The sequence below is a fragment of the Ischnura elegans genome, chromosome 4, assembly GCF_921293095.1.
Source record: "Ischnura elegans chromosome 4, ioIscEleg1.1, whole genome shotgun sequence".
NCBI classification, from domain to species: Eukaryota; Metazoa; Arthropoda; class Insecta; order Odonata; family Coenagrionidae; genus Ischnura; species Ischnura elegans.
The window spans coordinates 68,374,507-68,446,595 of NC_060249.1; the positions used below are offsets into that span (position 1 = coordinate 68,374,507).

The window sequence follows — 72,089 nt, forward strand, 5'->3', positions numbered from 1 at the left end:
CCAATAAAGCGGCATGCTGTCCCGATTAAGCGGAGAATACTCTGGGATATTCCTCTATTGGGTTCTATTCTTCATGATCTGCCCCAATTAAGCGGCTGCCCCAAGTAACCACTAGACCCATTAAACGGAATCTACTGTATTTAGTTTTGGTGTTTCCGAAGGCTTCATTCGGTAAACGAACCCGGAACCCAATAGGCTACCTCGCTACCCAATTATCATGCCTGCAGAGCCTAAATATTGAAGGCTTTATAAGTAGCTATTAAAGTTGTCCTAGTCTTATAAATAAATGATTCAATCGTATCAGGAGGAATTTAGTAAAATTTTCAATCTGTAGGTGCAGATACCATTTTTTTAATATCCCCACAACATGCTTTCAATCTGTCGCAATTGGCCCGTTGACCTATTATTTTCCACCGTTTTGACACTGGCCCAAAGAAATGTTTTGCGTTTTTTTCGGAAGAAAAAATTAAAACACATTTAATCAGCGACTTGCTTTTATCATTACATCTAACGATCAATCACGAAGCAATGTTTTTTTTTTGCCTTAAATTGGAGTATGTTGTGTAAATAATCCCGTCGTTTTTTTGTAATCGTTTCTTCTTTGTGCTTCAAGCACAAAAAATTATCTCCCATTTCTTCTTTTGGCATCAGCTGTCTTCTAAATGACATGAATTTCACGCATGAATACACGCATTCCACGCATGTATTTCGTTTCCTCCTGCAGATAGTGGTCAATTTTCGTGAGGTTGTTCTCCCTCATTAAAAGTTGCCCTCTCACTGATTCAAATATTTTCCAGCAGTAATGTCCAGGTTTTCAATTTAGTCAACTTTACCAATTTCCCAATAAACGATTAAGCACTCAATAAATTAGCTGATTGCGGTTCCTTCATTATATTACTCTTGGGATATTGATTTTTTTCTCTGAACTATTGATTTGAACCTCATCCTACTGATGTTATGATTGCTTGATAGACTTGCGTCTTAACAATTCCGTACTTGGACGGTCGGCTACTGGTGTTTCACTCACCCACTCATACAGCACGAAGGTGGGTTTGGATAGATGAAGGTGGAGCTCACCCCATGACAAGCCAGTGAAGTATAAGCCACAGTCAGAATAGGGGACCAATTCCTCTCAGAATACCGCCTCGCCCTTCGAGGTTATTTGTCTGAGGGTGTCCGAAGACTTCATCCAGAATTTGATCTTGGGACCCCTCGATCTTAGAGCCAAACTCACCACCTACCACGCCCATTTATCATGTCTGCATAAACAAAATATTGAAGGCGTTATTGGTAGCTTTTGAAGTTGTCGAAGCCAAATAAATAAATGATGCCTTTGGTATCAGATAGAATTGAAATTTGCAATCTATAGGTGCAGATATCATTTAAAAAATCAATAGATGACAATGCACCGAAATATGCAATAATGTGTTATAACATACCATATGTGCACGTGTACCTCAGTAAAAGTGCGTTGCAAAGATCTGACGCTGGCCTTCAAGACCTTTGTCAGTGATTTTGAACTTTTGCTCTCCTTGTTTAATTTTTTTCCTAGTCTCCTCTGCATACTACTATCTTAGTTTTCTTTTTTTCCGCCTAGCACTTAAAAATTTAAACTCAAAAAATATTTTCCCATTAGCAGAAAAAGGAATTTTTGCAATTATTTATTAACATACCTTCATCAACTGAAACTCATTGCCCCAAGAATCACTCGGGCTCTAGTCTTAATAGTTCGTAGTAGCGCATTACAACCACCATGGATGATATTAGGCCCAGAGAACACCCTAATTTCTGAAGGATGTAATCTCCCAATGAATGAATGAATGTCCCAATTTTTGGGATCAAGGTTCTATTCAGAAAGGAATAACTGAGACTTTTAATCTGTTATTTTCGCACTTGGGAATAATTTTTATTACTCACCGAGAGCAATTTGCAACTGTCATTAAAAATTCCTCGTTAAGGATTGAACCACAACAGTTAAATGAGTCATTGATTTTTTCATAGAGATCTGTGAAAATGAAAACATTTGCATGAATACTGAAATACTTTTTAATTTCTTCTTGCCCTTATTGAAGTATAAAAAGAAAAAAAACATCAAATGTATTTTTTATTGAGAAAAACCCCTCAACAAGGATTTCCCCCACCCCACGCTAGTCGGTAAATTTCGAATCGTTACCTGCTTACGTATTGTCTCCTTAGTACTTACACAACAATATACTCGTGTGTGACACCTCGAAGTGATGAATAGGCTCCATCTCAGTTTTCTTCAACTTCCTGTCGTAATAGTAACTGTTTATTTCAAATTAAATCGTATATCATTATCTTGTATTACCCAGTTCTTTATCACTTTTGAGGGTGACTAAGCACTTAGGTATTCTTAAATGCATTTTGATGGGAGAATTCGGGGTTTAGACGAGTAAAAATAATCATATTCAATTCAAACTATAATTCAAAGTATTTTATTTTGATTTTTGGATTTGCGACACTATTTTACATTTGAATTATGCTCATTATGATCTATTTGCAATTTCCTCATTGAAACGAGGGTTTTCTTAGTATGACTATTCAGGATTTGATATGTTCCTGTATCCAGTCGACAAATTTGGAGACTCGAGTGAAGACTGTGGGCCAACCCTCCTGTGCACATGGCCTTCCCCAAGATACGATTCCCACTATCTTGTTGTCCACGAGAAGAGGTCCACCAGAGTCGCCCTGGAACGGAACAGAAATTTACGCTCATGTTCTTTCGCTAAAGCAAACCAAACTTTTCATTTATGATTAAGGGCTCTGAATTTCTTTCATCATGAATGTGCTCACAGGGTGCAATGAATTGTATTTAAATGGGTGCACTCCATTATCCTATCGTCTTTAAATTTGAACTCAGGGATATAATTTCACACAGTTAGGTTTTGCTTTACACTACCACACCTCATATGTTTATGCAAAGACAGCGTGAAGTCGATATATGTGAATGGAATTTTCAAAAACAAAATCCACTGTCGTACAAATAATTTTAAGACACCTGAGATTCAAGCGTAGAGTGGTAAAAGTATATTCCATTGCTTTCTTACTTACTTACTAACGAATTTTTTTATTGCCACTGAGATTTTCGTGTATATGACAGCTAAACATAACTCTATGTCGTTATAATTTGACCAAGATCCAGATCAGATTCTGTTATTTTTATTTCTTGCTAAGTATTATTGCTGTAGAAAAGTCAATGCTCAAATTTTGAGGTGATAGCCGCATTATATCTTCTCCTTTGGTATTGCTTCGAAAGCGTTGTAGTCGATGATCTCTCTCGGTCCGTCTGGGGATCGAGATAGTTTGTGAGACAGATAATGATGCGTCTATGAACTGCCTGAGTGCGTTGACTCGCGCGGTTTTTGCTTAAGGATGTACTTACATTGCATGCGTCCTTTCCCCCGGTCCCGGCCGCACAGATCTGGGTATCATGAATCCGCATTCCTTCTGATGCCCATATATCGGTGCATTTCTTTTGGTCGTCTATCGGAACATCGGCCTTGCGCAGCTCATTCGATATCGGTCCCCACACCTAAGAAAAATTCAAGAAGAAAGACGTAAACACGCGTGGTAAAGTGATTTAGTTCTTGTGGTAGGTTCGTTAATATTGAGTACACTAGAGTGCCTTTTCTCAGGAAATTTGTACGTCTGGAGTCAATTTAGTTAGTAAAGTAGATTTAAACTGAGAAATTCGTTAAAACAGAAATAAAATCCGTTGCTGAGGTAAAAGATCGGTATAAGCCTCCAAACTCTTGAGAGGCTTGTCCTGGAGCACTCCTGGCGTGCCTCGAGACGCTTATTCTTGGAAAATCAACCATCATCGCTGGTGGATTCATTGAAGTCCTTTCTCCCTCGCATTGCTATCCTTGGACCGCGATTGCCTAACATCTAGTACCATTAGCCTCGGTACAATGGCCATAAGAACTGTGTAGTGACCCGGAGAGCCAAAGGTCCGTGGTTCTTTTTCCGGTCCAGGGGAATTTTTCTCGTGGCAATTCATGATTACCATATTATTGGAATTGTGCCCATGCGAGAGCTCAACGATATACGACCACTTGGAAACCATGGCATTGATAGATTACTTAAGTAAAAATATAAACAGTGTAAATTCAGTGGCATTCGTTGATGTTGGGACTAGATGCCTGTAAGGGCATTCATAGATTATATGTGCGTACGTTCATGATCTAGGAGTTTAGCGCCATAATCACTGACATTATTGGGGAATGAAATAAATTACTTGGGAAAAATGAATTTTTGGAGTTCCACTGAAGGATTAGGTCCACTAATTAAAAAATTGTGAAAATCCTTCGCTTTAAGGATTACTCACGGAAGTCCTTCCCCAGCCCACCACCGTTGCCATGGTGCCTCCCGGCGTATCCACATCCTTATCAGGAAGGTTAATCGGTTCGATTCCATTCCCGAAGACAAAAGGTGGAGTTACCTGAAAATGAGGTGCAATTAAAAAGTGTTTCAAATATATTTCAGTCAGATTTATAATTATTATGGCTTTTCGCCGTTATAATGTGAGTTTGGTGATGAAATTGCTTTCCATCGGGATAATATCATTATGATTGTAAAGAGGTTAATAAAAGTAAAAAAAATCTTATCCCATTGGATAAAAATGTAATTATTTTTAGAAATATTTGATTGTATAGGGAAATTCTATATAATAAGACAATGAAACCATAAATTAGGCGAAATCACGTAAAATTTCTCTCGTGTAATTGCATGTTACAATGATTAGGCTGGTGTTATCTTCTTCCGTTGAAATTCCCTTTTCTATCCTATGCAGCCATTTATAATATCGTTGTTTTTCGCCTTGAATATAAGTGCATATGCAAATAGCTATTAATTTGCCTTAAATGAATTTTTTAATGGAAGTAATTGAAATTATACTTAGATCGCCGACTTATTTTAGGGATTTTTAGGATGCATTGCATCGCGTTGCCGGGATTTTACCCAATGGGTTCCATACCTTAATAACTAATTGGTTTGGGGGATTTTCTAAACTAATTTGGCCATAATACAATTATTATACTTGAAGGAAAACTTTGGTTGAGGATTTGGCATAAATGGTCTATGCAAGGATTTGCCTAAGAGCGTGCATTTGTATGGCATTGGGTATTAAAGGGAATAGGCTTATTCATTTCTCTCTCACGATCCCAGCTGTTGATGGCTGGCATTAACGATGAAACTTACATAGGAATTTAATTACCTTCATTACACCAATATCGTTCTTCCATGCATCATGCGGATTGAAGCCTTCGTGATAGTGAATTTCAACCACTTGATGTTTCGTTCCTGCATTTTTTAGGATATTAGATCCAGAGAACACCGTTAGGTCTGAAGGTTCGAATCTGCAAAAACAAATAGATGAAATAAATGCTTTCAAAATGGATTCAAGAATTCAGCGCTACAGGTTTTATAGACTATTGGATTGAATGCGACCGAAAATATACCACAAATACGAATTTGTGTGACATGAGGTTAGCTCTATTTTAGGTAAAGTTTAGGATGGCTGTATAAAAAGAAAAATTCTTGAGTTTATAACAATTTTCTACATCAGTACATGAGTTGCAAGTTTAGTACTTACTGAGAGCAATTTCCAGCTGTCAGAATCCATTCCTCGTTAAGAATTGAGCCTCCGCACTCTAATTGACCTTGGTCCCATATAGAGATCTGTAAAATGATAGAATTTGCCGTGGGTTTTTAAGTATATAAGTAAAATTCCTTTAGGTGTCAAAGATTTCTTTCTTCCCGAATAAATGCTTGAAGTATATCTGAATACTCTGCGTAATAAACAAACTCAGGATAGAGCTTAGAAAATATCTATCCAAGAGGTAGTCTCATCTCAAAATTTCGATTGAAACTCGTTTATTATTTAATTTTCTTGTCGATTTCCCGGGAGAATAAAATCCTATATTTTTATCCCGCTATTTAAACAGCAATTTTCTTATAAAAACGCTCAAGGAAATCTCCAACGATGATTTATTGTGCATATCCTTTTATTTTTCATTACGTGATAAAGAACTGCATGCATAATTTTTCACTGGTGAAGTCCCCTATGTATAAAATCATACTTGCATTTTGCCTGTTCCTCATTATTTTAAATATATTTTGTGATAATCTGTTGTTATTTTTTGCTCGAGTGTTTGACATACGTTGGTAAATTTTGTTTTTTTACCTGTGCAGGATATTGTCTTCCTTGAACGATTTCTCCTCCAACGATATATGGGTCACCAGGAAGTGAGGGATCGGCTGCAGCTCCTCTCCATCCTCTCCTTGAAGCACTCTTAGGAGCAGCTAAAAAATATCATCCATGCATTACTAACGTTTTCCAGCAAAATATTTCTAAGTATGGTGGGTAGCAGATAAAATTCTGAATTTGTTTGTGTTACAAAAGATGACAATTATTTAACCACTCGTGGTTCTACAACTAACTTGTTGGATAATTTGCTTTAAGCTCCCCTGAAATAACTTTAATTTAATTAACATTATTTATATTCTCTAAAGTAATAAATAATTATTTGTATAATTTTACAGTGGTAAATGATCATAATTCCATATTTATTGCGGTTTATTCGACATATTACTCATTACTCACGAATTAAATAAAATCTGTTAACAGTACCTTGTACCAGGCTGGGTCAAAGTCATTTCGCTACTTTGGTTTGACAAGGTTCTAACTGACCTTCAGCTGGTTTTGAGAAAAACATTGTCAAAGTTTTAAACTGCTCTATTTCTATTATTAATAGGAATTTATTTTGGATTTTTGGCACATACACTAGTGATCCACTAGATACACTAGTAATTATTACTTTAAGAAAATATGTTATTTATTTTATTTTTTTTTACATGTTGATATGAGTAATAAAATAAGTAAAATGCAGTTAGAACCTTGTCACACCAAATATTAGTTTTTTCTCCTTGCAGGTGGAACTTTGTCACTGTTCTAAATCTGTTATTATTTTACATAGAGGAATAAAAACCGGTGAACACATAGAGAAACATAAACTTAGATATCTTCAGTGAAAACACCAAATTTTGCAAAAATGTCCGCGTTACGGCCAATTTCCTCCGTATTTTGCTGAGCAATTGAAGATACAATTCCCAGATAAAACTAACACGTATCTTCGTAATGTCAAGGGACTCCTCATGAACTCTACAAGGCTTTGTCCAAACGAGAGGCCTGCTTTGCATTATTTTCTTGATTGCTTGATAACCGTTCAAACACCTTCTAATGCAGGTAATAATAAAATAGTTCATTACACTCACAGTGCGTGATGGCAATGCCGTTTGACGGATAATTTTCGTAATAATTGTTTTCAATGATGCATCCACACAGGTGAACGCCTTCAAAATAGTGATTCAGCAATTTTCCCGGGTGGAGTAAAGTTTGGCATTGAAGTTATGCTCCGAATACCTTAGTATCTCCTTTGTAGTATATTTACGTGACATTTTTTTCTCTTGTAACTTTTCCCTAGCCAACTTAACTCAAACATTTTGAAAGTTATATTGATATTGGTCCGTTTTTCATTTCTTATTTGTTGAATGATCTGGAACCACTTATAGAACATGATTTGCGCCCGCTTCTTGCAGGGTAACCTTTAAAGGAGAAAATTGGTGTTGGCTCAAGTACTATTAGGGTATTTTATTTAAATTCAACGAAAGACTTGCCCTCATAGCCTCTTGATGCTTCTTGATACCCCTAGATCGTTTTGGGGAAAACATACGTGCGATTCTGCGCACTTTAATTTTCACCAAAAAAGTTACCTCCTCTTTGCTTAAGGAATTTGATATAAAAAATTAGTTTATCCCATTTCTTAGCATACTGAAACTGTCAATTTTTAAGTTCATTTAATTTTCTTTAATAATGCATCTCCCAATGTACTGGAACTTAGTTTTTTACTCAATATATCTTATCATAAACTTACTAATACAGTAATTTAGTGGTCCATTTAGTATAAAATTTAGTGGATACTCAGGAATTTTTTACTAAACCTTTATATTTTAATCACGCGTCAAGCTTTGGCTCTCCCATTGGAAACATATAAATAGGCTTATAATAAATGTCTATAGATGCATGGTTTAATGATGATATGAGTTTCTAGCATACATAATGCACCTCATATGTGAGGAGTACCTCCGTACTGGTTCATTTCTTCAATTTTAATTCTTTCAGTCCCATCCAACAGTTTGAACTATCTTATTGTACGAGGGTGGTTTGAAAAGTTCTCGGAATGGAATAGAGAAAATGTTCTTACATCATTGAAGCTTATTTTATTTTTCAATATAGTCTCCTTGTAGATTACTACATTTGGTCCAATGATATTCTAGTAAATTATTATCATTAGAGTAAAAGTTCAACATTTTTATTTTCAGTTATTTTTTCTTTATTGTATAAAACGTAGATACTCTAAAATTAAATTCAATGTTAGTGCTTGTATATATGACTAAGACACCCCCAAGGGCAAAAATAATAATTTATCAGTTGGAATACACAAAGGAGGATGGCTGATCCAAGAAACAAACTTGAATTTTCCAGTCTGTGAACTGCTTAATAATATTATTTTTGTGAAATTTTCAAATTAAAAAGGATTTGATGCGCTTTTGTGCTTATGGCATTGCTTAAATCATTTCAGATCTACTATTTGACATTATTATATAGAAAAAATAGTGGTATGCTTTCAAATGTAACTTCGAAAGTTCGGGTGAGAAGGAAAGCTGAAAAAGTTGCATTACCTTGCGCAAGGCCGACACAGATGAGCGCTACGGTTGCAATTTTCAGGAACATGTTGACTGAAATGGCTGCGACTGACCACACGCTTTGGTTTACTTGCCATATGTGTAGGTGCCCTATCTATTTAAATCTGATTGAGATAAGTAATGAAATAGATAGCAAGTTTATAAGTAAGAATTTTGAGCAATGGCTGAGATAAAGAAGAGGTTAGTCACGTTGGGTTGGAGATGTATTGTTACCAGTTTTTTAAAAAAGATAAATGCTTCTCCTTATATCTCAGGTCCACGAATATTTGTTGTTGTGATGAAAGGATTCTGGGATTTTCTCAGATTTTCGTTGTCTCCTCCGGGGCACCTGCACCAGCCGATGGTGTTCGTTAACCTGGGATACCCTGGAATACTGAGGGAATTTTGGTCGTATAGAAAAACTCATTGAAACCACAGGGAATTTGTTTAGTGACCTGGTAAAAAATCATATTGATGCATGCAGTATGGGAGAAAAAGCATATTGTTTAATAATTCATATTTGGAAACAACTAATCAGAACTCTTCGTGCACTAGATTTCGGTTCTGTCAGTGGCGCCGACTCCATGGGGCCTGAGGGGGCCCGAGCCCCCTCAAAGTTTCGTTATGGGTGTGAGGAAAAAATGTGTCAGACTTGTCGATTTTCCTCGGAGTGTCCAGATATTGAGATTCGAGTTATCAGGGTTCTAATGTTGATCATATGACTTCTAAAATACTTAAAACTCACTACTTTTAAATTTTCCCTGTGCAAGATGCCCGGTTTAGGCCCCCCAATATTTTTTGTAAGTCGGTATCCCTGGGTTCTGTCATTGCACTTTCTTTCTGAGCTGTTTCACTGTCATGCTGAAAAAAATCAAGGTATGCAATTTTTGTAGGAGGAAAATAACTGTTTTCTTCTTCATGTGTTAATATGTGAGCTGAATTTTAATAGAACCTGAAGACGGTTAGTTGAAACTCGGAATTTTTACAAAAGAAGTCTTTAACATGCAAAGGGAAAATTCATTTGGTTAACACCTCCCCATAACTCGTTTCAAGCTATCCTATGGTAAAAAAAAGATTTTTTTATTTAATGAAATTTGTTTTGAATATAAAATATTCGAAATTTTCAACAATTTTAAGCATTTGTTATTCTTATGATATGACGTTCCCATTTTCAATGTTGTGCCAAATTTATCACCAAATATTTATAATTCGCAGATTGTTTTTACGGCTATTTCCGTAAAATCCGAAAGTAATACACCTTGTATCATTTTATGTTGAATGGATACAAGTATTAGAATAAAGGATTTTAGGTTTTCACGTAATTGGAATTGCTTTTGATTATATCATTTGCTAACATTATTTACTTCCTTATGAGAGTTATCTTGTACAATATCCCAATTCCCTTCTTCAAAAATTTGGACATTCAGAAAAAGCGTGGTCTCGTAATTATTTAATGCAAATACAAAATAAAATACGCCCCCGTACCGTGGGTTGTAGTACGGCACAACAACTGAATTTTAAGTCACTTTTGCTCCTACGGCCATAAATGATCCGTGTGATTTAATATTTTTGCAACGTAGAACAAAACTATTCAATAGGCTAGAGTGCTAGCCAAATGATTTTAAGTTTCTCATATCAATTTAGAGGTAAAGATTGAAGGCATTTGGATTTTTTGACTGTATTGAATTCGCTTCCACAAAATTTTAATGTCCTTGTTTAATCGCGAATTATGATACCAGGGTACAACTAACTAAAGCTCAGGAAGAAAAATTGGGGATTTCCTTAGTAATCCTGCGGATTACTTTTGGAGATCATAATAATTTATCGGTTGATTATGAACGATTTTAAACTTAAAGCAGGTTGAGTAAAATTATAAAATATAATAGTTAATCCATATCCAGAAGCGATTCAGAAGTAATTTTGTTTTTACAATAAATATTTTTAGCCTCATTTTTATTTTTTGAGTTAAAAAAAAACAAGTTGCTGACAAAATCATGTTTGTCGTGCTGTAAACACAAAAAGTCAATCTTTTACATTCCTTATCTATATTTGCCATCAATGGATTATCTGTAATTTTTTGTTTTCTTTTTGTTATCCGGGTTTATTGCGTTCAGACCACGAGGATGATTTCTCGAGAGCAATGTTGATTACTCATTCCTGGTTTTCCCTCGCGCGAAGCAGATGTGTGTATTCTCAAAATCAGACGTATGAGAGGGGTTTTGAAATACTATGTTTCTTGCATGACGAAAGTTACAGTTCATGCATCATATTTTTTGCCTACCCTGCATTATAGTGGGAAAATCTGAGGAAATATAGCTTCCTGTGTAATATAGAACTATCCACTCGATTTTCTATAATTTCGCAGTTTTAAGCACACTTCGATGAAACCATAGTGTATTTTCATTCATCCGAAATTTCTCCCTCAGAAGCTTTTCTACTGCTTTATCTCTTCTTTTCTTGAGTATCAGTAACTTATACGTTATTTTTTCCTCTTTCTACTCCATAAAAATCAATTCAACCCTTCACTTCATTTCAACGTTTAGGTTCATTTCCAATATTTATAGATGTCAAATGCATCGGTATCTGAATCAGATAAAAAATGAGATGCATACCAATTTTGTAACTAGGAATTTTGTGCAATGACTTTGATAAAGGAAAGTCGAGGATAAAGGAAAGAGGAAAGGATATTCGAGTTTTAGGGTGGCGTATGCATTTTAGCAGTTTTTTTAAAGGAGATAAAAGCTTTTCCTTATACTTCAGATCACCGTAGATTTTTTATCTGACAAACGGCTTATGGGATCTTCTCACATTTTCTTTCTCTGTTTCGGATGCAGTTGCACCGGCCAATGGCGTCCCCTAATCCGTAAAACCAGGAAAACCTGAAATACTCTTGGAATTTTAGCCTTCTGGAAAAACTCATGGAATTCGTCAAGTGACTTGGAAAAAATGTTTTTATAGATGCAGCAATGGCATAAAACAAGTCCATTGTCTAAAAACTCTTGTTATACTCCCGCAACGAATTAAGGTGAATACAAAAACATAAGCCATTCCATAGTGCCTTGTAGTACGACCCAAATTCAGTCACTTGTGTTCCTGTGGTCTCAATTAATCCTTGTGATTTATTTTTTTGCAACGTAAGTAAACCAGTCCTTTTACCTTGGGCTACAACCTTGTCGCGGTGGAAAGATTTGCGAGTTCCTACGACCCTTTAGAGCTGCACTGACGGGATTCTAAATCATTCCCGGTAGGGTCACCCACGCCAGGTAAACCGAAGGGTAGGAGCCAGACGAAAGGTAGTTCACGTGATGGTGTCACGTAAAAACCACTGTTGGAATGGAAGTAAGAAAACCCTACCAACTATGTTTTCCCTCAGATCATAGAGTACCACCAAATGAACCTCGGAAACTCATCGAACGGGACCCGTCCGCGAAGAGCGGGTGTCGTGTACGTCAGCGAGGTCGGCAAGGTCCACGGGGTCGTCAGCGTGCGAAATCCTTGCAGAGACTTATCATCATCAACATCATCAGCAGCAGTAATGAAGAAAGAAGAAAAGAAGACCAAGAAGAGGGAGAAGCAGAAGTCGGCTATTAATGTAGGGACGTGGAACGTGAGGACAATGATGAGAGCGGAAAGGTGAGAGAATATCAAAAAGGAAATGCATAAAGGGAGGATGGATATCCTAGGATTATGCAAAGTGAGGTTGAAGGATGGGGGGTAAACTTGGAGTGTTGGTTTTAGGGTAATATATGGTGGTGGGGAGGAAAGCCAGCGAGGGGTAGCTTTAGTATTAAACGAGAAGATGGTAAGAAGCGTGGGGATGAATAGTGATCGATAGGATTCTGGTGGTAAAAATTGAACCTCGTGGAAGCTAAAGTTTACATGTCCGCTGGTAATCACAGGGAGGAAGAAGTAGATGAGGTGTATGAACAGCTCGAGGAAATCATTAGAGAAACCCCAGGGAAGAAAAATCTAGTAGTGATGGAGGACTAGAACGCCTCAGCAGAATTATTCAGAACAAACAAATTATTCATCACCAACACGTGGTTCAATCATCATAAAGGGCGAAGGTACTCATGGAAAAGTCCAGGGGATGTGGCGAGATATCAGATAGACCACATTTTGGAAAGACAGAGGTTAAGGAATAGTGTGAAAACCTGGCCCAGCTTCCCTGCAGCGGATGCGGATTCAGACCACAACCTAGTTCTCATTAAATGCAGCGTGAGATTCAAAAGACTTATAAAAGTTAGGAAGGCAAGGAAATAGAATGTAGAAGCTCTGAAAGGGAGTACGAGGAGAGAATATCAGGAACTTATGGAAAACAATATCCGGGAGATTGAAAGCACAAAGACTTTTGAGGAAAGATGCGATAATATTAAAACTAGAATTGTCAAAGCGGCTGAAAAGTAATTGGCTACTTTGATAGTCGAATGATAAAGAAGCCGTGGATTACTGAGAACGTGATAAGAGAAATGGAGGAGAGGAGGAAGTGGAAGAACGTGGACACAGAAGGGCAAAAGAATGTATAGACAAATTAATAATCGATTACGGCGTGAAATCAAGAGAGCAAGGGAGGCTTGGTGGAAAAGGAAGTGTGAGAAAACGAAGAAGTTTCACAAGGAAGGAGAGGTAGGCGCCTTATACGCCAAAGTTAAGCCGCTATAGGGCGGCAAAAGAAGGCAAGCTATGTCTAAAATTAGGGCTGAAGATGGGAGGATGCTAACCGTGCGAGAAGAGATACAGAATAGATGGAATGAATACGCGGAGGATCTGTATGACGGAAGGAAAGGCCGGAGAGATTTACTTTAGAGGAGGAAAGTGCAGTGGAGGAGGATCTTGGGCCGGGGATCTTAGAATCGGAAATCAAGAAAGCACTTCGTGATACGACGGCTAGGATAGCAGTTGGCATGGACAATCTTCCGGGTGAGCTCCGGAAGAATTGAGGGAATGAATGAAGGCGAGGCCAAACGAGTATTTGGGCAAAAATAAGTTTCGATTTAAAAAAGGGAAGTCAATTCATGATGCAATAGCAATAATGAGGTCCCACGTGGAGAGGAACCTGAAGTATGACCAGGACGTACAAGCCTATTTCGTGGATTTAAAAAAGCATTTGATAGGGTGAACTGGGCAAATTTCATCTATATTCTCAACAGAATAGGAGTCGATTGGAGGGCGACGTCTAATTCGTAATCTGTATGTAGCCCAGACTGCGCAAGTGAGGGTAGCGGACGGAGAATCTGGGTGGGCAAGCATTGGTCGAGGTGTGAGGCAAGGTTGCCTGTCCTTGCCTCACACCTCGGCCTGGCTGTCCTCTCTGGATGCATTAGACGAGCGGTGCGAGAAGCATGGGATGAGAATTAATCACAAGAAGACCAAGGTAATGCGGTTTTGTAAATCAACGCGAGCTAGGAATGTGAGACTCAAGATAAAAGTAGGTGGGGAGAAGCTTGAGCAGGTAGAGCAATTCAACTATTTAGGCAGCACATTAGAGGAAAACGGATACAGTAGTAAGGACATAGGGAAGAGAATTGCATTAGCGAAGGAGGCATTCATGAACAGGATGGAGCTTCTGAGAGGATCGTTATGTAAGAGTTTAAAGAAAAGGTTAGTGAAGAGTTTGATCTGTGCCTTCACTCTCTCTACGGTGCGGAAACGTGGACACTAAGGAAAAACAGAGAGGAGAAGGAACGACGAAGTGCTGGACATGGTGGGTGAGGAGAGGCAGCTTTAAGATGAGATACGGAAGAGGCAGAAGACATGGATGGAGGGAGTGTTTAGCGAGGAGGTAATGATGAAAATGGTATAAGAGGGTTGAATGTTAGGTGAACGAGGGAGGGGAAGGAGAATAGTAGTTTTAGAGAGATTGAAAGGGAGTAGGCCTTACAGTGAATTAAAGGCAGTGCTTGAAGGAAAGGGAGGCTTCCAGATCACTTCTTGAACACTCCATGGAAACCTACCTTAATCGGTAGAATACTATAATAAAATAAATAAGTTTGTCAAAAGGTTGCAGGTCCAGGAAGTTAGCTAAAGAGTTTGACGTTTCATATTACAATTTAGAGATGAATATTATAACTATTTGGATTTTAGTAATTCAATGGAATACGTTCCAAATAAAGTTGGATTTCCTATATCATTCCTCGAATTGTGATGCCAGGCAACAGAGAATAAAACCCTAGATGTAAAGTTGTAATTTCCCCTATTTTTTCTCTGGATTACTCTTGGAGCTCAAAATAAGTTATCGCCATATTAAAACTGATTTTATCTCGGAATCGTTTAGTAAATGAATTAAATGTCGTAGTTTATCCATTATTCTCCGCTGTCTAAAAGTAATTTAAAATCCACTGAAAATATGTTTTTCTTACTTTTATCTTCTGAGTCATTTAAAAAAAACAAGTTGTTGACATTGGATGTGAACCAAAAAAGAGGTATATCTTTTGCATTCCTTGTCCACCTTCCCTATCAATGTATCATCTTAAATTTTATATCCTTCTTGTTATCGGGTTTTATAACATACAGAACTGAGGATGATTTCACGACAGCAGGGTAATTACCTTTAAATATAATGTTTTAATAAGATAATTCTCTTCTGGTTTTCCCCTGGCGCAAAGTGGGTGGGTATGTTATCAATATCAGACGTATAATAGAGATAGTGAAATATTAGCCCTCTTCAATAACGAAGGTTAATTTCATGTATTAGAGTTACTGCCTGCCCTTCTTTAAACGAATGTGAATTTCTTGGCATTTTCCGCGGGAAAAATCTGAGAAACGATTGCTTTCTGTGTATTATGGAATCATTTCACCCGGTTTTCTATACTATTATTATTGTTTGATTATTTTATTTGATTTGCAACTTCTTCGTCTCATTTTTTTCTGAAGCTTTTCCCATATTTTTTACCGTATTGGTGGGTAAGAATAAAGTCGAAGAATTTCCTAGTGAGAATCCGGTGAAGGCTATGGCAATCAGTATTGTTTGTGTATTTAGTTTGCGTGAATTGGGGCTGTTCCCATTCTATAATAATTTTTCACCTGAAGTGGCAATTCCATTGGATACTCAGATTATGAAATTCTACTTCAAGAAAAATAAAACCATAAGAGGGTAGCGGACAAGGCAGTCTTAAAGAAAGAGTAATAACAGCATATAATTAGTATTTTATTTGCATGACCGACCGACTGAGAAACATACTATAAATTTCATTTTTGGTTGTAGGACCATGATGACATTACTTTTCATACTCATTACTATCACGTTGCTGAGCTTAGCCATGTTTTTTTTCTTGACCATCTTGCTTCGGATCCGTTGGTTCGTCAATGCAATCAATTCCAAAAGAGGAAAAATATTGAAGTTTTCACTATCCATCTCCTGTGTAGAAGCACTTAGGTATTCTTAAATGCATTTTGATGGGAGAATTCGGGGTTTAGAGGAGTAAAAATAATCATATTTAATTATTATTATAATGCAAAGTATTTTATTTTAATTTTTGGTTTTGCGACATCATTTTACATTTTAATTATGCTCATTATGATCTATTTGCAATTTCCTCATTGAAACGAGGGTTTTCTTTGTATGAAAATTCAGGATTTGATATGTTCCTGTATCCAGTCGACAAATTTGGAGACTCGAGTGAAGACTGTGGGCCAACCCTCCTGTGCACATGGCTTTCCCCAAGACACGATTCCCACTATCTTGTTGTCCACGAGAAGAGGTCCACCAGAGTCGCCCTGGAACGGAACAGAAATTTACGCTCATGTTCTTTCGCTAAAGCAAACCAAACTTTTCATTTATGATTAAGGGCTCTGAATTTCTTTCATCATGAATGTGCTCACAGGGTGCAATGAATTGTATTTAAATGGGTGCACTCCATTATCCTATCGTCTTTAAATTTGAACTCAGGGATATAATTTCACACAGTTAGGTTTTGCTTTACACTACCACACCTCATATGTTTATGCAAAGACAGCGTGAAGTCGATATATGTGAATGGAATTTTCAAAAACAAAATCCACTGTCGTACAAATAATTTTAAGACACCTGAGATTCAAGCGTAGAGTGGTAAAAGTATATTTCATTGCTTTCTTACTTACTTACTAACGAATTTTTTATTACCACTGAGATTTTCGTATCTGTGACAGCTACTCATAACTGTATGTCGTTCTAATTTTACCAAGATCCAGATAAGATTCTGTTATTTTTATTTCTTGCTAAGTATTATTGCTGTAGAAAAGTCATTGCTCAAATTTTGAGGTGAAAGCCGCATTTTATCTCCTCCATTGTTATTGCTTTGAAAACGTTGTAGTCGATGATCTCTCTCGGTCCGTCTGGGGATCGAGATTATTTGTGAGACAGATAATGATGAGTCTATAAACTGCCTGAGTGCGTTGACTCGCACGGTTTTTGTTTAAGGATGTACTTACATTGCATGCGTCCTTTCCCCCGATCCCGGCCGCACAGATCTGGGTATCATGAATCCGCATTCCTTCTGAGGCCCAAATATCGGTGCAGTTCTTTTGGTCGTCTATCGGAACATCGGCCTTGCGAAGCTCATCCGGTATCGGTCCCCACGCCTAAGAAAAATTCCAGAAGAAAGATGTAAACACGCGTTGTAAAGTGATTTAGTTCTTGTGGTTTCAGGGAATATGTGTTATTTGGGAGAAAAATTCTATCATAGAAACGAAAATATTACATTTACTATGAATCATTATCACACTTCGTTCATATGTGGGTAGGGCTTGCTAAATTCCGTGTTAGACTGAAGTATGCTAGGTACACAAGAGGGTAAGTAATAGGATTTATAAATTGAATGTTAGGGAATAGGGCTTACCGAGATTTTGAGATGGGCTTTCATTGAGGGAGGAATAACTGAACTATGTTATTCGCAAAATACTCCATTTAAACCTCATTTTGCCGTTAGAAAACTTTGAAGTGATAACATTTTATTTCGTTAATATTTAGTACGCTAAAGTGTCATTTCTCAGGAAATTTGTACATCTGGAGTCAACTTAGTAAAGTAGCTTTAAACATAGAAATCGGCTACTCGTTGAAAAACGTCCTCATACTCTTGCTTTCATGCTTTGCATGTATGAAGTTTCAATTCTGCGCCTCAGGTTGTCCAAGATATGCTTGGGATGGCGTCACAATGATCGCGCATCAACGCAACTTACTTGTGTGACGTTTCCCTTCCAGCAATCAGAATTTGGATTAAGTTAACTTAAATCCGTTGCTGAGGTAAACGATCGGTATTAGCCTCCAAACTCTTGAGAGGCTTGTCCTAGAGCACTCCTGGCGTGCCTCGAGACGCTTATTCTTGGAAAATGCAACCACCATCACTTGTGGATTCATTGAAGTCCTTTCTCCCTCGCATTGCTATCCTTGATGGACCGCGAGGGCCTAACATCTAGTACCATTAGCCTCGGTACAATGGCCATAAGAACTGTGTAGTGACCCGGCAAGCCAAAGGTCCGTGGTTCTTTTCCCGGTCCAGGGGAATTTTTCTCATGGCAATTCATGTTTATCATATTCTTGGAATTGTGCCCATGCGAGAGCTCAACGATATACGACCACTTGGAAACCATGGCATCGATAGATTACTTAAGTAAAAATATAAACAGTGTAAATTCAATGGCATTCGTTGATGTTGGGACTAGATGCCTGTAAGGGAATTCATAGATTATATGTGCGTACGTTCATGATCTAGGAGTTCACCTCCATAATCACTGACATTATTGGGGAATGAAATGAGTTACTTGGGAAAATGGATTTTTGGAGGTCTACTTCAGGATTAGGTCCACTAATTAAAAAATTGTGAAAATACTTCATTTTAAGGATTACTCACGGAAGTCCTTCCCCAGCCCACCACCGTTGCCATGGTGCCTCCTGGCGTATCCACGTCCTTATCAGGAAGGTTAATCGGTTCGGTTCCATTCCCGAGGACAAAAGGTGGAGTTACCTGAAAATGAGGTGACAATTAAAAATTGTTTCAAATATATTTCATTCAGATTTATAATCATTATTGCTTTTCGCCGTTTTAATGTGAGTTTGGTGATGAAATTTTTTTCCATCGGGATAATATCATTACGATTGAAAAGAGTGTAAATAAATGTTAACAAAAGTAGAAAAAATTATATTCCATTGGATGAAAATGTAATTATTTTTAGAAATACTTAATTGTATAGGGAAATTCAGTCGAATAAGACAATGAAGCCATAAATTAGGCGAAATCACGTAAAATTTCTCTCGTGTAATTGCAAGTTACAATGATTAGGCTGGTGTTATCTTCTTCCGTTGAATTTCCCTTTTCTATCCTATGCAGCCATTTTTAAAATCGTTGTTTTTTCACCTTGAATATAAGTGCATATGCAAATAGCTAGTCATTTGTATTCAATGAATTTTTCAATGGAAGTAATTGAAATTATACTTAGATCGCCGACTTATTGTAGGGATTTTTAGGATGTATTGCATCGCGTTGCCGGGACTTTACCCAATGGGTTCCATACCTTAATAACTAATTGGTTTCGGGGATTTTCTAAATTAATTTGGTCATAATACAATTATTATCCTTGAAGGAAAACGACAGGAAAACTTTGGATGAGGATTTGGCATAAATGGTCTATGCAAGGAGTTGCCTAAGAGCGTGCGTTTGTATGGCATTGGGTATTAAAGGGAATAGGCTTATTCATTTATCTCTTACGATCCCAGTTGTTGATCGCTGAAATTAACGATGAAACGTACATAGGAAATTAATTACCTTCATTACACCAATATCGTTGTCCCATGCATCATCCGGATTGAAGCCTTCGTGAAAGTGAATTTCAACCACTTGATGTTCCGTTCCTGCATTATTGAGGATATTAGATCCAGAGAACACCGTTAGGTCTGAAGGTTCGAATCTGCAAAAACAAATAGATGAAATTAATGCTTTTAAAATGAATTCAGGAATTTAGCGCTAGAGGTTTTATAGACTATTGGATTGAATGCGACCGAAAATATACCACAAATACGAATTTGTGTGACATAAGCTTAGCTCTATTTTAGGTAAAGTTTAGGATAGCTGTATTAAAAGAAAAATTCTTGAGTTTATAACAATTTGCTACATCAGTACATGAGTTGCAAGTTTAGTACTTACTGAGAGCAATGTCCAGCTGTCATAAACCATTCCTCGTTAAGAATTGAGCCACCGCAGTCGAATTGACCTTGGACCCATAGAGAGATCTGAAAAATGATAGAATTTGCCGAGGGTTTTTAAAAATAGTAGTGAAATTCCTTTAGGCGTCAAAAATTTCTTTCTTCCCGAATAACTGCTTGAAGAATATCTGAATACTCTGCGTTATGAACATACTCAGGATAGAGCTTATGAAATATAAAGAGTTAATTTTTCTCAAAATTTCGACTGAAATTCGTTTATTATTCAATTTTCTTGGCGATTTCCCAGGAGAATAAAATCCTATATTTTTATCCCGCTATTGAAGCAACAGTTTTCTTTTAAAAACGCTCAAGGAAATCTCCAACGATGATTTATTGTGCATATCCTTTTATTTTTCATTTCGTGAAAAAGAACTGTATACACAATTTTCCACTGGTGAAGTCCCCTATGTATAAAATCATACTTGCATTTTGCATGTTCCTCATTATTTTAAATATATTCTGTGATAATCTTTTGTTATTTTTTGCTCGAGTGTTTCACATACGTTGGTAATTTTTGTTTTTTTACCTGTGCAGGATATTGCCTTCCTTGAACGATTTCTCCTCCAACGATATATGGGTCACCAGGAAGTGAGGGATCGGCTGCAGCTCCTCTCCATCCTCTCCTTGAATAACTCATAGGAGCAGCTAAAAAATATCATCCATGCATTGCTAACATTTTCCAGCAAAATATTATTAAGTATGGTGGGTATCAGATAAAATTCTAAATTTGTTTATGTTACATTAGATAACAATTATTTAACAACCACAAGTGGTTCTACTCCTAACTTGTTGGATTATTTACTTTAAGCTCCCCTGAAATAACTTTAATTTAATTTACATAATTTATATTCTCTAAAGTAATAAATAATTATTTGTATAATTTTACAGTGGTAAATGATCATAATTCCTTATTTATTGTGGTTCATTCGACATATTACTCTTTAATCACGAATTAAATAAAATCTGTTAATAGTACCTTGTACCAGGCTAGGTCAAAGTCATTTGCAAATTAATTTTAGTAGTGGCTAAAACTGTTTGAATCGTCGTTATAGAAATTACATGTATTATCGGGGTAATTGAGATAGTATTAATTGACTTACTGCTTAAAATTTTTGTAGAAATTAATCAATGCGTCTACAATCCTGCCATCAGTATTGCTATGCATGCACGTTTAACGCAAAGTTACCCATGCTAAGTATCGATGGGTGGATAATGTTTACTAAGAAATACATTCAATTGCTTGAATTTGATTCTGAAAATCTTCTGAATGGAACCCTGGTCTGACTACCCAGCAGTGAGTATTATGTAATTTTGTCTTTTTTAAATTGCTGTTTCTTGGTTAATATCACAGTGGAATAAAAGGACTGGCGATTAATATCGTCAAGCCTTTACTTTTTCACTAAATTTATGCGATTTCAATTCATTGATACGATTCCTAATTGATTCAGTGTTTATTTTTTGAAGTGATTTATAATTTATGTATCATAAAGCTGTAGGATCAGCTCTCTCCTTTATTTTTAATGGTATGCTTGAGTACGAATTAACTTTGAGACTTACCTTGTGAGAAGCCGGTGAAGGCTAGTACAATCAGTGCTGTTTTGAAGAACATGTTGATATTGTCACTTGGACCAGTTGTATGCATCTGGGAATCGCTCCGACCAATATATAGTGTCCAGAAGTGCACTGTGATTACCCCTTCCTCAGGTTGCATTAGATGCAAGTGATTGTGAATGGTGATCAGGTGAATGACCGCGTTCCGGCCAATTTCCTCCGTATTTTGCTGAGCAATTGAAGATACAATTCCTAGATAAAACTAACGCGTATCTTTGTAATGTCAAGGGACTCCTCATGAACTCTACAAGGCTTTGTCCAAACGAGAGGCCTGCTTTGTCATATTTCCTTGATTGCTTGATAACCGCTCAAACACCTTCTAATGCAGGTAATAATAAAATAGTTCATTACACTCACAGTGCGTGATGGCAATGCCGTTTGACTGATAATTTTCGTAATAATTGTTTTCAATGATGCATCCACACAGGTGAACGCCTTCAAAGCAGTGATTCAGCAATTTTCCCTGGTGGAGTAAAGTTTGACATTGAAGTTATGCTCCGAATACCTTAGTATCTCCTTTGTAGTATATTTACGTGACATTTTTTTCTCTTGTAACTTTTCCCAAGCCAACTTAACTCAAACATTTTGAAAGTTATATTGATATTGGTCCGTTTTTCATTTCTTATTTGTTGAATGATCTGGAACCACTTATAGAACATGATTTGCGCCCGCTTCTTGCAGGGTAACCTTTAAAGGAGAAAATTGGTGTTGGCTCAAGTAATATTATGGTATTTTATTTAAATTCAACCAAAGACTTACCCTTAGAGCCTCTTGATGCTTCTTGATACCCCTAGATCGTTTTGGGGAAAACATACGTGCGATTCTGCGCACTTTAATTTTCACCAAAAAAGTTACCTCCTCTTTGCTTAAGGAATTTGATATAAAAAATTATTTTATCCCATTTCTTAGCATACTGAAACTGTCAATTTTTAAGTTCATTTAATTTTCTTTGATAATGCATCTCCCAATCGGCTGGACCTTAGTTTTTCACTCAATATATCTTATCATAAAATTACTATTACAAAAATTTAGTGGTCCATTTAGTATTAAATTTAGTGGTTACTCAGGATTTTTTTATTAAACCTTTTTATTTTACTCCCGCGTCAAGCTTAGGCTCTCCCATTGGAAACATATGAATAGGCTTATAATAAATGTCTATAGATGCATGGATTAATGATGATATGAGTTGGAGCTTCGTTGATAAATTGCCTTTACCGCTCACGTATGTTATTTATATTCTTACGGAAAATTCTTCGGACGTTAGGAACTGTATGCGAGAGTTAATATGAAGATTATGGTAGAAAATCAGATACTATGACTTGATTTTTAAGTTGATCAATATGAGAGTGATAAATTAAGAGAGATACTTTGGGGAACGGATAGGTTAAATGTGAGATAAATAATTTTTATGTGAATATGAGATGTGACTTAACAAGTATAAATTGTAAAATTTCATCAGTGTTCCCAGAATAAAAGTATTCGTTTCATTTCGGTAATTTAATTTTCTTAGGGGAATATAATTACTTCGCTGGCGAATGCAGTAATTTTACCCGAAAGAAAAACTTTGTGCGCATTTTATACATGAACTCTAAAAAACTGTTTCTAGCATACATAATGCACCTCATATGTGAGGAATACCTCCGTACTGGTTCATTTCTTCAATTTTAATTCTTTCAGTCCCATCCAACAGTTTTTACTAGCATATTGTAATAAGCCACAATTGTAAAGTGTACAATACAAAATGTACAAAATTGATTTTCAAATAGTGCTGCATGATTTGATGCGTCATTACAGTAATATTTCACTAAAATTTCTTTTGGGGGATTTTTATCAATATTTTTATCGAAGTTAGTTAATTTATAGCTCTATTTTTCGGATTTTACTTGAATAAATATGAGCTAGAGAGTGTTTGCTTAGAAGAGAATTTTAGAGTAGAATTTTCACACCCTTTAAATTGTCGTCACTCGAATGAGACTAATCGATTATTACACCACCCTTGGCCTTACTTTAACCATTTATATCTCTCGAGCCGATTAGCTCACCAGGGTAACACATGCTTTAGTCATTCCTGTGTTATGTGGGCTGCGAGATGTGTAGGATGTACCTTAGGTTTATGCAGTTTTATCCGTCATCAATAAATTTCCACTTGCAGTTCTGATAATATTATCTTAATTATATTACCGCATCATTACAATTTTTGAATTCATATTTTGAATGGAATCTTTTCTTGAATAATGAATTTTAAAAGTTATTTTGGAAACTTTTCTGCCTATAAAACGCCGTTAATAGATTATTCATCCAATGATTGAATGAACGGCGCGTGAAAATTTTAAATTAAGCATAGATCGTGTGGCCTATACCTAGACCTATTAGCTATGTATCTGTGCACATTTTACATTCAGATATTCTTTACTCTATCACTTATTTGGCTTAAGTGCAAAATTAAGGGAAATATACCTCCCCAAATACGTTGAGCTTGAAAAATGAACTAATCTAATTAATGAATAATTTGATTATGATAAACTGTTTCCCATATCAGTGCTTTTGATAAATACTCTTTACTCACATGTTAAATTACATCGGTTACCGGTAGCTTAGTCAGGTTAGGTCAAAGTCATTTCAATTTACCAATTGCCATATATCTGTTCAATTTTACATTCAGAAAAATTGTACCATATTTATCCTCTTACTTATTTCGCGTAAGTGCAAAATCGGGTATATAAATTCGTTGAGCTTGAAAAATAATCAAATTAATGGCTGATTTGAATAAGATTAACTGTTATTCATAACGGATGAGCGAAAAAAATCAACTTTATTCGACGTTAAAAGACATCACGACAAAGATACAGCAGCGCCATGGAAGAAAAGATCTTACGTGCTTGAAGTTGAGAAAACACGCTCGGGAAATCTTAAGTTACAGCGTGGTTATTGCAAAGATGATATTTATGAAAAGTATCTAATCTCCAAGAAGAGGAATGAGTGTTCTTGACTACCAAAAAAAATTCAAATCATGTTTTCAACGTCTTAGATTTACATTAAGAAAACAGGAATTTTATTGTGTATTTGACCACCAATAACTAATCAACAAATCTTTTCAAATAAATGTCTACCTCTCACCGTGTACATTAATTGTACATCAAATCATCCCCAAAAAAATGTCTTCTCTGGAGTCTATACTAAGCTAGCAACTGGCGACGAAACTGAAGTCTACAGGGCCGTTAATCTCGAAGGAACTCTATTTTATAGAAAACTATTAATACAAAGCGGTTTTACTATGCGTCATCCTCAAAGCTGATACTAAGCACAGATACGGTGAAAGTAACGATAAATTAGGAATCATAAGCTTTCATAGGAATCGCTTTTGACTGTTCTTTTATGTTTTCGATATAATTCATGAGTACCTATTTGTTGTTCGTTATTCGGCCAATAATGTCTCATGCATTATTTATAGTGAGCTTTTATGATTTCCGTGAAAATATACATTTAAATTTCGCTTCATCTAGTTTACAATTTACTAAATATTAGTAAATTATTATTAGACGTACTATTAGTAAAGGCTTATGATTTTTTTCCTCATTCGGGAGTCTTTTAGGAACATCAGTTTCTCCAGCCGCCCTGTATAGAGTTCTAACCGATGATGTTATCAGGTCAGAATTCGCTTCCAAATTCGTTGACTCTTTAAGACTCATGAACACAGAGGAACTCCATAAGGCCTCTTTCACCTTAAATAAGCACCTATATCACATTATTTATTTATCTGGTGGGCGTGCAAGGTGATGATTGCGTCGAGTTTACTCGTCGGATATTGAAAATGTTGGTGTTACGCTTGCCGTTTCATAAGAGTTTCATTCATCATTCCAAGATTGTGTCCTCAAATATTTCATCCTTTTTGAGTGAGTTTTTATTGTAAACTTTAAAATTCAACATGAAGTTCATCACTTTGAAAATATTTATTTTAATTATTTATTCCGTCTCTATATTTTTAACAGTGATAGAATATGAGTGTCCTTCACTTTTGACTGTTCTTTTATGTTTCCGATATAATTCATGAGTATTTGTTGTTCGTTATTCGGCCAATAATGGCTCATGCATTATTTATAGTGAGCTTTTATGATTTCCGTGAAAATATACATTTAAATTTCGCTTCATCTAGTTTACAATCGACGGTCTAATGCCAACATTATTGGGTAACAATTTACAACAATACTGGTAATGAATACTGAGTAGCAAAGGTGTCAAATGGTTTGAGACTTTTGGTAATTAATGGAGATTTTACATTTATTTAACAAGTTTACATATCTTAGAATTTTACAGTTGAAATTTTGCATAACAATTATAAATTATTCATTTACCACATCAACTGTGGTAGATGACGCGGTTGGTTACAGCCGATGATCAGGAATTTATGTGGTTTTCGATCCAATCGATGAAATCGGAGACCTTGGTGAAAACGGTTGGGTATCCTTTAACAGCACACGGACGTCCCCAAGACACGATCCCAACTATTTCGTTGTTTACGAGAAGGGGTCCTCCCGAGTCTCCCTGAAAAAAATTGTCGTGAAATGGTGAATTTAAACGGTTTTCATTCATTATGACAAAATTCTGTATTTTTAAGAATATCTTAAAATATGATCATAATTATTGTTTAACCAGCTCAGTTTCAAAAGCCACTTCATTATAAACGGAATATATTTGATGGGTACTATTTCCGGGACATCTAATCAGGCGTATATATGTTTTAGCAATTTTTAAGAAAGTTAAAAAAGCTTTCAAAATATTTTAAATTCAAAGAATTGAATGAGGTTTTTTGTAAGTTCTTCCATCATAATCCCTTCAGTGTATTGCCAATATTTAAATATTTTGTTTATGATAGTAAAATTGCTGATTTTATAAAATTAGGGGACTATTTTCAATTCGAACCTCAATGATTTTTATATCGACCATTAATTTAATTAGGGATCGATCTATGAATCATTTAGGACCTTGGGTATTTTAGCACCCAACTCCTCACTCACCAGTATGGTGTACGTATGAAATAACTCTAGTATTCCTTACATTGCATGCATCCTTTACTCCATCTCCCCCAGCGCAGATCTGTGAGTCGTAAACGTGCATGTCAGCGGGGCTATCGTACATGGCGGTACACTTCTCGTGATCAAATATGTTGATATCAGCCTTCAAAAGATTATCAGGCCCTGGCCCTCCTGCCTGAAATGTATTCAAGTATGATATAGCACAGTGGAGGGATGGTTAATTAGCTGAGATCACCAACAGTATATGTTTTCTGCCGTAATTCCGCCGTTCTTGGGCACTGACAATTTGCATTAGTATTTATGGAAAACTACTGCAGAAACCAAGATTTGTCAAAAGTTTACACATGCCAAACTTGGTCATCAGAAAAAGTGCATTGATTTTTTCGTTACCTAACCAGCCGAGTTTTTGGTGAGGTGGAATTCAACAAGTTAGAGTTTCATTTATTAAATTTAGACCTTTTTAATTAACGCCATTAATAATCTTTCATGTCTCTTCACCTCTGCAGTTTTAGTTTCATCCTTTTTCTGGTACATCATGCTGTTAAACTAGAATTTTATTTTTATAATTAGCTCATCCATCCCCATGATATTACATGCTGGAAGCGTGGAAGCTTAGAGGTAGCTTTAGAATCCATATCCGATGTTCTAGGGGTTCCGGGTTTAAATTGCTGTGAAGCCTTAAGACATTCCAAAATAAAATCCCTCGAATCGCGGGGTTTTCCACGTAAAGGAACTGCAGCCCAGCATTAAAGTATGAATTTCACTCCCATCAGTCTAGGGTGAACTCTACCCTCACCCATCTAAACCAACCTCTAGATTAAATCAATGGAGTGATTTATCATTCACAACAGTGTGGTGTGTATTTTTAGTTAAAATCGATGTAACATCTCATTGAAATGTTTGTAAAATGTTATGAAGTGAAATGCTTCTGAACTGCCAATGAAGAAGTTGGAGTCTGTACTCACGTAAACTCTTCCCCATCCCACAATAGTTGCATTGGCTCCTGCCGGCGTTTCCAAACCGCGCTGAGGGAGCTTGATGGGTTCCACTCCATTCCCAAAGACGAAGGAAGGGCTCACCTAAGAATAAATCCTTACGTAATTCATCATGACAGTAATTTTTTAAACATCAACCTCGACAGACCGTCAAAATATGAATAAATCAATTTTAATGCATCATGGTTGATATTATTGGTTTATTTTTTCCACATGGACGTAGTTTTGAAAAACAATCACGCTAATCACAAATTTCATGCGAGATAGCGGGCAAAATTTATTCTACTAGAATTTTGTTGAGCACCTTTTCATAATCGTCTAGGAATTTTTCATCAATTATTTTCCCGAGGTTTAGTTTCTTTAGAACACCTCTCCTTAAAATTTTGCGAATGTAAGAAATGTACTGTTTAGTCTGCTGTTTCGTCTATTAAAATTTAAGTCCTGAAAAAGCAAAATTGGGATGATTTATAAGTGAAAGGCAAAACTTAGACAACGACTCTGAATTATCTTGGTGGGTAATATTGTTAGATGACTTATGAAATTTCATTCCCGTGATTGGTTGAGAATTCTATTGCACATTGACAAGGTAGATTTTATAAGAGTAGATGAAACTTGGTGATTGTCAGTGTTTTTATCCTCATATGAATCCCATCGTGGGAAAAGTATTGTTAAAATTACGATTGAGATAAACATCTCTTCCTGATACTTCTAGAGTTATAAGCCAAGTATTTATGTAAATAATATTATATCAGTTCATATGTATCGATGCGGTAGATTAAGTGCTCATGCGTGCTGTTATGAAAATGCAGTGTCTGTTCTTATATTCAATATTTTTAAGTTGCTTAGTCTTCGGTCGTATCACATATTTTCTTAAGTTTGCTCTCGCATCAATGACTTAAATGTTTTATGCCATGAAAATGAAAGGGCCCAACTTAATTTTTATTGTGATTCATGTACCTTATCGATCGACGGATATGGATACTTGAAACAGAGGTTTTAATTTTTAACGGAAGTTTGCATTTCGTAGCATTTCTAATTAAGGTGAAGAAGCTAACGCTCATTACATCCCTAGTTATAATCGCTATTGCGTAATCAAATTATTAATCTTATTTCTCTTATTATTGATGTAACTTCATTATTTTCTACTTCGCACTATCCCGTTTTACCTTCATTACTCCCACGTCATTAGCAAAGCCATGTTCATAGTCGAAGTCGTCATTGTAATGTATTTCTGTCACTTGGTGTTTTGTCCCGCCACTCAGAAGATTTGATCCCGAATAAACAGTGAGGTATTTTGCATCATATCTGTGAATGAGAGAATATTTTAATTTGGTCATAGGCTCCCATTTTTTTCATTTTCTAACAAATTCTGAAATTCGTAGAATCGTTGTTTAACTCCAATTCATTATGTTAATTTTTATTAATATACGACCATGAAATAATTAAAAATGTTACTTACTGCGAGCAGTGTGCAGCTGTCAGTATCCATTCCTGATTGAGAATAGATCCTCCACAATTATGCTTATCAAAAACTCGAAGGGAGATCTGTGGAATGGTATAAATGAATATTGTTTGTAGGCATAAGATAATGGAAATTCTATTTACGGTTCATTTGACATTCTTCTTGTAAATAAACGTTAGGCTTGCATAGATTTATATAGATACATCTCTTGCAAGCTGGTTTACTCTTTTAACGCTAGATGCATTTCGTGTTTTATGCCTTTTATATATAACTGTAGCTAAAAAAAAGTCACACCTGTTTACAAAAGAATAGGTGTGAAGTTAAATGCTACGCAGTCCGAGGTCTGGAAATAATGTGCTATTTTGAACTATTTTGCGCCTATTTCACCTTATTGGTATGATGTCAATGAGGCAATACGTGATAGTTTCTTTCAAATTTTATTTTGTACAATAATTCTTTAAATTTTACCCGGATATTTGTAAATGACAATATTTTAATCGAAAAAGGTTCTACACTCGCTAGTAATCAGCCTTGTTCACTCGATTTTTTTCCTCAACCAAATATTATTTGCATTAATAATTAGATATCTTCCTCTCGTCCGAAAATCTTTCTTTATGAAAATCGATATTACTTATTTTCTCCATAGCTCAGTCGCGCGGAATAGACGAATAGCACAGAAAAGGGAAGATAATGACTAATTTTCCTCACCAAATTATTCAAAGTCAACCAATTTTTATTTCGCTACGCGATTTTCAACAGTTCGAAGCATTTTATCCCATTCGTTATTAGCGTAATGTCCAAACTGGTTCTGCAAAGAATGTTTTTGGAAACTTTCCTTTACGAAATATTCTGTATCGTTGCCACCCTACTGTAATATCTCACAACTTATTTTGACTGCACTTATCATGAAATGTACCATCGAAAATGGACGCTTTTTGAAATCTCATTCAAATATTTAGCCGTCTGATCTCACCTGGGCTGGAAATTCCCTGCCCAGTACCTCCTCACCCCCTACAATGTGTGGCACGAAGTTTGTCCCCGGCGATTCCCTCTCCACTGCTGGTACAGCTGAAATATCGAAAAGAATACTATAAAACTCATGAAATCTTCACTCATCAAAGTTAATGATGCTTTATTTTTAAACAAATACCACATTTTAGACAAATATCACGTATTTTTCATTCTACCGAAAATGACGTCATTTTAGAGTCGCGTTTGGGCCTCGAAATTTTTAAGGAATGCAATTCAACGAGATGTGATTTGTCATGGAAGTCTTATGTATCATTTCCAAAAGTTTACGAGATTTGTGATGTTATGTCATAATTGAATCCTTTTTTTTTAAAGCCATCGAATATTTTTAATCCACCTCCAAATTCACTTTAGTGCATTTTCTCATAACTTTGAGAAGGTCCTGGCTCCAAATGTCCAAAGTTTCCTCTATAAATTTGAATTTTTAAAGTTCGGGTAGCGATTTGATGACTTAAATCATGATTTTTGCTATATTGTAATGATTATGGTTCTAGTGAGTTTTTCAACAGTTTCGCTATTATTACGGTTAGCGTCTTGTTATTATGGCGTGAACATTATCCCATATGCCTGCATGCTGTGGCGCTAATTTTCATATGCCGTCATGTGGTATCATGTATATCCAGTTGCTTTCAAGAAATTTTTCCTCGAAAATAGCGATTTCCAATCATTAAAAAGACTGCAGACCACCCAGCCTGACATTAAATTATACTTGGACCTCCCACACCCCCATCTATTAGTCGTACCTCTTCCTCAACACCTAGCCCATAATCTATGTCAAAGTTTATCAAGTAAAACAGTTTTTCTTAGAACACAGTAAGAATTGTCTAAGGCTCATATATTCCCAACTCATTCAATGCCCATCGCTTTCCAAATCCTCATTAACGATTTTTTTTATATTTTCCTATCGGTCATCCTTGACCACTTTACCTTGCAGGCCGCCCTTACAGATCACCGAGAAGACACTTCGAAAACCATTAAATTCACTATTACGTTGTGCGCGAATAATTTCAATGAGCACTCGGTGATCCAGGGTTGAGCCCAGATCGTGAATATTTATTTTTCCCTCGTGAAATCTGCCCGCGACTGTTTTACAGCCTGTTGCATATTCCGCCGACCTACTCAATGCTTGAGCCGTTACCTTCTAAAAAACACTATGGCAATTCCTTTACTTCGAGGTAAAGGTAGTGTTGCTTCATAAGGATACTAGCTCAAGTACGAAGAGTGAAATTAAGAATAGATGTGCGCTATTCTACGCCTACTCACTAACTTGTGATATTTCGAGGTCGTAAGCTCGGTGTTTCTCGTTAAAAAAAAGTTACTGATTTCATACGTGAATTTTATTATTTTTCTGTACGCCCTAATCACTGTCTCCCGATCGTCCCAGAACTTAGAAGCACGCAGGAATTATCGTTGAATGATTCCTAATTCACGTGAAATTTACTCACTTGATAAGATAATAATAATTTAATATTAACGAAAAGTGTTGGCTAAACTACGACCACGGTAGTCGTGGCCAAACTCACCATAATTTGCTCACAACTCAAGTTTTTCATAAAGACCAAGACAAGTTGGATACCGACACACGATAAATAATGGTAAAGTCAATAACGTAATGATGGTAAACTTCTCTCGAGATTCGCACCGGTGTAGAAACTCCATTTCTGCCGACGTTTCAAGCTCCGACTCGGGGCTCATCCTCACGGCTGCTGAGAGTCGTTTGAATCGCTTGTCGTGGGAATCCCGAGAGAAGTTTAGCCACACAATTCACCGGGGAAGTATAAAATATTTTTTTAATATTGTAACATTTAACAAACTCTAGCTGCCTAGATTTTTTGTTCCTCAAACTTTTTCCTCCCTCATTCATGCATAAAATTTTTTTCGCTATTTTGTTTAAGGGTATTCCTCGGGTAAACAGCCAATAGTCCTATTAATAATTAAAATATGAATGGGCTTTCAGCTTACCTCGGCTGGAGCCCATGAGGGCTAAGGCGATCACTGCCGTCTTGAAGAACATGTTTGATCGATTGGTAGCGTCGGAAGTATATCCTCGGAGAGCTTCTTTATTAATTTATAGTATTCTCGTGCATTGAACTGCATTTTAAATCGCAAATAATACGGACAATAGCGGAAGAGTTTTCGAGACGTTGTGCAAGTAGCCAGGTGTTGAGCATATGGGTCAACGACCGCCTCTGCATACACCACCGTTCATATTAATGCCAAAAGATTATATATCTAAATGGATGAGTTTCCAGCCGAGTTACTTCGAGTTGCTCAGAGGGTGATTTTTTTATAAGTATTAATTATAGCTGTAATCAATTATTGTTGCGCTATGTTTATCTTAAAATTGTACTTTGGTGAAAAAGTAACATTAGCGTATAATTCAACCTTGCTAAAGCGCACTTGGTGATTTGCGAAATATCCATAGAAATTATCAAAGAGAATATCGTTATTGATAAATATTAATTACGATATAATTACAGCAGTAGTACATTATTGTTTTGACGTATTCTCTTAAAACTGTGTTTCAGGGGAAGAGCAACCAAATTTTCAAATAATTTCATTTGTAGCGTGATCTAACTTTTTGTTGACGGAGAATTTAATAAAGGTTAATGTTGTACAGATTTTGAGTTTTTTAATGCCCTATATTATGCTTCACTAGGTTTTTCCTCAATATTTTTAAAAAGTGTAATCAGGCATGTTCATGTGTTTAAGTCGTAATTCCAACTGAAAATTTTATTCTCATTTTTTTACCACGCGTGACTTAATTGTTTAATTTTCGTAGCAGTTTTATTGATTTTTGCTGTCTGAGGATAGACTAGTTTTCGCAGAATAATTCTCTATGGCTAATATTGATAGGGATGTACATATTTAAAGGAATATTTTTGTCCAATGTCACTGGTAGGAAAATTTCCCAAAACTTTTTCTTTAATTCTGGCGAATCAGTGTTGGTATCCCTTTTCAAAGATCGTGGTTTTTACAACAATATTGTTTCATCTCTGACCATGATTTAATGTTTTCTTAATATTTGAAATCATTTGTAGTGATGCAAACGAATCCTATTATCTTACATTTTTACTGTTTCAGTTCACAAAGAGTATTTTTTCATATGATCGTATTTAATTTCACCGTTTAAGATTCCAAACACCATAAAAATAATTGCCGTATTTCTTAGCAATCTCACCCTCCCTCCTCGCTGACTGATTAATAGTTCAGCGTGCAAAAATTTGGATGTTGACAACTAATGGCATTAGATTGCCCCCTGTTCGCATACGATAACAGAGATTCCATAGATATCACCAAGTCGACTCAGCGAAAATAAAGGCTGTTGATCTCACTATCTTACTCTCGGCATATCGGTATTATAGAAACATAAACAGATGATGATTTTTTTTAAGGTTATTGACTTCTTTGACGGCTATCCACTGTATTCCTTGATTTGGTGGACGAAAATTTTGTGTGTTTTCTAATTGGACATGCAGTTCTACCTGGATCGAGAGGAGTTCCTTGAAAAAAGGTCGAACTTGTCATCCATACAATCGATGCAACGATGGAGAATCTCCCAGTTCATTTCTCCTAGGTATGTAATACTACTCTGCCATTCATAGTTTGTTCTTCTAATGAATTTAGTTGGAATTTTTTCTCACGTGCAATCGAGCCTCATAATGAGATAAAACAAATTATAGAGATCTTTATGTTTAAAATTTTCCTAGGAATTTTTTGAGTACGAATCTCTATTGGTCTCGAAGTAAGTATATTCCTTTTCATTGGTATAGATGGATACACAAGTTCAAAAGGACAGGTATAGGCCATTGTTTTGGGGAAGGAAAACTTAATACCTTTCGAAGTGCCTGCGGGGCATTCTATATCCCACAGCGAAACTGGAATTTCGGAGAACTTCAGTCAAAAACAAATAGGCGTGAAACACACATTCGAAAAGATTTATCATTGAATAATGAAGTGGTAAAGAAAAAATTCCGTATGATAACAACCCCTATGAAAAAATTGTTTATAAAAACAGGTTTATAAAAATTTTTCATAGGAGAATTTTTATGATTACCGCTTTCTTATGAATTATTACGACTGATAGAAAATAATAACTACATCAATCGTAAATTTCCTGGTTATTTATTTGGTCCTGCAGGTATTGAGTTTAATGAGTCTGACCAATTGGATTGAAATGCCAAGTTTCTTCAGTAAACGTTTACCTCGGAAACACTCCACTGGTGAGGTTATTTCCTCCTCTTCTTACTAATTCTGTCTTAAGGGCGAAAAAAAATTTCTCGTGAGAGCCAATTCACTTCAGAAGATTAAAATACGCTTAAAAACCCCCATATTTGAATACATATATACAAATAACACTGCTAAGCGACGGGCAACATGTCGCAACCTTTCTGCAACCTAGAGAATATTCCAATCTCACATACAATCAGTGTCTTATGAATGGAATAAATCGGATTTAAATATGCATATACTCTGGCTAAAATATTACGTTATAAAATTTTTCAGACCAAACGAGTGTATCAGAGACGTAATTAGGACGTTGCAAAAATGTTGTCAAACGCCTAGCTGCATCCTGCAACTACTGCAACCTGGCGCAACCCTTTTGCAACGTTTCCGCAACACATTGTGTTTACTGGGTCCCTTCAAGGTAGCACCAAGCCGTAGCATTGAATGGAGATTGGGTTAAAAATAGTTACGGTGTAGCTAAAAGATTGGGGAATAACATGGTGTGTTTGAATGCTGAATAACACAACCCATGTTTCAGAATGCAAATGTGTCGCATTACTCATTGAACTCCCCGTATATTTATTCAATATTTGGGATTTTAAGCGAAAATACTCTGTCAGAGCTCTTTAAGCCTTCATTGAATTAGTACCCAAAAGACAATCGGTCCGATGCTTGTTTATTGGTTGTTTTACACCAGACATTGAATTCTACTATTAAATATGTGGTTTTTCGCACTTACGTGGTTAAGCGCACTTTGTAGTTTCTGAAAACTTTAGTTCAGGGGACATATTACCCATACACTTTTTAGTTTAATGACTCTACAACCGGTGGCACTAGTCGACAGCATTATAATAGAATTTGTGGAACATTAAATGGTGTTTGCTTTTGATTTACCATGAACTCCAATGAGGGTGTTTGTAATTTCAGCCCTCGGCATAATTTATGCAACCCGCGTGTGCAAATAAGTATGAATAGGTTGCATAACCTGATCGCGAGCCTTTTATGCGTTGTGGTGGCAGTGATTTTGGGAATAGGAAAGACCAATAAATAGCTGAAAATCTACACTTACAGTTTCTTTTTTTTAGAAATGTATGTAACAGTCAACAGCTGATTAAACAAGACTGGAGGCGTTCGAGATGTGGGTATGGAGGAGAAATGGAGACGGCGGAGTGGACTGAGAGAAACCAAGAAGTTCTAGACATGGTGGGCAAGGAAACTTCTACAGTGAGAAGCTCCCTCTCCACTTCTTTTATAGTAGAGGAGACACAAAGTGGACAGGGGATTTGGATGGAATGAATATTGAGTGGGGAGGTGAATTTAAAAGCCATGTTTGAGGAAATAATGTATGGTGGATTTGGGAGATCCAGGTTCAAATTCTTGTAAATTCAATGCAAATGATTTTTCCTCTCTGTTATTTTTGCTCTGTATATTAATTAACAGTTGACGTCATAAAGGGTACCCCCTTGCTAGTCTTCAGTTACTTCCTTGATAGAATAAATCCTTTTCCAGGATAAAATACTTGATGACTTAGCATTAAGGACTACTAGAAATTAACCACTCGTTCCATTGAATTTGTTGATCCTGAAGGTATATGCTTTATTATTATTTTTTTTTTCTCCTTTTTCTTGACCTTATTTTAAAATATAAAATGATGTTTCCTGGAGTTTAGGTCAATAAATTATATATATAGGTTTTTATAGGTATATGCTTTGGCTGTAACAGCGCTTGGGAAATAGGAAATGACTTCATACACATTTTAGAAATCTCAAAGTAAACATGTTTCAATTAAAATGCGACTGTGAATCACTTTTATGTTATTATAGTTATATTGATGCTTTAATAAAATAATTGAAAGGATTGCCTGTCACTAAGGAGAAAAAAATTATCAAAAATAATCACTAACTCAGTGATTCAAACCCTAGATCCATCCGGATAGCTGAGAACAGAGCTCACCCCAGACTAAGCCTAAGGTGCATCATGCACACATTCAGGATAAGGGGGCAGTTCCTCCCCTGGACTACTTAAGTATTTGAGGATTTCTGTTTGAAGAGGTCTCATCCACACTTCCACTAATAATATCACCACATTCTGTAAAAGACACTTTGCAGACCTTTTCTTTACACTCCAACACAATTCTCCTCTCATAATTTTTTTCTGATTATGACGCTGTTATTAAATCTCTACATTTCCCCAGTGAATCTATCTAGCATTTCTCTGCATCACTCGGATACTTTCAGGTGTAATTACCTGTACTGTAACCTGTCTCGTCGGGTTTTGGGGGTGGGGGAGGATTCTTTGGAGGGTTCGCTTAAGGCGAGCGGGTCGTGGTTCGGGAATAAGGGGAGGTGGGGGAAACGAAAAGGGAAAAGTGGGTGTGGGGTGGGGTGGGTTTCACTTGCTGAATGGAGGCTGGCGTGCACGAAATAACGAAGGCTTACGTGACAATTTACAATTTCAGCAAAACTTTTAATACACACTTCAACTTGAAAATGAACAAAAAAACACATAAATGAATTATTCTTCTGCATAAGAAAATTAAACTACTGCTACTGGCCAGTTAAATACCATGTGACAACAATTAGCGAACAATAAAAGAAAAGAAACTCTGTTTTAACAAATGTTGGCGTAAAAGAAAACGGAAAAGTCGAATAATGACAAATGCCAATTTCAAATTATCACTTTCTGTCCTAATAACTACAATTAACCATTCACACACACGCGGGGGAAAAGGGGAGGGCATAAAAAAAATGCACGGGAATGTATCACAGTTCTTCTTGTCTTGAATAGTGTGGGGGGGGGGGGGGGGAAATGGGGCTCTTCGGGGTCTTCTGAATTTAGGGGGGGGATATAGGTGACTGGAGTACTTATCGCTCTCTCTGAGTTGCGGATGGAAATGGCTTCCTTGGCTGGCTCCGGTCAACGTTGCTGCATCTCCTCTCATTGTAGGATGAGAGAATTTCTTCACTGGGTGTCATGGAGTGACGTTTCTCTATTTTGCGTGCTGGAAATCTCCCTCTCGTCTCCTCTTTCCTTGCTACCGCCGTAATTAATTTCAAAGTCAACTTCTACGCCTCGCTGCGTCTCTCTCGCTCTCGTCTACAGGAATGCCTCAGCTGACTGCCAGAGCCTCCGGCTGCATTTCTATGCCGAATAGTCTTCTTGTCGCCTGCTGTACTCAGCTTTTATAGCCCTGTGGGTCACTTTCTGGGGGTTGGGGTAAGGAGGGGAGATTCGGAATGGCAGGTTCTCCGACTCTTCAATAGGGGAGGGGGGGTTTTTCGCCAAAGTTTGTGGAGGGTGGGGTTAGCGGACTACATCACCTTCAGTTTGCTATGTGCAGGTGTTCTTCTTTCGCTGTAGGGTGGGGTAAACTTGCTGCTAGTCACATACACATAGGAAATTTCCGCTCTTTCTAGGCGGAAGAATCGTGGAAGGGGGAGTGGAAAAATACAGCACTGGGTCATTCACGCTTCACTTCACATTCACACAAAATTACATAAGCCTTCCCTACCTCGTAAACGATTTAGACGCCCATGAACCGCACCAAGCGGCATCGGTTACATTACCCACAATGATAAATAATCCATGTGTTTGTTGTAAGTAATTTGTTTCTCTACTGTATTCTTCCACTGTCTGTTTCTCAGTCTTACTCCATATTATTTAAGTGGGTACCTAAATAATTTTTGTGGAACCATTCCATCATCTACTGGTTAATAAAATAATTTTTTTCCCTTTTTTCGATAATTTAATGAGACAACTGGTTTCACCTTAGGGTGTTGTTTTCAATTCTGGTGAGCTCAGGCTTGTTCATTGAAATGTATGCTATGGGGTGGAGTTGGGTTTGACAGAGGAAACCTTGAGATGAGAATGCGTATTTAAAGGAAGAAGATGGGATGGGTAGAGGAGTGAATGTTAGGTGTGAGATATTTTAGTGCCCTTTGTGGCAGCTTCTTCTCTTTTGAGTCGAATAGTGTTGTATCTGGTGGTGGATGGATGGTGTCATACTAGTAATTGTTTGTGCTGGTGGTCAGAGTGTCTCAGCTTCAAATCTCTTTTGGTGGGGAGGATGGGAACAGTGGCTGGGGAAGAAGATTTATTGTAGAAGAATTTCGGAGATGTGCTCAGCTTTGTCATAGTGAGGGTGGGGGTTTAGAAGGGTTTTGGTCACTACTTGGGGATATCCTGCCACAGATGGGTTAAACTGTAGGATCAGGTGTGATAAATTTATATCTAACCTGCTGCATCAAGTGGTGAAATTCACAATAATTGGCATAGGAAAGAATTCTCCTGGACTGTCAATCTAGAAATGAACATCTAGGGGCATTAATCTCTGTAAATTGCCATGGGAATCAAGGAACCTGGATAGCGAGGTGGTTTTCTTAGTGGCCTGGAAAGCTGGCCTGTGGTTCGATTCGTGGTCCAGGGGAATTTTTTAGTGGTATGGTAGTTGTGGATAATAGAGGGGGTGGTGGGTAGTGGGTAGATGGGAAGTGGAGGAACATTAGAGAGCTTCTGTTTGGACCTACTGCTGCAGTGGAATATGCTAGAGAACCTTTATTGCACGCACATGTTCTGTTCTGTTTTCTTCTTTGAATAATTTCTAAACTTTTGAAGGTATCCAATTTCCTTCCTTTTTCTTGACATGCAGGATTTTGAGATGTGACAAAAGTAATGCTTCTGTGATAAAGGGCCAGGGTGACAACAGCAATTAATGTGAAGACTGCTTTATCACTTCAGATAAAAATTGCCAAAATCACCTTACGTAATTGATGGTCCATGGATTTGAATGCCAGAATCAGATGAGAATAAAGACACCATTTAGCATCCAAAATGATGAATATGTAAAGGGAAATTTGGGACTTGTGCTGTAAGCATGGATGTAACCTGAAGCTTAAACTCAGGGCAAGTCTAAAGGCCGTTTTACACAGGGCACGGAATTGCGCAGGTTAGAGCTGCAATTATTTTAAAATGGCATGGTTTTGCGCGAATGCATGAACGAAATTAGAATAGGGGCTATTTTGCCATCTCGCATCCACACATTCTCACAATTCACCACTTTACACGACGCAATTTTGATTGTGCCTCCGCACTTACGTCAGATTGCACAACTCTGTGTACCGTGTAAAACAGCCTTAAGAATAAAAGGCTGTGAATGATGGGCACTGAACATGGAAGGTATGAGGCCTCTGAACAAGGAAGTGAAAAACTACAGGCATAAAAGGGCTCACATGAAGCATGTCATTCTGAAAAGTGAACATTTTGCAGAATGAACGATGGAGTTTTAAAGTTAAGGACCCAAACGGGACATTGGTCTTGGTGTTTAGTTTAGGATATAGAGCATGCCAGAAAGAATGTGGAGCAGGATGAAGGTTCAAAATATGGAGAGGTGTGGAGTGTTGTTAAAGAATGTGGGTTCACAGAAGGGTGTATGGGAGTGGTTGCAAGGTTCTCTTTTTGTGCACTGCTTTATATTGTTCATTGTTGAAATCTATATATATGTGGTTATCATATATGATAACATACTATGGATACATATGGGTTGGTTAAACAATTATATATTGTTTGCAGTTGACATCATCCAGAATTTGATCTAACTCAAATTGAAATCAGCCTGGCAACATCTTTCATAACCCTCTCCGTAGTAAAATCTAAATGTATACCTCAATTTTCATTTCTTCCTAACCAAGCCAAATCCCACCTCATTCTAAACCTCTCCAGGGGCAGATTCAGGATATTTTCTGAGGGGGGGGAGGAGGGGGGGCACAAGGGTTTGACAAGTCTTCTCATATTTGAGATTAGAAACAAAAATCAGCAATTACTGTAGAAAATATTCTCTTTATTTTGAGATAAAAGTTATTAATACTAACTTAAATGATTGAGGCTCCGTAAAACACAAAATAAAACGAACGTAATGAGAGCCGTATTAAAACTTGTCTATTTTTTCTGGGGGTACGTGACCCTAGGGCCCCCGTAAATCCGCCTATGAACCTCTCCATTACAACCCACGCAGAATCTGCCCACCTGACCTGCTACACTAAAGCGAGTCTTCTGCTTTATAAAACATCTGCTTTCCCTTGAATTGGATTAAATTTGCTACCTCTAGCATTCTTCTTATCCATTGTCCCTAAAAGATCAAGCAGAGCCCATAATATATGCCAGCCAAACTCAGTGGCGTACCTATAGGAATAAGCTTTGGGAAAGATGGGGAAGCGAGGGATCCAGGGGACCCCAACCTCTGGCAACAGGAGATCCAGGGGAAAAGTTTTGAAAAATGATAAGCCTGGAAATACATTTTACATCATTTTGGCTATTAAAAGTTTTATGTCAAAATTAGACAAAAGTTTTAAATACTTTTTTATTTCTCTGAGGCTTTGGGGGAGATCTATCCTCTCCATCCCCCCATGGTTACGCCCCTTCCCCCACTCAATGCCAAGAAGACCAATTGTCTCAAACAAGGCACTCTTCATTATCTGCCTCCAATTGAGGCTAGAGAAAATTTTGCATGCTTGGCTTGGCCAAGGGCATTGAGAGAAATCTTGAGTAGGCATAGGAGTTGTTATTTTTTTATGTCTCAAATTATCAGAGAAGTTATGAGAGGCACTATCTCAAGTAGATGAATTGGTTAAGCTTATGGGAAGCAAATGAGGGTTAATAAAAGCAGGATATCTGACCAGATAAGAATTAGCTCTAGACCATGGAGAGGATTTCTACCCTTTGATGTTCTCCTCAGTGGCGCAGCGAGGGGGGAGAGAAATTTATAAATTTAATCCATTTTACTTAATTGCATTGATATTGCTAATTGAAAAGTGAAAGGATTAGTAAATTATCCCTCAGAAAGCTGTAAAACTCACCATTTTGAGCCATTTATCTTGAAATTCCGCAATTTATTTATCTCACACCTACCGCTTATCCTGGTGGGTATTCCATACCCCCACACACCCCAGTATGTATTAGTTGCACCTAAACCCCCCAGCCTTAATTTCTAGCTGCGCCCCTGGTTTTCCTCTCCTCAGCCTCACCTGGACTATCCCGTTCAGGAGAGAAATGGAATAAACCCCAGGGGAAAAAAATTTTAAATTAATATAGTTTTGACCTTATAAGGCCTATATATATATATATATATAGCCTCTTTGAGTGTGAATGCTATGGCAGAGAAAGTGGAAGTTAATACCTCAGATTCAGATAGTATCAGCTTTTTAAGCATCAGAATTCACTATAGCAATGAAACTTCAAATAATGTGATATAAATAGCGAGGAATACATTTGATTTCCAAGATGTAGATCAGTTTCACCACCACTGCTGCAGTTGGCATGATAGTCAAGGTATTGGTATCCTAAAAATGCCCATTCCAGTAAGGAAGTTGAAGTTCCAATGAAAAAAGAGTTGTAAACATGCAAATAATGGTCTCTTTTCCCTTGGATTTTTCCATGCTTACACAAGCCCGATTTCCCATTAAAATGGTATCTAAACCATGTGTTTGAGATAACTATCCCGCCAAAGTATCTATTTCCCCTACCTATTCATTTTATAGTTTTCTTTCTCTCATCATTGTCCTAACATGCCATGTTCTGATGCGTATCTCTTTTTGTTTAACTCCATCTTATTAGACTTCATTCCTTGATTTTCCGAACAAGTATCTGCAAGGATTTAAAATGAAAAATAATAAGATAGCTGTGCTTCCTCCTGCCTTAGGTGATCCAGATCATCTCCATGAGTGGAAATAAAGCATGAAGAACATACCAGACAGTATATATCTTGTATTTTGAGTTTTCCTATGGTATCATTATCAACCATTAGTTCATTATATTCAGTTATTACCAGCAATTCACAGCAGTGGTGCCGGGCCTTGAAGAGATTTTGAAAAGAGTATTACTCTTGCCTTTTGATGGGCATCACTTTTCAGAGAGGCACCTTTGAGAAGCCACTTTAGGTACCATTTAGACACCTGATACAGTGGCGGATAAATATGGTGGGTGCAAAGAGTGCGTCTCCCCCCCCCCCCCTTGCGGGATTTCCCGAATTGCCGAACACTGCAGAACCAAAATTGTAACTTTTTTATATTGTATAATCGGTTTAAAGGAAAACTTTGGATTATTTTTTTATTACGATAAAGTAGCTCAAGATAAATTTTCGATACATCCACTGCATAAACGCTTAATTATCGCCCACCGAATCAAATACGCTCATCTAGTAGTCCTATGCAGAGGCATTGTTTTGCACCCCCTCCCCCCTTCCATTGAGTTTTTTCTGTGTCCGCTACTGAGTTGATAATAATAATGTAAGTGAATGCCAATACTGGTTGTGGGAATGCTGCTTTGCATGGTGAGAGGAGGTAGCCTTTGAATCAGGGTGAAATGCCTTCTTTGCGCTGGTAGCGATTTGAATTGCGCGCCATTGAATGCTCGTCTGAGAAGAGAAACTGATGAAAGCCGCTGAAAACGTTACAAACATATAATTTAATCATTTTTTTATTTAAGAAAATAAGGTACTCATAAAATCCTTGATCTCTATCCGCAAACGGGGATCCTGAGTATAGACGTGTTTTTTTTTTTACTTGCGTGAGGAGCGTGAGGCGCGTTATCAGTGAATTTCAAAGCTCCCTCTCCCCCTTCTTTCGCGGGACCACCTCTGACAGCCGGCAAAAAAAAATTGGAAGACTGGTGATTTTTTTAAATTAAGTGTTAGGCGTTGAAATTGTTTTTTTACCTGGATAGTTTTATTCGCAATGTCTCCCATCAAGGTGAGTAAATCGACTAACTTTCCTAATATCACTTATTTTATTTTAACGTTTTAAACGTAGCACGTGCTTTTTTGTAATTTTCTTGCTTCTCCTATAAGATCGGCATTATTGGAGGGTCGGGATTTGCAAACCCGGATCTGTTTACAGAGGAAGGGTCCAAGGAAGTGAAGACACCTTTTGGTAATCCTTCTGCTCCTTATCGTATTGGTAAAGTTAATGGCATCGAGTGTGTACTACTGGCAAGGTAATGAATTTTCTGTTTTATACTAATATTTTTTTGATCGATAATAGTGTGTTTATTTGAAATTAATCGGTAATTCCCATGACTTAGCGTTTCGTGAAATAATGTAATAATGGTATTCTCGTATAGACACGGCGCAAATCACACTATTCCTCCAACGTACGTAAACTATCGTGCCAATATCTGGGGATTCAAAGAATTAGGATGCACCCATATTATCGCTACTACTGCCTGTGGATCTCTTCAAGAAGATGTCCATCCTGGTGACATCATTATGTTCAACACTTTCATTGACCGGTGAGGAAAAAACTGTATTTCACACCTTCAATTACCTTTGTGAAAGTTAATGCTTGTTCACTTCTATAAAAGTTCATCGTAAGTGTCACTTAAGACTGAATTTTTCTTTTCAAAGATTGTGATTAATTGTGGTATCCATAGCAGGTATGGTATGACAGAATTATTTTTAAATTCCATTCACGAATGCCCATTCTTTCCGGTGAGTTAGGACCAATTTGAGGACCTCAACCTTCTTTGATGGCACTGTCACGGACAAAACCAAAGGAGTATGTCACATTCCAATGGAGCCAGCTCTTTGTGATAAATTGGCTGAAGTTATTTATAATACTGCCTGTGAAAGAAATGTCAAAGCTCATCCAAAAGGAACTGTGGTTTGCATCGAAGGGCCTCGATTCTCATCAATTGCTGAGAGCAAATTGTATCGAAGCTGGGGAGCTCATGCAGTGAACATGACTGCTGTGCCAGAGGTATGACTTCCTTGTAATTATTTCATGTAATTTTTGTGGGTAGTGAATTGAGGGACCTCATCTTCATTCTAGCTCATGCATCAGTGTCAGTTGAGGTATGATAGTATTCACCAGTCCCAGAACACTACTCTGCACTTTTAAAGGCGAATATTTACTTAAAGGCTTACATAGCGAATGATTTCGCATGATCATTCACCATGTATAACGGAACAGTTCGTGAATGAACCTTCATGTGCATGATCATTCAGTGAAAATTAGAACATGTTCTATTTTGCTCGCATGATCCTGTGAATAATCATGTGATCCTTCAGCATGGTCATTCACCGTGTGTAGTGGCCTTAAGAGTGTAAGTTGTGAGGGGCCGGTCAAAGGGGTTCAGAGGGGAGAGGTTTGTCCTTGACCTGTGCCACCTTTATATTTCAAACAGTAGCTTCTCTTGTAATGAAAGTTTATATTACCGCAAGTTTATTTCACCTCAAGTTATTTTAGGGAATGGCCTACCGTTTGTGGTTACTGTCCGTTCACGGTTTTTTCTGTTTTGAAAGTGTTACATTTGAGTCCTCTACAGGCCAATGCTCTGTTTTACAAGTTAGGTTGTTATGAATAAGGCTATTTTCTGTGAGGTTTTCATTATTCCCACAGTAAAATGTTAACCTTTGTAAGACATTTCTATTAGTTTCAGATTAATATACCTTTCTGAAGTACGTTAGAGGATCAATTTTGCCGGCATGAACATAATTTAAATGGATTTTTCCTTTTTTTTTTGTAACTTTGGAAGCTGGAAAGCATTTTTCCCTGAGAGATGTGTGAATGTGTTTGTAATACACATTATAATACTTCTATCTTGTGTTTAAAACGTAAAAATTCAGAGGAAATATTGTTTGCTTTGATCTGAAATTAAACCAGGATTCCCTGAATATTTACTAAGTGCTTGAATACTAAATCTACTTTAGCACACTGTATGAATTTAAATTTTGTGTACAAGTATTTTTCTAAGCAGAGAAATGGCTTTATATTTTCTTTGTAGAACTTAAAAATTTCAAGTGCTTGTTTGGGTTATTGTAATTGAGGACCGAATCCAAGGGGGGTAAGTGCAATTTTTTATTTTTGGAGATAATTACAGGTAATGGTCTGTGAGGTACACAATACTGTTGTGGCAAAGGGATACAAGTGAATCACTGATAAAGATATACATGTAGACTCAATGATTTACCTGTATCTCTTTTAACAACAATATTGTGTACCCCACAAACCATTATCCGTACCTATCTCAAAAAAAAAAAAAAAAAAAAAAAACTGCACTGATCGCCCTAGGCTTCTAGGGTCCTCAATTTATATCTTTGGTTTGCCTGAAGTTGTCCAAAGTCTTACTTATATTTTTTTTCCTTCTGCAGCTTTGTCTTGCAAAAGAGCTTGGACTGTTGTACTGCTCTGTTGGAGTGGTGACAGACTATGACTGCTGGCATGAAGTGATAGTCAATGCCCAAGATGTTCTGAAATGCTTCAAGAAAAACATTGAGAAAGTCTCCTCAGTTTTACATACTGCCATTCCAAAAATTGCAAGCATGTCTTGGGATGATGATATTGAATCTCTGAAGGTGAGGATTTCAGGAGGGTTGAAATGTATGATAGAATAGGAATTCTTTCCTCTAGTATGTTGGTATGTACAGTCCCATATAGAATAATCTTACCACCTAGGAGCTGAATATTGTCTAAGGGTGCGATTCATAGACGGCACTTTAGGCTAAAGTCTACTTTCTCCGTTCCATAAACGCCACTTTAGAAGAAAAATGGCCGAATCGTCACTTTATTGTAAAGTGTCCAACCGAAGCTCGCTTTTGGGCTAAAGTGTTCTTTATGGATGAGTAAATATGGCCGCACCGGCTGTTGTTGAAGTTGAAATATGAAGATATTTGGGTTACGGAAATTAATAGAAATTAATTTTTTTGTGAGAACACAGCAGCAGACAGGTGCATTTCAAGAAATAATCAGACACGTAATATGTCTTTTCCCTGAAAATATATTGAGTCAGTGTTGATGGAGATGACCCATTACAATTCTGCAATTCATCTCTATCAGTCGTTATATTACCTATGAAATTTTTATGATTATGTGATAATGACAGCACAGTAAATGGTTCAACTGGTTGGCTTAATTTATGTTGATTTTGAATACAAGCTAATTATTGAGTTCTTAGGTTATCTATGTGTTTATATTCTAGAATTTCCCTTAAAGATACTTGAAGTTATTGCGAAATTCTGTTTATATTGGCATCAACGGTCTTCATAAGCAAAGACTTGATTTTCATGTTGTTTGGCCAGCCAAATGCTAGTTTCTATACGTTGCATTGTATTTGAAGTGTTTTCATTCCATAATTGCTTAATGTACTCTCTCCACTTGCCTGAATGGCACGCTTAACATTTTCATGTTTCTGTTATTTTGAAACTAGATAGTTTTTGTTTCATTTGTCGACTATGCATTTGAATGTTTAGAATGATGACATAGGTTCTCGTCATTGAGGGCAGCAATAAAAAAGTAAAATGCCCTTTCCTTCATAGTCATATTATCTGCAGCAAAGCAATATTTTCTTGAGGATGCAGGATTGTTATGAAATTTTCTTTACTTGGCATCACAGACTTCATTGAACTTTTTTACCTCAAAATTCATGAATGGATACTAGGTGTTAGGTATTCACATATCTGGAGGCATCATTTGGATTAGACGCGGAGATATCTATTGATATAAATCCATTCTCACATTAAACATGTTTCATTGCATGGTCATGCATTCATTCATTTTGATGATATAGGTATTCTTGAGTGTCCATTTCTCTAGTATATACAGCCCCCGTACGTCAACATTCCAAGAATTAAAATATTGGTAAGCACAAAAGAATTCAATACAGAACCATACCTCCTTCAAAATATGTATCCACCTGAGACAACCACTGATTGGTAAATCTTCAAATTAATTGGTACAGTTTCAAGTTAACGCAAGAGAATTTGACTATTTCACCCACCTTCAATGAATGTATACCATCAAACTTTCACTGACATGTAGTCCAAACAACTGCGTGGAAGTTATTCCTTGCTCCTCTTCCCTTCCATCTGGCCATTTAATTTTAATCATTTTCATCAAGCCATCATGTCTCAATATGTGGCCAACTAACTTGTCCCGTCTTCTCCAGGTTTTTAGAATAGTTCTCTTTTCTCCCACTCCTCTTAGCACTTACTCATTACTTACAATAAGTTGATCCATCTTATCTTCATCATTCTTCCATAGCATCACATTTCGAATAATTCCACTCTTGACTTTCAACTGCTGTCAATGTCCAAGCCTTGCTTTCTGAGAAACGTGCTCCTTAGGTAACATCTGATGAATTGTTTCCTTACTTTTATGCCTCGACGATTCTTCTTTTTGCAGAAAGCCCTCTTCACCTGTGCTATTCTACTATTTCTTTCTTGCTTCATCCATCATTGGTGATTTGGCTTCCCCGGTAACTCTTTCACCTCTTCAAGCTTTTGTTTTCCTAGGTTAATGTTTGTCCAAGCCTCCTCTCTGTTTCTGCCTACCAATATCTTAGTCTTTTTTTTGTTGATTTTCAGCTAATATCTGGCCATTGTCCTTTCCATATTTGTCAAAGTCTTCTTCAAATCCATTGAGGTTATATTACTATAGGAGACTCCACTAGGGAGCAGTGGCCACATCACTGTGAAACCGGTCTCTGTGCTTTAATTCGCACTCCAACTTTAGTCACTAATGGCACAAGGATCGGTATGTTTCAATGTATTTGGCTTTTAATTCCCTTCAGAACTTGTTATAAATGCATATTGTTGTAGTCCAGTGGCTATGGTGTTCAACTCCAAAGCTGAAGTTCTAAGATCAAGTCTTGTCTGCTGTACTTTTTTTATTTCTTTCTACTTTTTCCTTTACATAAGCCTGCTTTTCACAGTTATTTTCATAATTTTCGCAGAAATTTTCACTTTTTTTTGCGACGAATTTTTTTTGTGATCCTGCAGCTTTTCCGATTTTTATTTTTGAATTATTTTTTTCCTTGTCACAACACGACGCATTTTTAACGTACAGATGTTCTAGGATTCCATTCATATTGCAATATGGTATTGTGGACTTACAATTCAAGCCTGGTTTTTTAATCATTGGAAAAGAAGTGTTGAAATTCAGAGAGTGCAAGCCAGGAAGGGAATGGGTTCTTTCCCTGGAGTTGGGGACGGTCTTTCAGCAAGCGGTCACTCATCTAACAAGAGGCTCCAGAGAAGTGTCCTGATGGTTAATTTTGCTTTTTCCTTCAAGAGAATCATCAGTTTTTATCATCAAAGAGTATAGCTTTTCCGGTTATATTTTTTCCTACTCCGCAGGGTGTTAAAAGTTCAAATATTAACTGAATTTGATTCGAAAACTAGGTATGAATGGTTAAGGATGAGTCTTTAATATCATATAGCTATATAAAAGAAAACCAAATACAGGTGTATCTTAAAAATGTATCGTGTTGCGACACAATGAAATAATTGAAAGGAAGCTTCCTTGTGAAAGAATGGAATGAAAAGAAAATCATATGTTGCAAACATACAAAAACATTTCCTTGCATAGGATTAAAATTTTCAGTGTCAACCATGAATATAATTGTGAATAGCAGATTTCTGCCAAAGAAATAGTAGAAGGTAATCATTGTTTTTAAATTACCAGGGATGGGAATCCAACATAGAACCACTGTATGGTATACCTACAAAGTTACCACTAGACCACAGTATCAAGTACTTGCACATTGTTTTGAAGGGAGTACATTTCACTTGTAAATTTCTAACTCAGTTTTTTTAAACTATTAGATGTGTAATTGAGCTTAAGTTATAGCAATAAACGATTGCATTCTATGCCTAGTGTATGTCTTGCGTGCTTAAATGTATGTTGACATGTACCCTAGCGACTGGAGTGCAGCTATTTATTGCGACTGGTGGGAATCAATGGAACCATAGGAGTGGAGACTCCTGTGTAGAGTATTTATGTCCAAATCATTCTGTCATAGCTATAACTGTTATGTTGTCAGCATTTCGCAGCTTACCAATTCTTTCTCTGTGGATATTGACACCCAAAGCCTTCTCCTATATTTTCATTGATGGCTTTCTCCATGTAAACTTAAAAAATTATGGGGGACAGTGAGCACCCATTGCCTCACTCTTTTTCCTGTTCTTGCTTCTGAACAGTTGGGTGTACATTTTACCACAGCTATTTGGTTTTTATACTAACTGTGCACAGTTCTACCATCATTTTATAGCTTAATTGTATCAATGTATGGAAAAACCAATGTAGTGGACATTGAAAAAAAGGGAATAACCTCGATTAAGTGACCTCCCGAGTTATGCAGTTTTCCAGCTATTCATAAATTACCAATGAACGTAAAATGCTTAAATAAAGTCAGAAATACGTCGTGTTTGGTCTTATTATTTTTGAAATTACGCGCACATTACTAATATTTCAATCTGATGAAGGTGTAATATCAATTGCTGAAAGTCATTGTTAGACACCTTTTGTGCTAATAGATCACTCATGCAGCAGTTGACCACCAGATATGGGAAACTTCGAAGCAGGTAGGCATTGAAAGGTCAGTGGGGGAGAAAGAAGGAAGGGTGAAACATGATTCTATTATTCTACTGTAACTTAATGTTTTCTTTTGAAGCTTTTGATTTATGGTCTTCCTAATATGAACTCTGCGCGAGCCGGGGCCTTTTATTTGATTTCGGAGAGGAGGAAAGCATCGGAGGAGGGGCTGAGGACTGATGGATGGAGGGGGTAGTGGATTTTGGGAATTGTGCTACGTAGTTACTATCCCATGGCACTGAGGTTCTCCTGGTGGGGGGGAATCAGGGATTTTTGGATTTTTTCACCCGATAATTTTTAGTTCACCACGTCGAACTCTTTTCACCGGTCTAATCCGTGAATTTGATGTAATTCGACAACTTGCCTAAAGCGGTGCTGAATGCACTAATCGACTACAGTTCTCTACATTTTTCCGAGTCAACTACCAACGACGTGCGTGCGACAGTGAATGATGCAAAATTCAAAGTATTCGAGGTATGCGAGATGGTACATATAGCATAACTATTCGAGATCTCTAATATTGAATACTTTCTAGTATTCAAGTATTCGCTGATGCTATTCGCACATCTCTATATTTTTCCTGAAACTGAAGACTCAAAATTTTGGGGGGGAACTATATTCAGAGGGAGACCATAATTGGAGACATGCGGTACCAATTTGGGACAAAAGTTTTCGGCTCCTTGGTGGCAAGATAATTCTGCCCGGGACTGTGCATTTTTAATACTTAATGGTGAAACATGTTTTTTTTTTCTTTTGCAGAAAGTGGTGGCCAGCAGTATGGTGAACTGAAGCCTAAAAAAGAAATTTCTTGATCTTACATGTCATGGGTTGGAATATTTACTGCATGAATAAGCTATTCGAGATATCCATTAACCCAGACATGTTTATTTTTTTATAATAATTTCAAAAGGTTTTGGAATGTTATGTACAGCTAAAGTTTACATCCACAGTTGTGGGTCAACAATTTTTGATACTGATATAATACACGTAACTGTACAACAATAAAGAATTAGGATGCTCTTTCATAAATTTCCTTTTCTTCATTTCATCTTCCTAAAATTCCAGTATATTACATTTCCATTCAATTTAGAACACTCAACACCATCTCCCTTTTTTATGGTAGCTTTAACAAGCCCTTACAATCAGTATTTTACTACTTTATACTATCTACATAAAATTATACAGTATTCACACTTGTGCTTATTTCCCCATGGCACTATCCATTTATCACTGACAAGGAATGAAAAACATTTATAAAAATTTAAAACCTGAAATGAGATAGTGTGCTTCTGTTCATAACTTGCTTCTACTCGGCAACCATGATTTTTAACAAATACACAACACCACACAAATGCAATAAAATGGTAAAAAACAATACTGATACTGGAGTTACAGGTTTCAGCATTCAAGGAGTAACATTTAAATGCGTGATCAAAAATACATAAATAAACCTCAAAGGTGGAGTTGCCTTTCGAAATAATGTTTACAATATTTACAAATGGAATGTTTAGTCGGAAGGAATTTCAGTATCCCTCCCAAATTTCCACACCAAAGCTACAAACATTTTATTCTCATAACAAGGTTTTATTGACTGTGTCACCAAGGAGCAATTTCATTGAAATACTGCCATGATGTGATCTGCTACATAAAACTGCCCCGCTCTTAATTTGTTCTCAAGCTCAAGAAAAGTAAGCAACACAGTATCTTTAGAAACTTAAAAAATAGTTTACTTTGAAACATTCCAAGTAGCAGTAATTTAACACATGATTTAAATAAAATCTATTGTTATGGACCACAACACTGATAAATCTTTCAACCCCTCAACAACTGTTATACATACTTAGGAATGAAATATACACAACTATGAATGTGTGTCACCCAGCTTTGCAAAGGTCTAAGGTAAGACACATTGACAGCATTCCATGTTGCACCAGTGAATTCATTTTATCTTTTTATATCTTGTTATCCATCATATCTACATTGATCTTGTAGTACACATAAGGGAAGTATTCTGCCTGGCCGAATCCCAGCCCTGGTATGTCCACACTCTGAAATTAAATCATATTTGTTATAACTAATCTTAAACTAAAAACAATTCATGCTTTCACAGTCATGTGTGCTTGCTATCACTTTTAAGTGCTTAACCCTTCAACTGCGCAAATAAGCTGAAATAGAGCTCCCCAGAGGCGCATTAAGATAATATTTTTGCATAATTTTATTAATTATAACTTTTTACTTAAGAAAAAAAAATTTTAAAATATTTAGGGCAATAAAAATAAAAAGAGGTCTAAAAGATGTCCGCATGACATCTACTTGTCAAAGGAAGAACTTCTAAGCACACATGGACTGGGAGAGTAGAAGAATAGTTCAAATCGTCAATAGACGATGGGAGCAGTCTGCTAAGGCGATCGCTTATAGACGATGGGAGCAGGTTAAGGGTAAAAAGAATGCTAATTATTATAAAAATATTAAATTGAAATGCTGATTGAGTAGTAAATCATGGCATCACAATAGGGTAGTTACCTTCATCAAAGAAAATGAAAGGCATTGATTGTGATTCGTTACCCACCATTAGTGTATTCATAATAAACAAATTATTTGGTTTTTAAAAATCCCAGTTTAGAAGAATGTAAACGGTCAATTTTAACCTCTTTTGGAAAAATCTATATTCTTTAAAATTCACAAGACATAGCTTATGAGTAGTAGATAGATGTAAAGAGAAGAGTTTTCCATTAGAAAATAAGTTCCATGTAACCCCTCCATACACTTGAGTAATATCAGTTTGATAACTCCCGCATTCATTTGTACTCTCCATAAAATCTTTTTTTTTTTCATTTCAAAAGATTAATTTTCTTTATAAGTATCATTACAACACTGTTGTCCACCATCAATGTAAAAAAAAACGCCATGCAATAAATGCTGATAGGCCTATCAGCAGAAAATCAGCAAGCATTTTTTCTCCCTCAAAGTCAATATGTACTTCAGTGCCTTATTTCATTCACTACAAAGGCAAAAAAAGTTATCTGTGTAGGCCAAGTTTGATGTTAAACAATGCATCAGTTACCTGGTAAATAATGCATCACCAAATTGTGACCCTAGAAAATACCTTATTCGATGAAAATCTAATTTTAAAGCCTTATCCAATAACCACGCAAACTTAATATTAAAGAAATGAACTTACCTCATGCCCGGAACCCTGTACAGCACTGCTATCTAAATGACCATATAACTGGTTGAGAACATCACGCAATCTTTTGGTAGATTTCTTGTTAGGATGCAATAGCATTGCTTGGAAGTTGACAGGTAAACCATACCTGTATTAAATATTTGCAAAAGGACTTGAATTAACACACTGATGAATGGGGGGGGCTAAGGTTCACAAAATACTTCTCCAAATCTTGTTTGCTATTACATGGAAGTATGTTAAGTATCAAATCTTTTTGCTTAAGAATGAATATCATTACATCAGCGGGTATTATTAAACGGAATTTATTATCCGTAAACGAATACTTTCACTGATACAAATAATAAATGATAACACACAAAAATCCGGTATACCTGTTTCTAGCAAAATTAAAGACTGGTCCTCTACAATTTGTTTTAATTAGTTTCACAGTAGTATTAATTCTTTAAAATACAAGAAAAAACCACCCAACTACATATGTATAAGCTTATAAAATATGGGCTTGCCCTTCTTTCTACCACTACTACCAATGTATTTGGACTGGGATTCAAAAATTTAGCTGTCAATTGCTAAACCTGTATCCGTCATGTATGTTGCAGGTAAATTTATGCATAGTGTGTACCATTTGACCTGATATATTGGTGATAAAAATAGTCACCTTACATACATTTGCTTATTGAAGACAAGGATATGGAGGAAAAACTAGAGATAGTTGATTGATTTGAAATCAAATTTAAAAAAAAAGGTGCAGTTGGAAATTCGGCTATTCCATCGTATCTCATCAAATCCCACTGAACTTAATACAACAGAAAGATGATCAACAAAAGCCATATTTAGCATATTGGGAGGAACCTGCCCACCTACAGTCCTGTTCAAGAAAAACTTTTCAGCCTTGAGTCAAAATTCCTTAAGCCTGAATTACACGATCATTTCTTTCATCCTCTTTGTGCTCACTTGAGCAATCACTTATCGGGGCCAGAAAAGTGATCGCTCGACCTATCACTTTTTAAATCATGTGGTCCCTCCTGCTTTCACTTTTTATGTGGCTTTTTGCACCATGTCCGATATCACGGCTTGTTGTAGTGGGACCTGTATCACAAACATCTAGTCTTAAAGCCTGAATTTGATTACATTCAAAGGCAGGCCACGAATGCTCTCAGGATATCTAATGAGCAATTACGCGTAATTACAGTTAAAGGTTTGTAAGTACCTACATTAGTCACCACAGAAAGTTCACTGTTGTTTAATTATCCATGCAGGGGAAAAATGGATTGTGTAACATTCATGGGTTATATTAAGGAGTTATCATTGGCAAGATTAAAGAGTTGGGCAATATGGGTGGGCCAATATGATGTAATGGCTCGTTTGTGATGAAATGTGTTCACCAAAAAACAGAGATTGTGTTAAAATTGGGACTTTCACCCCGAACTTTTCCGTTCAAATCATATAATATAGTTTAATAATAGCAAATTAAACAAAATATCGATGCAGTCTTGAATAAAAACGATGATTTTATCCACTACAAATCCTGTGTTTTTTTTCGAATAACCCACTCTAGAGAATCGATACGTTACAAATAACACTCTCTCTAAACACTAGTTAATTATTTGAGCCATCATTTATTTTATTTTATTCCCAAACCACCAAATACAGCTCTCATAGGCCATTTTGTACCATTTGGGTTAACACGCTTCCATAGTGGTTATACCTAAATGACCTTAAAATTCCGAAGTGGTCGCAGTTGACAAGATGGATGCCACGCGACAGTTTGGAGTGATGAAAAAAAATATGGGAATCCTCATCACTGGAGCTATCAGGAAAAACAATCCTGCATGAAAATTATTTCCGAGTAATCACTGGAGTGATCACTCAAAAATAACAAAAAAATGATCATGTGATCAGGCTTTGCCAAAGTTGATAATGATATGATACACAACCAATTCAAGCCAAAACGGCCACTCTTACAAATGTGGAGTACCTTCTTGGCCCTAAACTACATCAGTCAGATTTAAATTTACTCTAAATGAATTTTTTTCTTTGTACAATCCTTCACATTAATTTTTTTCCACAAAAAATATCAAATCAACACACATTAAACAAAAATTAACTAACCCCTATCTAATTTTTGTCATTTTAGCATCCTTTAAAGACTTACCTTAAAACTGACTCCACAAATACTCTTAGTGCTTTGACGTGTATCCAAGCGCAGAAACATTCACTGAAGTTCACTTTTAGCCAACGAACCAATGGGCCCTGAATTAGAAAAAGGCACCAATTTCAACTGCAATCAAGGTCAATACCATACTTTTTGCCGAAAATAAGACACTTTTTGCTGGAATTCAAAAACAAGTAAATATGTTTCCTGGCTTTCAAGCCAGGTTAATGTATCCAGGATGTACAATATGATGGTTTCCGGGTCGGGAACAGAGCATATACAAGGGGGACTACCCTAATCTCAATAGATAATATTTATTGTGAAAGAGGAAACACTATATCTTGGAACCATTTTGATTCTCATCATGCAGAAAAAAATTATGTCTCTCTTAAACAAAATGGATAACATTTAGAAATAAAACACTATTTATTCTGGAATAAGGAATGGCAATATTTATATGTTATACAACCACCATTACATGAGTTAACTATAAAACCAAGTCATACAAGCAATTTTTAAGCCTGATCTAAGTTCAGCTTTGGCATAAATAAGACAAAAGCATTTTGTTAATAATATAAATATCACATATTAGCAGCAATATCATAGAAGCTATAACAAGTACAAAAATTATGATAAAATTAAAATATTAGAGTTTAACGGGAGAGCCGAAATTAACAAAAAAATTTAACAGTTAAAATATTACAAATGAATTTATAATTGGTCACTAAATATTATTTTTGGAATGGTAGGGTTGCGATAAGTAGATCAGAAAATGATTCAGCGATGGAATATTTGAGAAAAGTAAATCAATAATTTAAAAAAATTAAAATTCAACTATAATAGGAAATCAATTTACCATGAATTTTCTTACACTGAGATAAACTTTGAAATGAGTCACGAAGTATGGTTATGTGACAATTATGAGCAGAGACATAAATATAATGTGAACTAAAGACTTTTTGTAAGGAAAAATGTGAAAACATAAAAATGCACACACATCATACATCTTTTAACCCAAAACTCTCCTCCGGTATTCAGGAAGGGGTGGAAATACATCCATACAAAAATTTGAATTAAAATCTGAGGGCCTAAGGGTCAATTGTCAGTTAATTGAGCTGTAATGACCCCAAATCAAACACAGTAGACTCCCATTAATACAAACAACCTTATTACAAAGTTCTGATTTTTACAAAGCAAAATGTTGGTCTTGATAAAAAGGCTAATCCTATCTATAGTGAAGGAAACTTAATTACGACCCTTTTGTTATTACCAAATACAACCTCAGTCCCCGTCCTGGCGGTCACAAAAAGAACTTTACCACTAAGTTCCACGGATAAGTAACAGCATTTAGATGGATATACACTATGCCACATCATTATCATTGCGCTATGATTAAGTTCTCCTCACCCTCTGTACCTAAGAGCGTCAATTATGGTTCTTTCTTCAGTAGGAGATATTTTTTTATACACGCAAAATCATATAATAAGCCTTATTCCTGTGTAATCATGGTGACCCACTCATTACTGCTTGTAAATTGGCCATACAGTAACTTCTAATCTTATGAAAATTCAATTTTACTAACTTTCGGAAGTAAAAACATTCGATTTTACTAACTTTTAAAAGTAAGAACATTCAAATAATTCAAGCGTGCCAGAAATTTCATAAGTGGCAACTTCGGAGTCGGCCAATGCGGTGTGGCATAGAGGATCTCGCACAAAGAGCACAGTCTGAACAAAGTATCAATTTATTCGTAGTCAAGTTAGGAACTGTAAAGAGTTTCGCCCGTTTTTCCTTCCTGAGGACAGCAAATTATTTTCAAATCCAGCTGATTCGTGTTTACAGCTTCGCGTTAGCTCGATTGAGACGAGCTGATCTAGCCAGCAGCTAGATCAGTTCAACACAATTGTGAGCTAATGCAAAATTGTAATACAGTGTTGCATTTTGCAGGATAACCACGGTGTTCAATGCATTACATGTTTATCAACTTAAAAAAAGGTCTCTGAACACATCCTGTTCATAATTTGAGGACTTATAGTACTCCGAAGATATCAATCCTCAATTGAATTATGCAGTACCCAAGAAATTTGCGTTTCACATATCGATGTTGTAGACACCGTAAGGTCATGACAATGGGAAGACAACAAGAAACTGGCACAAACTGCCCTCATTCTTCTATAGGTAAAAGCAAGCAAATGTGCCCGTTTATTATATATTTGTTCGTAATTTAATAACATATTTCATACACACAATTCTTAAGCTATTCCGTAGCACAACTATAAGCATGGGAGATTGAAGAGACAAGAAATTTTGGCAATATAATTTTTTTTTTTGCCTTTGATCCCTAAAAGAAACATTCTTACGAAATTCGTAATAACAAACCTATGATTTTTCCGCCCCATGAAATTTGTAATAACAAGAGTCTACTGTATCTACATACTCCAGCATTATGTTTCTGAAGTTGGCCATTTAACTTGACAATACAGTAGACTCCCGATTATCCGGGCTAATGATGGGGAGGGACGGCACGAATAATCGGAAAACACGGATAACCCAAACATCAAATCCAATGTCTTGTAATGATCATAATTTACGTAAAACAAACAATATATTATTATTTATGCCATTATTCTGCTTTATTAGCGTGCTTCCCAGACTCAATGAGAGCTTTCTTCGCCAGTTCGCGATCTTTTTAGCGGCAATAACATGGTTGTACTCGTATTATTAATGCTCCATGTAAGGCCTGGTTTCGAAAACCACACTATCGTAGCTGTGTGATCGCGGATACAGAAAAGTGATTTGCACAAGCGCTTCAAAACAACTGCTCGACGTCGGAAACTACATCGTCAGGCACCACGCCACGCAGTCGCGTCTCGCACAAGTTGCCCGGGTTGCAACTGCTGCCGGACGTGTATCCGTGATCACGGAGTGCGTTCGCACACTGCTAGGCTTGGAAAACACGAACTCGGTGATCCCTTGAATGCAGCTAGCGCGCGATCGCTTCCGTTTTACGAACGGGATTCTGACGGAAATGATAAGCCTGGTGTATCCTAGCATTAATGCAGTAATTCCGATAATTTTGGGTCCAATTTTATTTTTTTATAAGATCGCGGGAAAAATTGAGCGAGAGTTAAAATCATGCACGGATAATCCGCAACCCGGATAAACCGCAGCCGGATAATCGGGAGTCTGCTGTATTTATGAAAAAAATTAGCCTTACTCCTCCAATTAGCTCTAGGATTTTTTCAAGGGACTCAAATTTAATTTCTTTTAAAACTTAAAAATTTATTTTGGCAATTAAATAATTAATTTTTTGGTGTATTCAAAATATACAATCTATGAAACATTGATTTTCAGATAATAATAAAAGGTCATAATTAATAAATACTGAACAACACACAGATTTAATGTATTTATAAATAAAGAAAAATTGAAATTACCTACTTGCAACAGTACTAGTAATTCAAGCCATTATTTTTTTACAAGAGTACATACTATGTGTATTATAGTAACAATTTTCCTGCAGCTATTTTAATGAAGCTCAATTACAATCTTTTAGTACTATTCTTATCACTGTTTACAAAATATAAGCCACTAAAAGGTAGCGTTTCACATGTAAATTACTTATATGTATTTGAAAGCCATATTGACACATGGCAAAAATAAATTTGATTGAAATGAGAGTACTTACAAATTGCTTCTTCTTATCCATTACTAACTTAGTAATCTCATTCTTTCCTGCAGCTAACTCTTCCTCATTGTATGTGAAGTCTCGTACCATAAACCTGAAAGAAATAAAAGTGCAATGGGTGATTTGCAGTCCATTTGAACATTTCATTAAAATTTAAATTCCAATGCCCAATGTATATGGAATAAAATTGAAAACAAAAGATGCACAATTATGTGTGTACTAACGTGTAATATACAATGTATTGTGCACATTCCTACTTTTTCTAATTATTGCATGTAATCCTTATTACTTTCACCATTTGATACATGTGCGAAAATTATATTAATACTATTCTTCTAATTCAAGCAAAATTATGCTGTTGTAGTGAAAACTTCTCATAGCTTTTTGGGTGCGGTCTAATGTAGGAACTCATCATACGGAGGTAAAACACTAATTGCGTATTGATAGTCACAGAAGAACACAGTTATACATGACTCATGCTATCAGTGTGTTTAAAAAATTGGGGTTCAGGAAGGCAGGTTGAGTGTAAAGAGGGAGCTGGCAAGAAGGGGAGGCTCTTCCAAAGAAACCACTTCCCATTGTTCTCAGGTAACTTGAAACTTTTACTCGACTTCAGTGTAATTTTCTCTGGTCATCGAACTCCAAGCTATTTCCATTCCTACTCCCCATTCCACAACAATTTTATTTTTTTATGGGGAAACTACTTCGATGCTTAAAAACTGTCAAAAATACACCATGTTAGGTGTCATTTTCTTTCGTATTTTGTGCATAATACGAATATTACAATCCAATCAAGATACCTCATCATTTGCTGAGAGTAATGATTAAACACTTTCGGACCCAATAGGTGACTCATTTATTTTTTGTCTTGAGAAACTGGAATCTTTGAAGAAGGTTGGCTGAAAGAGGTCAGTTGGCAAGAAAGGGGGAGGGGTGAAATGCATTTCTATTGTTCTCCTGTACCTAATATTTTATTTCAAAAGATTTATGGTCTTCGTAACATGAAACCTGAGCGAGCAATAATCTGGGGTGCCAGAGTCTTGTTGGGGGCTACTACGTAGGGGAGGGAAACATTTAGAGGGGTGGTCTGAGGAATGATGGGTGGGGGATAGTCGATTTTGGGAAATGTGGGACATACCGTATAAGCTTGTGTAAGAGGCGCACACGTGTAAGAGGCGCACCCCTATTTTGAGGATCGAAGCTATAAAGAAAAAAAAATTGCGACATTGTTTTTATCCTATCGTGCGGTGTTGCAGACGTATGCCTGGAATTTCGACAGTTATCGAAATGTCCTCTTTCAGTACTATTTGAAAGAGGAAATTTTGATAACTGCGGCGGCAAAAGAGGGAGTAGAAAGAGTTCCGATCCTCTCTTTGCATACGCCATCGCTCTACGTTGCTTGTCTTACTCACGAACAATTTTGTTTAAAAGCTCTCGCAGGAGTATTGCAATAGAATTGCAGCCGTGGAAAATTTTAAGGCAAAACACGACAGGCAAATGGCATGAGTTTTCCCAAGAGATTGAACAACAATCGGGGCAATCTCAGCACCGTAGGATAATAACCACGTCGTAGATTTAAGGGCCCTTGCACACACACCGATTTTGGACGGCTGGTAAAATATCGGCCGTCCACATTCCAATAGTGAACAGTGGGAGAGCATTGGAGCTTGCACACGTACCGACCACACGCCGGCACCGGCAAAATGCCGGTTAGCTGCCGGCTATTGTCACTGTGGATCGCCGACGCCGGCTCACAAACTTAGCAACGTATCGTTTGACCGGTAAAAATCCGGCGTGTGTGCAAGCATCGCTTCGCCGGTAAAATATCGGCCAATATTTTACCGGCCGTCCAAAATCGGTGTGTGTGCAAGGACCCTAACGGAACTACACTCGGCTCTCCATCAGCTAATACCTCTGCCGTTTTTTTCCTTTCCGAGACTCCACAGGAAAATATCAAGTTACAGGGGAACAATGAAAACGTGTTTCATCCCGACCCCATTCCACCAACTGACCTTTTTCGGTCTACCAGGTTCAATTCCCCGAGTTTCTGGAGGTCAAATGCTACGTGAGTCACCTTCTGAGCTCGAAGATATCTCGATATCTTTCAGCAATTGTATGACACGCACGAGGTTATAAAAAGAATTAGACGTAGCGCGACGTATATCTTACAGCATTTAAGTTTTTTGAGCTCTAATTGATTGACACAAAGATTTATAGCTAAAATAAGGCTACTAATATTCAACATAGTCCAAACATCACAATTTCGGAAGAAACAAGCGTAGCATAAGCGCATTCAAACAAGACGAGACAGACTGGAAACTCAGGCAACGCAAACTGCGTATATCACATTGCTGCGCCTTCGCCCCTTCGCTTTAAAGGCAACGACGTCACATGCAAGATCGGACGTGTTCTTCCCTTGCTCCTTCGCTCGTAGCTTTAAATACGGAGGGGAGGGAGCCCTCTTCCCCTCGACCTCTCCTTCAGCGCTCTTCACTTATAAGCATTTCCGATTTCTTCTATCCACCATTAAGTCCAACAATGAGCACACTCGTTCGAATTTTTTCAACCGCAGGTTTTGACACCAATATTACTATATGCAGTATAAATGCCGCGGGATGCCCACTCGTGGCAATAAATTTAGCGCGCGCTCCGGAGCGAATCACCCCGCGCGATCTTTTCAATGTTCACCTCTGGGGTACCGACGTGACGGCGCGATGCTTGCAAGAAATTCAAACAGGAGCATTTTAAAAATACGTCACTAAGGGAGAAACTACCCTGCCTGCCGCTTGATTTTGACCCAGGGTTTCAGATGACTGACTCACGCTGAAAACCAAGGCCACTCAGTTCCCCTTGAACTTGCAACCGGTGAAGGGGAGGGGGGGAAGATACGAAGTTTGTGTAAGAGGCGCACCCCCATTTTCGGCTGCAATATCTGGGAAAAAAGGTGCGCCTCTTACACGCGCTTATACGGTAGTTACTATTCTACGGTGCAGAGGTTCTACCGATGGTAGTTCCATCCCTTGGCCAAGATTCACACTATGTGCCCATCGTGTTTAGCCTAAAGACCCTTTGAGATGATCAGAACTTTAAAGAGATAAGTATGCAATTCCAAAAATGGTCAGCTATTTATATACCTCATGAAGTATATAAATGATACTAACATATTTATACTAACATTAACTCAGAAGAGGTTTAAAACAAATGAGTCCTCAAGCACATAAGGGCGACTAAATAAAAGATTTTACATATTGAAGAGATATTTTTTTGACAGGGAATGGAATGTTTGGTATTTCGTAAAAATAACGCTTGACTAAGATGGTTCTACTTTATTAGCAAATGCTTCAATATCCGTGGAGTAGATAGTTATGAAATTATCAAAAAATGAAATAAATAGATTTGTTTTCATTATGTGAACTAGTACAATAACCAAAAATTATTGCCCCTGCCTATTTTTAATGTTAAGAAAAAATTATGGTAGCTGATTTCACACTGTTTGAAATAACATTATTTCCTCACAAAAAAAAAGAATAGCATGCACAGTGAAACCTTTCTCGATTGCACAGAAAGAAATAAATACATCAAGGAGAAAAATAAAAGAGGCATAAAAAGAACACATTCAAAATGCTGGGGCAATGCCCATGTGTTCAAAAACTGGTAATCAGAAACAGATATTTAACATGCATAATTAAGAAAAATAAGCACAATATATTTACTTTTTCTCTCTTGCATGATGCTTAAACTCCTCCACAACCTTTTTAAACAAAGTAACGGTGAAAAGGCCATAGTCTGAATCCTGGAAAACAAGCACAGAAGACCTTGGAACAATCATATCGGTTAATTTTTCATAACCAGTATTCCAATCATTGAAGTGAGGCCTGTAATTTAAAAAAATAATTATTTATAATACTATAGGTAACTTTCCATATTAGTAGGAGTACATATTAGCATGAAATTAATCTTGGAATAGTTTCGTTCATGAGACAAAGTAATTTTTTGGGCCTTACTTTGATTAAAAAAATACCATTTCATATGAAATAAAATACAGTACATTTTTTGCTTCAATATGACCAATGAGATTCAAAATTAAGCACATTCCTGCCTGAATATCTGAAGTTAAATATTACTCACTTTTGAACGACAACGAGCAGAGTTGTCAAATACTCCGAATCTAGAATGAAGTGCTCCTTTTTCACTAGATCAGCTAAGTTTCTGGTCAGCAAGCTGCCACTGCAAGAGCAAAAACAAATTAATTTTAAGAAAAACTTTTTTATTAACTTTGTGGTAGCAATCAACTTCTAAAATTGATATGAACACCAGTACAATGTCCAAAGGTTTGTACTCCACCAATGTTTCAGAACATTATGGAGCTTGCCATCCCAGTTATGGCAAAATATTCTGAAACTACAGCTGGTGGTGCAGAGTAAGAAGTTCAGAAATTGTTTCCATGTTTATGTTTGCACTGTGAAATCCATTTTAAAGAAAATAGTGATATGAAACCTTAAATTAAGCCTAAATTAGCAATTAACAGTTTTTTCCATGAAAATAAGATTTCTTTAAACCTCTTCAATTTGCTATGGCTGTCATCCATAGGGCTAAGGTTTTGAAGGTAACCCTACAGGAGCTAGGAGAATGATTCTCACTTAAGGACTATACTAAGAGTATAGAGGAAGAAACTAAATAGAACAACGTGGAAACTAGGAATCAAGTTGAATAGATATAAATCATCATGCAATACTGATTACATAGCCATATTAGCAGGAAACTTCGGGCACATTTACTCCAACGGTCTACATTAGCAAGATGGGTCCGATGATAGAGAAGTGTCTCAAGGAGCATTATCGCCACTTCCATCTTTGCCAATTGGAGAAGTTGACAGTGTCAGAACACACCCTTATGAAGAATCAGTGCATTCTCTGGGAGAACATTGCTGGGCTGTGTGAATCCAAAGGATATTGGCACTGTCTAACCATGGAGGAAGTTAAGATCCACCCCAAAAACAATAACATCAACAGGGACTAACGCCTTGCCCAATGCAAGTTTTGGAACACAATAATAAAAAGGGCAGCACTGATTCGCTGAGAAACCATCAATCACCAATGACCTAATTGATACAGAATCATATCAACACCCAGATGGTCAGAAAATCTCACGTCATACCTGTGGATACTAGATAAGAAATAATGAAACGTCAGCAAAAAAGAACCATGAGCCAGAGTAAAAGCAAAGAGGAATTCACCCAAGCCACTCACTGAGAAAGCCTTAAATCTCATATCAGATATGTATAGCTCTCACGAAAGAACCTGGTGCAGTCCTGCGCATGACGGAGGGTAGATAGCAGTGGAAGGGGTGAATGGAAAAGAAGAACCTGGTGCAGTCCTGTGCATGACGGAGGGTAGATAGCAGTGGAAGGGGTGAATGGAAGAGACAGAGGGGAAGAAAGCAAGGAAGAGAGAGAGGGAATGGCAGGGGAACCAAACTACTTGAGAAAAAAGATGGAACTCCATTATGGATGTTGTGAGTGACATAGAAGTGGACCCAAAGACACACTAAAACTCACAATGCAGAGGCACAAAGCACACACACTCAAGGCTAGTAGGAAATTGAGGAAATCATCCTTTGCCAAGACCTACACTTAAAACTATGGAAGAACTTTGATCCTTGTGCTTTTACCATGCAATAAGACGGAGCCAGAAGGCAGGTAGTGGTAAGTCACCCCTTTCTTGTAGCTGGAGTGTTGGTAGCAATTACGAAGGATTTGCGATAAATGCTCCACAAAAAACAACCCTCCTCTCCCATTCACAGGCATTTTGAGAATTCTGTGGCCCAAGCCCCAAAATTGCTGACTGTGCAGCGACATGATATTTTGAGAGAGCTATAACTTTTACATCAAATATATTTTTCTTGCACAACCTCCTCATAATTCATTATTGGTTGGAGAGATTTTAATGTTCATTTCAAAGGACTTAGCATTTGAGAATTTCGAGTTTCTTATCAGCTCTCTTTGACTATCATCAAGGGGACAAAATGAATTGAGTGTGCTTCATGAAAACAAAAAAAGAATCACTGTCATTCACAGAAATCTTCTCCAAAGCAAGCCTTACAGGGTGAGTCCGGAAAATGAGATTAAACTTATAGTAGTGATGGAATCAGCCATTGGGCTTGCAGCTCCCTTCAGCTACTTGCCCTGGTTCTCCTTATTATGTCAGGAACTTCAGCCCACTAATCTCCTAACAGCCCATTATCCAAAATCAAGCTTGTTATGATGATACGTGGCTCGATGTGTATGATATGTGACTTGACGTCTCAAGAAAATCTTATATTCACACCTGACAGAATAAAACTGCCATGAACAAGTACATGATGAACAGCTGGTAAGGTTATTTATTTTGTTTGACTATGCACATTTACATCCTACTGACTCTGTGTTTAACACTATATGATTCTTCATACACCAATGTGGCTGAATAAATCACCCCTCTTACCATTGACCAGGAAAGACAATTCAATGGAACCATCAATAAGATCTTACAAGTGGGCATTGGATTCAGTTATTGTATTTTATTACGCATACTTACTTATCGTACAAACTTAAAATACCACTAATTCTGACACTTAAGAATTCATAAACACTCAATATCAGCATAATGTACTCCACATTTCTCTAGGAGCCATTGATTCCAAAAAAGTCTGATGACAATACTTCAAGATAGCATGAAAAGGAATGAACATAAATATTCATCCTCCATTAGAGAATTGTAAAGCAATGAGGGAGATTAATACAATGGCAATCGTATCAATACATTAATGACCTCTGTGGAGGTACTTACAACATTTTGGATTTGCCCAAGGTAGAAAGAACGGTTTTCATATGAATGAATATTTAAGTCTATCTTTTGTGACATTCTACTAAATTCTACCCTACTTTCATACAAGAGGAAAAAATAGCTTTAAATGCAGCCAGTTTGAGAAGCAATGGCAAATTATAAAGATGTTTATTGAGTACCAATTACCCACTCTTCCCCTATCTATTTCGCTAGTGACACCCAATCCTTAAAAACAAAAACAAGGCCACACATATTTACTTACGTTTGCTTTTTCTCCAGATTCTGTAGATTTCCTTTCAAGTTATTATAGGCACTTGACTTCGTTTTAAGGTCTGCATCTATCTGTCCAACTTGCTTGCTGATTATGTCTGCTATGTTGCGCAAGGACTGCTTAATCGGATATTTGGCCATATCCCATTGAAACCGGGTAATGTATGTCGCCAGGTCAGCTGTAATATTCAAATTTACTGTGTTACGCAAATAATTTAAATCCTTTTTCCCGGTATCCCAGCACTTGACAAGTCATTCCACAAAAAAGTTAGGATTACTACGAAAATTAATATAATAGACATTACTGTTATTGGCCAAAAGGTTTTCTTGAACTTTGTCTCTCTGGTCCTCAAGAACTTCTCCAAGATACCCAGACACTTTTCTTGTGCATTGCTCGACGAAGCTGTCTAGTTTCCCTAGGTCATCAGAAAGACCTACCAACTGATCCAGGGTGCCGACCTAGCAAAGACGGCCAAAATTAATGGAAGTGTTCAACAGTTTCGGCTCAGTAAATGCTAACAACCATAGGAGTTGACTTACTTTTAAATCTGGGATGTGAAACTTGTAATTGTCAGACAAGTTGTTCTGTTTACTTGTAACATTGTTTAGTGTCTCCCAAGTTTGTTGGCATGTTTTATCTCCCGGGGCTGATATCAACCAGTACTCAGTCATTCTTGACAGATGCTACATGAACAAATTCAAATTTTAATAAATGTCAAGAAAGTAGGTTATCATACCGTCATATTAAATGAAGAATTCAAGTAATATTGTAATAAAAGGATTACCTCGAGAACTTAAATAGATGATTGCAGAATATAAATTCTATGAGAGGAAGCACAAAGAAGACAGTATTCTTAGCAGAAGAAATATTCACCTATTCCAATTCATTACAATTCACGTGACTCGGTGCTGCCACCTTGCGTTGATTTTCTGAAGTTTTTGTTATTCATTTATTAAGCTTATCCAACGATCCGACTTCCAGCGGTCTCAGCGCTGAAATTTGATTCAACGATTCAACGCCACCTCTGGGTACCGTTGTCAACGTCACATGTACTTTCTTCAGTAATCCTCTAACCAATCATGGCGGATCAGGTGGGTAATGTTCATGTTTTTCTTAGATTTTCTGTTGAATTGTTGGCGGCATATTGGTAATTAACTGTACTTAATCAAGTATTTTTCCTAGAAATCCACTTGTGTATGTTAAAATTAGCTTCTATCGCGTGCATTTTAAACATTTGAGTTGAATCAAATGAAGGACACGTGGTAGTTACTTCCATCGTTCTTGATGATGGCAATTAATTACGTACTATGATTTTGTCTACTTATCTCCTTCTTCCAGAGTGAGCGTTCCTTTCAAAAGCAACCTACCGTATTTCTCAATCGTAAAAAGGGCTTAGGTGCCAAAAAACGAAAAACCCTTCGTTACATTCGTAACGTCGGCCTCGGCTTCAAAACTCCTCGCGAGGTACGTACTTTTTTCCTAGCCGCCTTCTAATTAATCGAATTTTTCTTTGTATCTGCTCTAGACCGAAAAAGCGTTCCAGAAACAGTCCGGCGTGTTTTTGAACCGGAAAGCTGGCTTGAAGAAGAAACCATTAAGGCATCATCGTAATGTTGGTTTAGGTTTCAAGACTCCTCGTGAGGTGTGTTAACTTATTTACAATTTTATTACACCAGGTTTATGGTCATCGCTTGTTTGGGATATGGAGCTGGAATTGGTGGATGCTTGGTGTAACATGGTAGTTACGGCTGTGTTTGTCCTGCGGTGCTTCCACGAGCACAGCATTCTTTAACCCTGGAAATTTTCGTTATTTATTGGCTTTGGAGTAAAGAGAACGGGTTTCTTCCGTCTTACTTTGCAGTTCCTATCTGCAAGAGATATCTGTTGCGGGGGTTACTAACTCAATGGCGAAAGTACTGAGAGCGCTAAGAGCCAAGGAGAAATCTTCGTACGCGTGTTATTAAAAGCAGTTTTAAGCAATGATTGATGTGTTTATCGCTTGTAATTCTTAATATTAATTCTCCAGAGCTACGCTTCGTATTTTCGCCATTATTTATCTTGCTGGGTTGTGCTTGTTCGTATTGTTTATGTGGTAGTGTGACCAAATGTTTAGAAAATAAAGTTGTATTTCAAATGATGAAAACAACGACGGTCTTCTGATGTAAGAGTGACTGAATGTTGTTAATCTGATGTCTGGATAGTCAATTAACATGGTTGCTGTTCTGGGGTATTTTGTTCGCGTATGGGCGAAGTTGTTGATTTCGTATTTCTCAAGTTTCACTGATGTTTCTCCGCGATGAATCCAGTCTTCGAATCCCTGTTGATTACTTCATGCTGAAATGAAATCCTGCTTCAGTATTTCGATTGAATTCGATCGATCTAAGGCATGTACTGGCTATCGGTTATCACATGTGGTAATACTTTTCTCATAAGTATACCTGTTCCATTACTATCGCTGTAATTAACCTAACGTTGCCTCAGGTGCAGCCCACTCGTTACTGGACTTCGCACACCGTGCGAGCGTTCTTGTCAAATGTGTTCTGCCCTGCCTAGACTATACCTGCCGCGGTGACAAATTGAAATACGTAACCCAGTGTAATTCATTTTAGTATGATTCCCTGAAATTCCGTCGATAATTATCTGATTAATTGCATGCTAACTATGTGGGATTTATATGTGAATACTAACAAACTAATGGTTATCAGGTGGTATCGAAAGTGGGTTAATTGTTTTATTTTCTTGGTGGTGTTATGTTCTTGATTTATTGCATTTCCGGTGGCAGCTAAATTCTATTCAGAATTCAATGTGGGAAGTAAAACAGGAAGCGTGTTGTCCCTATGTGGCATTGATTTTGTTCGTTATTTTTGTCATGTATTGTTATTTTTAAGGATGTGGCTAATATCAAGGTCAGAATTTTTTAACTTCAATCTTAATAGTGTATTGATGGATTCAATCAACTTTGAGGTGATGGATTCCGATATTCTGGTTTTTTATGGATATTTTGGTTTAGAAAATGCTATTCTATTTCACATGATGAAAACAACGACGGTCTTCTGATGTAGTGGTGACTGAATGTTGTTGATCTGATGTCTGGATAGTCAATTATCATGGTTGCGGTGTAGAACATTGGGATTCTGAGTTTGACTTGACATACTGGCTTTCTCTATTTGTAGGCCATGGAAGGAACATATATTGACAAGAAGTGTCCTTTCACTGGTAATGTTTCCATTCGTGGACGTATACTCACCGGAGTTGTTCAGAAGATGAAGATGCAGCGCACCATCGTTATCCGGCGTGACTACTTGCACTACATAAGAAAATATAACCGTTTTGAGAAGAGGCATAGGAACATGTCTGTGCATCTCTCCCCTGCTTTCAGGTAAATATGACTAAACTGCAAAAGTTATCCAAGTATAGGTGGTTCCAAATGTCCCACAAGGTGGCTTAGTTCATTTCCTCTGCAGTGATGAATTCATTATTCTTAAGTAGTAAGTTGCTCGAATGATGCAAGTAAAAATCTTGTGATCGGGGGTCTTGGCATTCATTCACATCTCTGACCCTGTTGCTATGCATTAAAAAAGGTATATTCTCCTGTTGCAAAAACTGATGACCTGGATGCACCTGTATGTATATTATTCACTCATGTTACTGTTTGTGTCCATAATGGAATGGATAACGCTTGGATTTCATTTTTTGATGTCTTAAAAATTATGTTAACCAATAGTAACCATAGAAAAATTGATTTTAAAAATATTTACATTGGCTGCAGAATAGTGTTATGAGGGTGCAAGTTAAGATTGGATTTGTCTTGTCATTATGGAATAAATACAGCTGTTTTTGTACTGTTCTATGTACACATAGTAATGGGTAAGTTATGGTTATTTATAGCTGTTGTTGAAATGTTATCAAGTTCTTAATGATAGCTCCTTTCAGGCCGTTTTAATTATTAAAATATTTAATAAGTACAATTTACCTGACTGTAGACATTTGAAGTATTCAATAAGCCGTGGTTATCAACAGCTAAAAGCCAGGATTGTCAATATTCATTGGAGGACTCCATTGTGGATGCCTAATATTCATGAGATCTTTTTGTTTCCTGTTAAAATACTTTTGTTGATGATATTCTTCATTCATATGTTAGAATAAAATTAAATATTTCATTCTGAAGCCTTGGTGTAATTGAGAAATACAGGCGGTCCCCGACTTTCGTACACAATGCGTTCCCGAAAACTTGTACGAAAGTCGAATGTACGAAAGTCGAACCATTGACTTCCATACTAATTAGGGGTTACGTTCCAAAAGAGCGGAATATACATACTAAAACCTTTTTTTTTTCACGGAATTCATTTCAATTGACTTAATTTTAATAATATGTTAATAAAACTCCTCAAATCATCTAATTTCTTTCGAAAATACGCAGAAAATGCAAATAAAAGTTTAAAAAACAAGAACTCCGTTGGCTATCGAGTGAAACTTCCTCTTGGCGTTTAAGTTGACATTCCACTTATTACGTCCACTATAAATAAAAGGACATATCAAGAAGCATAACAAAATGTATTTGTTGAGCCCGCACTCTGGATACCTTTTAATTTTTACACCAAAATTCGATATTTGGCAGGTGACATTCGTGATCGCGTGTATTCCGCATGTTATTCAAAAAAGACAAAAGACAAACGGAATTCGGGTGATATTTCGTGCAATATCGTTGCTGAAGGTTTACATGAATTAAACAGCACTGAAACGAAAAAACACAATTAGAAAGAAGGTCTTACTAGTTTTATTGAAAGCTATTCGATGTCTAGTCAACTTCTTTTGAAAAATATCTTCAATGAAGGCATTCTTCTTCTCTTGATAAAGGAGCCTATAGCAGGCAGTCTCCCAAATAAATCACCCAGATTAGAGTCAATTACCAACAGTTCCCTTCATTTACGTTCGTATTGTTCGCATACACTGCCGATACTGCCATTTGAAACAATTGAATGTTGGGATGCGCAATAAACATCGCAGGAATTTTAAAAAAATTACAGACCCACGTCCGAAAGTCCGAATTTAGCGTACGAAAGTCGAGTAAAAGGTGTCAATTCTGAACGTACGAAAGTGCGAATTGTACGAAAGTCGAGGACTGTTATGAGTTCCTAGTTTTGGCCTATGTTTGAGTTAACTGTTAGGCCCCGAGTACGATGCAAGCGGCGCCGCTCTGATATCGGGCCTCATTTAGTTGCGTGTAAATCCATTGAGGGTGGGTACGATACGTTTCAGCGGCGAGTGGCGCCGCCCAGTGCTGCTCATGGTTCCAAGTCCAGACCGATTTCTTTTCCACTGCCGCTCGCCACTCAGTAGATTCATCCTTCAGTGTAGTTGAAAATGTAAGCAGAAAAACATCAAAGTAGTGAGAATACGGCCAAACAAAGGAAGACTGAAGTTAGAAAAGGTGAGAAACCTGAGCGGTTAGAAAATTGCTGCTCGTATTGTAGCCACCGCTGCCGCTCAGGTTGCCGCTCGTATCGTACCCGAGGCCTTAATCTCATCTATGGGGATATAAGAGATAGCAATTGCTTGCTGATTACACAACTGATTGTGGTCATTTCATGGTCTCCTCTAATCAAGTTCAATGTTCAGTAAACATTTTTTTTAATTAAGTAGCATGTTTAAACTGATGCATGCTATGAGCCTTCCTTGGTAATTATTGACTTAGTACATGTTGTGCAAGTCGATATACTTTCTTGTTCTCATAGTTGAATTCTGGTATGCATTTATGATTACCATGCTCTCTGCTAAGCTATATGATGTAGTGATGGGATGAGGCGGGAGGTGTATCAGGTTTGTTTTATGCCAGAAACAATGGTTTCAGCCAAGGGATCAAAAAATCGGGGCGACCAGGCAAGGTAGGAGAGTGTGGTATTATGCGTGAATTTTTAGTCCCTTGAAATCATAAATTTAGTGTACAATTATTAATCCTAAGTGTAATTATTTGCATTTAAATAACTTTAAATAATGCATCAAAATAATACTATTTAAAAGCATTGAAGTAATTGTTGATGTTTTAAAATTCTTGTCTATATCGTTAATCACAAAAGAATAACCTGGACCTTAGTAAAATTTTCCTGGGAAACCTGGAATTGTGGTTGAATTTTTCTGCTTTGATAGGCTGGATGCCCTATAAAATGGGTTAGGAAAAGCCTATCAAATCTTGTCAGTGGAATCTGCCTTACATCTGGCTAATTCTGGATGCTTACTCCTTGGCTGTGAAAAAAAATAGTCTGACAACTTCTATGACTAACATTTGACTGAACCTATTTTACAAGTTTC

At 36.9% G+C, this 72,089-nt stretch overlaps 4 protein-coding genes across 5 annotated transcripts in view; 2 read left to right on the top strand and 2 right to left on the bottom strand.

The window, feature by feature from the left end:
* Positions 1 to 2,440: 2,440 nt before the first annotated feature.
* LOC124158165 (transmembrane protease serine 9-like) lies at positions 2,441 to 32,142 on the bottom strand. The gene is made up of 14 exons (XM_046533349.1): positions 32,035 to 32,142; positions 30,017 to 30,111; positions 29,041 to 29,126; positions 28,748 to 28,886; positions 27,552 to 27,665; positions 26,609 to 26,761; positions 25,952 to 26,095; positions 21,500 to 21,722; positions 6,206 to 6,324; positions 5,615 to 5,700; positions 5,237 to 5,378; positions 4,349 to 4,462; positions 3,404 to 3,553; positions 2,441 to 2,709 (listed from the first exon to the last, which is right to left on the bottom strand). Exons 1-14 carry the CDS (start codon positions 32,084 to 32,086, stop codon positions 2,563 to 2,565), a joined length of 1,764 nt encoding a protein of 587 aa, XP_046389305.1. The 5' UTR covers positions 32,087 to 32,142; the 3' UTR covers positions 2,441 to 2,562.
* Positions 32,143 to 42,885: 10,743 nt separating this feature from the next.
* LOC124157638 (S-methyl-5'-thioadenosine phosphorylase-like) lies at positions 42,886 to 50,687 on the top strand. The gene is made up of 6 exons (XM_046532539.1): positions 42,886 to 43,040; positions 43,139 to 43,284; positions 43,411 to 43,578; positions 43,787 to 44,045; positions 45,440 to 45,643; positions 50,418 to 50,687. Exons 1-6 carry the CDS (start codon positions 43,026 to 43,028, stop codon positions 50,445 to 50,447), a joined length of 822 nt encoding a protein of 273 aa, XP_046388495.1. The 5' UTR covers positions 42,886 to 43,025; the 3' UTR covers positions 50,448 to 50,687.
* Positions 50,524 to 66,692, bottom strand: LOC124157637 (V-type proton ATPase subunit C). The gene is made up of 10 exons (XM_046532537.1): positions 66,565 to 66,692; positions 66,320 to 66,463; positions 66,085 to 66,238; positions 65,772 to 65,958; positions 62,814 to 62,912; positions 62,399 to 62,560; positions 58,686 to 58,779; positions 54,998 to 55,095; positions 52,840 to 52,972; positions 50,524 to 51,706 (listed from the first exon to the last, which is right to left on the bottom strand). The coding sequence occupies exons 2-10, from the start codon at positions 66,449 to 66,451 to the stop codon at positions 51,611 to 51,613; spliced, it is 1,155 nt and encodes a 384-aa protein (XP_046388493.1). The 5' UTR covers positions 66,452 to 66,463; positions 66,565 to 66,692; the 3' UTR covers positions 50,524 to 51,610.
* A 63-nt stretch (positions 66,693 to 66,755) lies between these two features.
* Positions 66,756 to 72,089, top strand: part of LOC124157640 (40S ribosomal protein S11) — a 7,254-nt gene continuing 1,920 nt past the window's right edge. The window contains exons 1-3 of one of the 2 annotated variants that reach the window (XM_046532541.1): positions 66,756 to 66,871; positions 67,306 to 67,422; positions 68,954 to 69,159. In XM_046532541.1, coding sequence (XP_046388497.1) covers positions 66,860 to 66,871; positions 67,306 to 67,422; positions 68,954 to 69,159 — 335 coding nt within the window. In that variant the 5' untranslated portion in view covers positions 66,756 to 66,859. Of the gene's footprint in view, positions 66,872 to 67,118; positions 67,245 to 67,305; positions 67,423 to 68,953; positions 69,160 to 72,089 lie in introns of both variants that reach the window. The other variant, XM_046532540.1, reaches the window with a different exon arrangement.

What these genes read in the sequence shown, in the direction of transcription:
- LOC124158165 (XM_046533349.1), bottom strand. Translation starts at nt 32,086, where the DNA reads ATGTTCTTCAAGACGGCAGTGATCGCCTTAGCCCTCATGGGCTCCAGC. An exon ending in GAGTAAAGGATGCATGCAAT is followed by an intron (nt 26,096 to 26,608) that starts GTAAGGAATACT and finishes AATTTTTTTCAG; the next exon opens with GGAGACTCGGGAGGACCCCT. An exon ending in TCGAAAACCACATAAATTCC is followed by an intron (nt 21,723 to 25,951) that starts TGATCATCGGCT and finishes TCAATTGCTCAG; the next exon opens with CAAAATACGGAGGAAATTGG.
- LOC124157638 (XM_046532539.1), top strand. An exon ending in ACATGACTGCTGTGCCAGAG is followed by an intron (nt 44,046 to 45,439) that starts GTATGACTTCCT and finishes TTCCTTCTGCAG; the next exon opens with CTTTGTCTTGCAAAAGAGCT. An exon ending in ATGATATTGAATCTCTGAAG is followed by an intron (nt 45,644 to 50,417) that starts GTGAGGATTTCA and finishes TTTCTTTTGCAG; the next exon opens with AAAGTGGTGGCCAGCAGTAT.
- LOC124157637 (XM_046532537.1), bottom strand. Translation starts at nt 66,451, where the DNA reads ATGACTGAGTACTGGTTGATATCAGCCCCGGGAGATAAAACATGCCAA. An exon ending in CATCATGCAAGAGAGAAAAA is followed by an intron (nt 58,780 to 62,398) that starts GTAAATATATTG and finishes TATTTCTTTCAG; the next exon opens with GTTTATGGTACGAGACTTCA. An exon ending in TTTGTGGAGTCAGTTTTAAG is followed by an intron (nt 52,973 to 54,997) that starts GTAAGTCTTTAA and finishes TATTTAATACAG; the next exon opens with GTATGGTTTACCTGTCAACT.